Raw genomic sequence first — 72,089 nt, 5'->3', positions numbered from 1 at the left:
TCGTCCTCTCCTGCAGGCGACGAGTAGGACAGTATATACTTCGGCGACTGGACCAAGAGAGCTGACATCAAAACGGCCTGCTCGGAACAAATCGTCAGCTGATCAGCAGGTGGCTTCCAGCGACCAAGAAAAGCATTGACGGTGATATTATACCAAGAATCCAGCACACACTCTATGCACAAAATCTCTCATGCTGGAGTTGCTGAAGTTTCAGTAGTCCCAAAAATTTGCAGACGATGTTCTATTGTAATAGTTTGTCATTTCTTTCCGTCAAATACCCGGTAAATTCTAGTTTGCTCAGTCTTCGGCTCATTGTTCTTCCGTACTCATCACCAAGTCAGTACTGTACATGTAGCAACAATGTTTTCTGGCACTGAATTATTGTAGTTACTTTATCTTACCTCAAAGTCTCATCTTATGCTTTTCCGAAGGCTTCTCGGCACTGTTTTCATGCTGTTGCGATGGAGTTGCTATGCTGTTGCTATGGAGTTGCCATGGTGACCATACCCGATATCTTCGTCGGAGCTGCCGGACGGATGAAAAATCCGAAGTTTTTCCAAACCATGCTGTTTCTGCATTCATCTGGTTATTTTGACCTGCTTCCAGCGAGCCTGGTATTTTGCCACTATAGACACTGAAGCAAGTTCTGCCAATTTCTGATATGCTGCTGGTGCCGTCGAAATACTGAAAATGCCGTTATTCAATTCTCCGACTTTGGGTGGCTATATCTCTGTGCTAAGTTATTCTTTTTGCTTCAAATTTTCTGTGGAGTCTTCCTAAACCTATCTGAATCAGATACAAAAAAGAAATACGCGTATTTCTCGTTTTGAAAAAATCGCCTGAAGTGCCTAGTACTAGGCGAGTAGGCTGTAGCGAGTCGAGTGGTCCACAGCGAGTCATTTCGTAGACCCATGTCAGCATGATTCAATGATTGTGTTGTTTTACTTGGATCGATCTCGCCTGACTAGTACTACACTCTACAGTAATACGTGTCATGTAGTAGTACTAAAATGTATTATTACTAGTATTAGTATGAATATGAGCAGGCTTATGTTCTGCACCTGTTGTGTGTGTGTTCAGACGCGCGCGCGGGCTCGCGAGAACCACATGACAGATCACGTAAACAGAATGATGACAGCTACGTGTCAAGTAAGAGTTAGTTAGTTACCACAGCACAGAGCTCTAGCCTAGGGCTAGGGCCAGGCAGAGGTGCACCTCCTACACACCCCCGCTAGCGCTCCGTACCGTGCACCATGGTGCACCACGTGACCAAAGTTAATAATGAACACGTGCATGCACATACATGTACATTGTACATGGTCATTACAGCCGGAATCCTGTAATATTAAGTAGACACTTGAATTTTGAAGTACCTGACATTGTAAACAATTACAGTCTTATGAATGACATGGCAGGGGACGCGGCCAGACATGCTCTCAGGGTGTCCTAGGGTCTTTCTGGAAATATACCAGGAGTCCAGATACCCAATCTTCACCCTCATGCTCACCACACCACGCGACAAAGCTTCGTGACCCACACAAAGTAGTTGTTGGCCAAGCAACCAACAATACTAGAAACTGCCTCATTTAGCAATCGATGCAAGACATCCAGCAGCGCACGACCAAACAAAATGAGCCGGCTACCAGCCATGAGCTTGAAGAGTAAGTCTAAGTGTCATACGATAACTACTCATAGTCGAGACCTATCGACGCCACCACAAACCGCTGATTGGAGCAGAAACTAAGACATAATAAGATTACAGAGGCAATATGCTTTGGTTCTGCAAGTGTGCTCAATGCCTGATTCAGGCAGAGCGGCGTACACAAAGGCACACAATGAAAACCTTGGCAAATTGATTCCGTTGTGACTCAGAGTTTCATGGCTGAACCAATCATCAGACAACGATAATGATATAATGACATCATAAGATTAGTCTAACTGTGGACTGAAAGACGCTGTGGCACCCATAGCACTCCGACACGGCTCCCAATTTGCACTCAGTCCCCACTCAAACACCTGCACACTAGTAGTACCCACCATTATCATGTTGTCGATGGTTGCACAATATTTAAAGTTGTGAAACCTTACATCCACAGAGCCTCAGGCTCTGTCCATGCACATCCACTGTTTGACTGTTCTATGCCCTTGTCTCCACGGCATTTGGATTTTGGAGCACTCCTTGCACACTACATGCATGTACATGTACAATGTACATTACTGCACGTACATGTACATGTAGGTGCACCCCTCGTGAGAATATACAGTCATGCGGATAGCAACACCCGGACAAGATTCCTCCCCTGCCGCTTCTCCGAACAAGTCTTTTATTACAAAAAAATGTATTGTCTACGCATGCATCTACGCAAGAATCACCAGACACCACCAGCCACTTAGAGCATGTGTCAAAAGTATTGGAGAGACTTAGAGATTCGAAATTTGAATCAAATGGTTACAATCATGTGCTCGTATGACGTAGTGAGCTTGTTTACCAACGTTCCTTTACGAGAAACAATAGACATTTGAGCCATGGCGTTATACCATAACAGGTCTATCACTCCACCAAATTTGAATGAAACGGAGTTCGTGAAACCTATGTTGATGGTCACGTCTGGTGTGGAGTTTTCATTCGACAATATAATGTACAAACAGAATGATGGAGTCGCCATGGGATCGCCTTTGGGACCAGTCTTGGCGAATATATTTGTTGGCTTCTGTGAGTCGTCTATCGACCCTTCACTTTGGCCATCAATGTACTGTCGTTTTGTTGACGATGTGTATTGTCACGACGACGACAAGGAAACCTGTGATAGGTTTATGGAAACTCTCAACTCCTTACATCCAGCATTAAAATTCACATCAGAAGGTGAAAATAATGGTACCCTTTCTTTTCTGGATGTTAGTATTTCTCGTAACATGGATACGCACAACATGGACACGACCATTTATAGAAAGCCCACTTTCACAGGCTTGTATCCCATGCGGGTCAAGGTTTACTCCAACTAAGTCCAAAACACACCTCGTCAAGGCCCTTGTCTACCGTGCACATAGGATATGTTCCCCTCATCTGCTGGACGAGGAACTAGAACGACTCTTAACAATAATGACAAAGAATGGCTATCCAAAGACATTTTTAATGAAACTCATCAACCAGAAACCGACCATGGAAAAGACGATCACTTTTGGGCCGGAGAGATGCCCTGTGGTAATACGTTTGCAATGGGTTGGTGCCGGTTCTTCGCGCGTCGAGAAGGAGGTGCGGAATATTTTTCTTTCCTCTTATCTGTGTGTCAAATTGCATGTCATCTTTGGGACGACCCGTGCGTTCAGTGTGAAGAAGGACGTTCTACCTACCCTAAGCAAAAGTAATTATTATAATATATTTCTTTCAGTGCCGAAATTGTGAAAATCGGTACGTGGGCGCACGGATTCGTCAACATGTACCGCTGAATCTTGTCCCTGTAGCTGCACGTGGTTCTCGGCCTCGGCGCTGTCGTCCGCCGAAGTGTCCAGTGCAGTCTGTGTCTGAGGTGGACTCGTCCAAGTCCGCTGTGGATACGCTTGCCGACCCCTCCTCCTTTTCGTCGGGCGCAGGGCTGGAGCCAACCCGAACAACAGTAAACAAGAAGAAGAGACCGATACGGAAACCACCGAAACTGACATCTGAACAATCGAGCCCCGGACGAGTCACCAGAAGACAATTGAGGAGACGAATTGAGGAGGAGTCAAAGGAACCAATACTGGAAGTGACAACAACGGTTAATGTGAAGAAACGAGGTAGACCGCGGAAGCAGGACAGACTGGACGTGGAGCAGCACAGTGATGTCGACCGAGGCAATCGGAATTGCAGGGACGCAGGGCGTAATGGGAGAGACTGGCAAGCGGCAGGATCGGAGGTGACAACGGCCAAGTATTCTGATGATGTATTCTCTGTTTTGTCGCGTTGGAGGTCTTTATTACATCTTGCCGTGCTGGAAGCTTTGTACATACGTAAGTTAGACCCTGAGCTTTGTGTTCAGAAGGAGAATGTGTTGTCTTTGCAGTTGTTTGGCACTGTTCGTCGTGAAGGTGCGAAATAGATCCCTTGATCTCTTGATATTTACTCTCTTTTTCTTGTCACTACGTTTTTGTCACTTATTGGATTTGCATGCTGTTTTCTTGACTCTTCACATCTATATTTTTTTGTGTCACTTCTACACATAATTGGAGTGATGTATCTCTGAACTTCCTTTCCTTATACAGTGGTCCCTCTATAATCCGGCACCATTTGTGCCACGAAAATCTGCTGGATTAGGGAGGGTGCTGGATTAACAAATCTGATTTTCTGCTGCAATGTACATGAAGAGGACATTTTGGCTACTGAAAATTGTGCTGGTTTATCGAGGGTGCTGGATTATAAAGTGCCGGATTAGAGAGGGACGACTGTAGTTGTAGCCTCTTAGCTTATTTCCATCATTCCCTGTAGTATTTTGACAAGAAGGGAACGAAAACGTTCAACACTTTTGACACATGTTCTAATTGGCTGGTGGTGTCTGGTGATTCTTGCGTAGATGCATGCGTAGACAATACATTTTTTGTGCAATATTTCCTGCCTCCGTCCAAGTCTTTAATTTTTCTTATTTTAAAGGTCACAACATGTAGCGTTTCCTACGAATTCTCTGTTACAGCAAGTACATGTACATGTACATGTACGTGGACAGAGAACCCAAAAAAGGCAACAACAAAAACCTCTGGAAATGAAATACACCTGACCTTCAAAACTAAAGAACTAAAACGTCCAAAGACTACTGCAAGTCTGCAAGTTTCAGCCTCCGAGGCATAAAAACATTTCGCCCGAATCAAACATTTATCTTGTACTGGTGCTGCCTGTTTTCACACTGAACTGCACAAATCAAAATTGCTGCAGCAACAAATTCATAGGCCTCGAAGTAAGACCCAGGCCGAAAGTAGCCGGAAATACTTCGAAGTACGTGAACTTCAATTATTGTTGACTTACTATATTAGCCCCATTCACAGCCCTGACTGTTGATAAGTTACGCCGTTTCAGTTGCGCTCAAACAAATCAATGGTCAGCCTTCAGGGTTGGTTTAGAAGTAGTGTTGGATCACCATCAGTCCTGACACAAGTGCAGGCGGGTAACAGCAGCAGAGCTTCTGAATTGTGTACAGAGATTAGCGACTGATCTGGACTATTACTTGTCTCAAACAATGTCACAGAAAACCATACATCATCACCAAAGCAAACGGTCTCCTTCCTGCAAATTCTACAATCTCCACCATTTTTTCGGCGAGGAGCGATCATCAGGATTGAGGAGAAACCAGTTAATTGGGGTGAACCTATATGTACATGTTAGGGTCCGGTGGATTCTGCCGGCAGAAAAATTGGCAGAATTCGGTACTTTTTCTGGTAAGTTTCATGCATGTTTGGTATGTGGATAAAGAAATGGAGCAGTATTCGAGGAATTGCCCGCCATAAGGTTTGTATAACCCTTGGCGTATTATGTCTGTTCATATGGTAAAGTAAAATAAAGAACCAACAACAACAACAACAACAACGACAACGACAACGACAACGACAACGACAACGACAACGACAACAACAACAACAACAACAACAACAACAACAACAACAACAGCAACAGCAACAGCAACAGCAACAGCAACAGCAACAGCAACAGCAACAGCAACAGCAACAACAGCAACAGCAACAGCAACAGCAACAGCAACAGCAACAGCAACAGCAACAGCAATAGCAACAGCAACAGCAACAGCAACAGCAACAGCAACAACAACAACAACAACAACAACAACAACAACAACAACAACAACAACAACAACAACAACAACAACAACAACAACAACAACAACAACAACAACAACAACAACAGCAACAACAACACAAACAGCAACACCAACACCAACAGCAACAGCAACGGCAACAGCAACAGCAACAGCAACAACAACAACAACAACAACAACAACAACAACAACAACAACAAGAGAATAAAAGATTTCAAACAACAACAACAACCACAAACACATAGTCTGAAGCTGCAGAAACATTTCCCACCAGCTACACCACCTCGTAGCACTATAAGATATGCTTCTCCAGTGCATTCTCTCCTTTGCAACTTTGACAGAGACTGAATAGTGATAGTCACCAGTGAAAGAAGGCATCTACTCTACTGTAGATCGGACCTATGAAAATTTAATACTTTCCCCAGCGTTACCCAGGGAGTGAGAGTTGCAAACTATCAGTTACATGAAAATGCATTTGAAGAAGGGCTGAGGCTTCCTGCAGCTTCATCTGTGAAAAGAATTCGGGTGGACACACCCATTCCCATAGCGCTGTACATCACATCCGAACCAGTTCCGTTATTTTTACAACGTTTCGGCACTTGGCCATCGTCAGGTAATAACAATGAATACCGTGGAAGCCACACAAGAGCAGTATATACGCAGAGTGTAGCGCCAAAAAAGATGCGAATTATGTCACCTAGTATGCAGAAGGGGGGGGGGGACAGAGAGAGAGAAAAGGCGCAACTAGCACATCACGGAGGAGAAGCAGCAGAAGGTAGCGCGCATTGTGCTCTGTGAATGGCGTTACGCAGAGTGTAGCGCCAAAAAATATAATGATCCGAGTTATGTCACCTCTATACAGAGGGGGGGGGGGGAGAGAGAAGGTGCAACTGTGCACATCACGGAGAAAAAGAGCGCGCCGTTGTGCTCTACGAAGTGAGGGTACATGCCAAATAATTATGGTGTTAATTCTAGCACAGGAGGGGAGCGCTACACTCGCGCTACACTCTGCGTATATACTGCTCTTGTGTGGCTTCCACGGTATTCATTGTTATTACCTGACGATGGCCAAGTGCCGAAACGTTGTAAAAATAACGGAACTGGTTCGGATGTGATGTGCAGTGCTATGTATGGGAATGGGTGTGTCCACCTGAATTCTTTTCACACATGAAAATGCATGTCAGTGATAATTGGGTACGTGATGGTGAGAGCACTCCTGGAGAGTTGCGGTTGCTCGTGATAGTGCTCAATACACCTACATGTAGGCGCAGATCCTAGTACACACTTGGAATAAGGAATCAAAATGTGTTTCTGCCGTAACTCTGAGTTTCACGGTTTTAAACCATCATGAGACAGCAAGTGTGTGATGGTTAAAACGTGTTGCATTGCGGCTGTATTCATGGTTGCACTGTTCCCGACAATATCCAGCATAATAAGTTAATAACACGTTTTCAAAAGTTGCCAAATCTCAAACTTCTTGTCGCAAAATATTGCAAAGTCAATATTATATTGATATTACTTCAAGTATATTTTCAAGGATTCTCCAGAGGCAAATGGATGCCTATCAAAGGGAGTCTCCTGAGGAAAGGAAGTGAAGGTGGCTGTTATGAGAGGGGGAAGAAGGGACATGACAAGGTGAAAAATAAAAATAATACAAACGGGAACAGCAGAAGCTACAGTACTTGCAAAACATTGGCATACCTTGCACAGAATACTTGTGGTGCAGATAGTGTCTACACACTGCAACAGTAAATCGGCTAGCGGATGGCAGACAGCGGATTTTCTTCTGGCAGCTTATTCCAGGCAACACTGAGACTAAATAGATGGGATTGAGTGAAGTATGTACCAGACTTAGGGAGAATCATACTTCAAGTAGAAGATGCAATAGCAGCCGGTGGCTCTCCTCGTCTTGTGCTTCCGGTCAACAGAACTGAAACAAAATATATTTCTACTACATTCTCTTCGACTTCTCTTACTTGTGTAACAGAAACTGTACATGTACATACACAATGTACGAGTAACTTGCTACAGGGCAAGATGCGCAGACTTAGGTGATTATTGCGCTCGCAATAGAGGTCGGAATTGGCAAGTTGAATTCCTGCCTGCAGACAAGGTGTTACATGTACTTCTACTTAGCCTTTGTGAACAATCTGTGCATCCGAAACAGCAGATGTTAGGCCAGTTCCTGAGAGCCTAGATTCATCACGTTGGCGCTAAGCCTGACAGCACTTGGCCAGATTATTTTTGCCTCTCTACTTCCTTTGCTCGTGCTGTCTTCTTAATAGTCTGTGGCGTCGCGCAGACAAGTGGTTGGCCGCAATAGTACATTGGTACAGTACAGCGGGTTCAGGACCTGAACTGCTGTGCTGCCAAGTATGCAGTCAAGTGAAGGTTATCCAAATGCACAATAATAATATTGTGGCCAACCACTTGTGTTTCACCAGGAAACTCAGACACGCTCCTTTGAAGGCTCACATCGACTTTGTTACTCAGCCCTTGAGCTACATTGTACTTCTTTTGGAGCCTGCTTGGCTGGAACTGGTGGAAGGCTGGAAATGCCAAAGGTAGTTTTTTGGAACGATCCCTTCCTGCTTACAGCTGCTCCCCTAGCCTGCGGATTCAAATTAATGAAATATCAATGTCTACTTCAACACGAGCATATCGTTTGAGACGCTAGCGCCAGACCCTGAAGTATAAGGAGAAAACGCCTCTTCGTCTGTGTGATTTTCACTTGACGTCTCCTCCAAGACTACTTTATTGCTACGTGTCTGTGAGTTGCTAAGTGTCCAGAGTTGAACGAGTGTACGATGCTCAAAGTTTGTTCTCCATCTGCATGCAGCAGAGTCCACGTCATGTCCTGGACTAACCTAAAAGTAATACCCCCCCCCCCAACATTTCGCAGCCCAGTGGCAGTGACAGTGCTGTACTTGAGTATTACTATTAATTGTTAGATTGACAGCATGAAACAAGGTGGAGGACACTGTGGTCGAGAACAGTGACCTTACTACAACCATCCGCAGTTGGCAGAGCCCCGATCCCTGCGGACCATCTGAACCATATGGGTGTTGAACCCGGTTCGGACCCTCATTATGCTAGGGGAGTTTTAGACTTCTCCTAATGTCAATCGTGTATTCTTTGATCGCTCCTGGATGTCGTCCTGATATAGTGATAGTCATGTAGCTACTTTAATCCGGTAGAACAGCGTTCGTACACTTGCCTCTACCATCTACCTCTATCGGTAGAGTGACCCTACTCTACTCTACCAGTTAGCTCTTGGCGGATTATGCCGGCATAATATTTGGCATAATCTTGGGATTTCGTCAAAAAATTATGCTCCGGCATATTATACGGATTCCAACGTGTAAAGGTCGGCATAATCTTTCCGTTTAGACAAAAATTTTGCTTAGGGGCATAATACAGCTTTGTCAGAAAGCCTGCAGATGTTTATTTTTTAAATACCCCAGTTACGACTCCTTGTCATAGCCCTTGGCGGATTATGCCGGCATAATATTTGGCATAATGTTGGGATTTCGGCAAAAAATTATGCTCCGGCATAATAATTATACGGATTCCAACGTGTAAGGTCGGCATAATCTTTCGGTTTAGACAAAAATTATGCTTAGGGCATGGCCGTGTGAGTATGCGTGGTTTCTCAATCCTCTATGTACATGTACAGCGTGAATATATAGTGGAACCGAGCATAATTCAGCATAATTCAGCATATTTGTTGGCATAATTGTGGCATAATCAAAAGCATAATTTGACGATTGGCCGAGCATAGTCCGCCAATGGCTACTACCAGTACAGATAGCTGAAAACGAACGCAGCCCAAGACTCGGGGCCGGACATACATGTACACATGACTATGTACCGCACTGATAGGATAGTGTCCAGAATGACAACACAGCGCTAGCACACTGTGCAGTATTGACTATCTACAGTCAACTTCGCTAATAACGACTGCGGATATAACGACAATTCGCGAATAACGACCGAATTTCCATGCCCAGAGCAAAGTCCCATCTAACTGTATACATTTAACTTCGGATATAACGACTATCTGAATAACGACAATTCGCGTATAGCGACATGCTTTTAGTGCCCCGAGGTCATATTCACTGCTTGAATAACGACTTTCTGGGCTTTTGACAGCTATTTCAAGTACCTGTCAGTCAAGTACATGTACCTGTCATGCAGAAGTACCAGAACCTATGGTGATGGATATTATTCATAATTAATAATTATTATAAAGGCACACATGCAAGAAAATGCAGCCAAGGGGGAGGGGGCTTTTTCTTCCTTTTTTATGTTGGCTTCAAAATTGTTGGATTTACCAGCACACCTATATGTATACAATGTACATGTAGTTGTACATGATTGTACAGTAATCATCATACATGTACATGTACATGTCTCTGGCCCTGTATCTACTGTATCAAAAAGGCATAATATTATTATTAATTTTTTCAATTAATTTCCCTTGCATATTGAATTTTTAGTTCCTTTCAACTGCAATATGAAAATAAAGTACACATTGACATAGAGCAAGAAAAGAGCTTGATTTTGATATGCATGTCATACTATACAAAATATGGGTTCACATACATTCAAATGGGACTTCGGTTATAAGGACACTTCGCGAATAAGGACACTTTTCTGATGCCCCGCCGAATGTCGTTATTGGCGAAGTTGACTGTACTGACATGACATGACATGACTCATGACTGTGCCAAACCCGCGATATGCGTGTTAAAACAAAATGGCGTCACGATTTATTGAAAGTGGTGTACATGTGCCGTGTTATCTCTAATATAAGGACAGTCTCCAATAGAGCTTGAAAGTGCTACGTCACAGCATGGCAACAATTTCAAAAATTCAAAAACTGGATCCACTTGGATCCAGTTTTTGTATGGATCCAAGCACATTTCAAGCTGTCTTTACTCACAGCAAGGTGATGTAGCCAGTGAAACTGACTGATTTGGCTACTGGTGGCGGGGTTACAACTGGTGGCGAAGTAAAAGTCACCCCTGCATGCGACATGAGTGGGTTGCTATACACCCATATACTGAGGCAATAGCAAAGTCACACCTTAGCAGATCCAAAATAGAAATCTGATGTCAACTTACTACTCCCTGGCCGTTTTGACGTCATCACTTTCAAGCCCTATAATAGCACGTCTCTGTTAATTAAGTCCTGGTTTTGCTCAGTCGGTAGAGCATTAGCAAGCGGTTACATTAATGGAGAATGATTCTCATTCGGAATTGCACACTTATTCAGAGAGAGAGTTCTCAGGTAATAATCAGAATCTAGCAGGCAACTAATATAAATGTACAGGGAACTGATCTGCGGAGAACTGGTCTTAATCGGCAAGAAACTAATCCGTAGGAAACTAGAAAGGCAGCAGCTTTTATAGGGTGAGTCAGTAAGCTAGCCTATGGTCAGGGGATACGTAGAGCAGAGAGAAGTAAGAAGAAAGGTCAAACTACGAGGTACATGATTGTGTGGGCAGAAGAATGGGAAAGGTCGGGACATGGCACCTGTGCAAGAGAAATACGTTTTAGAGGAAGAACTGAATAGAAGGGTGTATAATACATCGTATACATGTACAGTGTAGGTGTGCAATAGTCCTCATGCACATTGTACAGATGTACGAAGTTCTGTACTAGGGCCGTAGGTGTGTACATACACGATTGGGTGTTCATTGTGTGCTATACATGCGTGTTTGACCCATTTAGCCTCATAATTCGCGGCGAACAATCACTTTTCCAGCTTCTTCACTTTGGGATTGAACTAACGACTCGCTTGATCACTGTCGAAAAAGTGTTCGTATGAAATGCCTTCAGGGCCCATTTCGCTGTGGAAATAGCAATAAACACAATAGGGTCCTGCACATTCAACACCCAACCGGGTCTACGGGATTCTACGGGATTTCGTGCATCTGTACAACGTGCATGAGGCCTATAATACCAGGAGGACAACTGTTGAAAGGGTTAGGATGTACATGTATGTACAGCTGTTGGTGTAGATAACTAAAAGGGCGGCTGAAAGTGAAATGCATCAAAAGGTCTCCAGTGTGCTACCTAAGGTCAACCTCGAAAGTGTGTGGGAACAATACATGAATACAGCGCATAGTATAGTATTAGTAGTGCATGTAAAGGAGGATAGAAGGTGAGGCTGGTGTACCAAGTCAAGTACATGTGCATGTCATATAATGTACATGTATGTATTCCTATCGAACATCTCCAATACATGTAATAGAACACCTTGGGGCGGCATTCAAAATATAAAGTGCTCAGTCTCCATGATAAGCACACTGTGTAAATTCATTATCAGATTCTGTACCGGCGAAAAAACCCTGAAATGTGTGTGTCTGACCATGGCAACAATAACATGCCTGTGAAATGAGGTTGAAATAATAATGGAACAGTCTCCTATAATTTAGGGACGTCTCCTCTAATACCAGTAGTTATCACTCCCTTAGTATTGACTCACATAGATTTTTGCAATACCTAAGCAGTCAAATATTCCTGCATATTTCACTCCTTAGTTAGGGCTATATTGGCTGCTTACATGTATATTTGACTGCTTACATAGGGGTTGCGCAGTTGAACGGTGCCTAGTGCACTGCATGAGTAGGTGGTGGTGCAACGGTTGTGCAATCATAAAGCCGGAATTCATGAGGTTATCGTTTTGGAATTTGAAATACGGACTGTTTGTCGTGATAAATCTAATATTGACTTCGTACTTGGTCAGTATAGCCTATAGGAAATAAAAACCTCGTAAAAGACCTCGGCTTCGCCTCGGTCTTTTACTCTGCTTTTATTAATTTTTATATTGACCTCGTACTCAGATAGATACATAACAAAATGGCGTCACGATTTATTGAAAGGCTACTAGTACTAGTACTAGTACTAGTACTAGACTAGTACTAGTACTAGTACTAGTACTAGTACTAGTACTAGTACTAGTACTAGTACTAGTACTAGTACAGTGTAGTAAGTGGTATACTGTAGTTGGTGGTACGAGTGTTCAAAACCATCTGAACTTCATACTGTTCGTCTTCTTTTTGACATGCTCTCTTTCCATCGTCCTTTGCTTTTGTTTGTTGTGAGCTGTTTTGGCTTTCTCCTATACCTCTGGGGGATACCAAGTGATGGTTTTGAGTGGCCGTGAGCGAGAGTTTGCCGATCGGCGTCGTCCTCGCTATAGCGATGAAAATACTAGTTATTGCGCACCTGGCAGATATCACAACACGTCGGAGCGTCCAGGAGCAAAGGAATCTTGGATTTTCACTGGAATCTAGTTCCTCCAGCATCGTGTAGCCCACCGTCGGTGAATGGCCGTCCAGAAAGGTTGAACCTGGTCTTCTGCAGCATCTCGCAGTCCTGCGAGGCACACCGTGTACGCCTCAGTGCCATGTATTCTACAAATAAAACTCATGAAGTAGTGGACTCTACAATGATGAGTCTATCCTGTATGCTGCAAAAGACGCAGGAAATGTGACTGGTGTCTGTACGCTGGACGCCAACATCCCAGTCTTCTCCCGCAGGATCTGTTTGACATTGCCATAAGGGCATGCAGTGGGTCGACATTGGCCTGGTTTGGCAGCTATCTGCCTGGGTGGATGTAGCAGGTTTCCATTGGCTCGTCGTCTAGTCCGACCTTTTCTTGTAACTGTGGAGTACCAGCAGGGTTTGAAAGGTTGCTCATGCTGTGAACACATCTCTACTGCCTGTCTCGTCCTGGAAATGCCGTCTCGCCACTTCCTTGCTCTATAGTCGCGCTTATTTCGTTTTGTTTCGTGGTGCAGCTCAAAACGTGCCCAAACAACTGTGAGCTAGCAACATGGTATGGACAAATCGCGCCACTCATTCTGGATGACTAAATGGATAGTCGAGTACACGAGTTTACTCCCTGGGCCATGGCAAGATCTGTTCAGCGCGGGCTACTACTACTTCCAACCTCCAAGTGCATAGTCACTGATCGATCCATGTAATGGTGGTTGACCTACAAAGAGCCAAGGTCTACAAGTACTACTAGTGGATGCTGTCTACATGCAGTCAACAAAATCAACGTACCTCAGTACGCCCCAGAATAGGGCATGTGCATCTACACCATGACACAACAGGGGTTCTGGCGGCACATGTCAAACAAGCAATAGCGACTAGTGCCACCTACCTATTAGAGGCTACCCGCTACAGTATGTCACTGGAGATTAGGGCTCAAACGGTCACGGTTTTACCCCTAACGGTTAACTGCTAAGCTAACGGTTATAACCTATAAGCCACGGCAATCCTGCGGACTCTCTTTTAACCGTATATTTGACTTCAAAAAATGTACCCTATTCAGTACAACGCACACATGTACATTCTCTTGCATGCTCATTCATACATACTCTCACACCAAGAGACCAGATTTGACCGAGTTGACAGCCCAGAAATTGCGTGCACGTGCGACAGCCCAGAAAGTGCATAATTTGCAACGACCTGATACTTGAAAAATTGACTGAAAAGTTACTGCGTAACCGTTATCTTTATCGGTTAACTGTTAATTCTTCGTAACTGGTCTGCAACCGGTTAATCGGACTAACCGTTTGAGAAGAGTTGGTGGACAAGCCGTTGATTATTCACTCTCATTGTAATATCAAAAGTATTCTTTCTAGACCAAAGAGTGGTATTATTATTATTATTATTATTATTTATTCTTCTTTTACTAGGGAATTCCCAACAGGCGTCAGCGCCTTTTTACAGGGAACCCTAGGTATAATTTGATGGATGAGCGAAATTCAGCTGGTGAACTAGACATGCGGCAAGCCGGTGGAAGTGTATTCCACCTGGCAGCGCCCAAATAAGAAATTGCACTAAAGCCATATCGGGTGTTAGCGGGGGGCAGAACAAGAGCAGCAGAGACTTGGCCACGGGTGGTGGCTGCAGTGCGAGCACCATGGGCGCGCAAGGTAAAGCGGTCTCGCAGAAGAGGACTAGCAAGTCCATTCAGGCAGCGGTAAACAAATACATAGGTTTTGAAGTTGAGGCGTTTCTCAAGGGCGTACAAGTTAGTATGACTGTATAGAAGAGTGGTGGTATATTTGATAACATTTAATAACGATAAACTTCTGTATCCACTGACGATGTTGTTCAGAACAACGAAACGTCTGGAGAAGTATCGTAAAAATTTCTATCGTTATTAAATGTTATCAAATATACCACTCTTTGGTCTAGAAAGAATACTTCTTGATATAACGTAGTTTCTTTATCCACTGACGATGTTGTTCAGAACAACGAAACGTCTGGAGAAGTATCGTAAAAATTTCTATCGTTATTAATGTTATCAAATATACCACTCTTTGGTCTAGAAAGAATACTTTTTGATATAACCGTTTGAGCCCTACTGGAGATAATTATTATGTTCACTGTTTGGACTGAGCACAATCATGCCCAATCAATCTGCCCAATGTGTGTTCTGTTCCACATAATTAGAACGACCCAGCGCATCAACCCAACTAAACGCACATGTCGTCACTCTAGCATGACTTGTGTTATAACCGGAAAGTACCGCCAGAGCGCCCCACCATCTCATCCTTTCGTGGTCGTATTGTGGAGGTGGTCTGCTGTCTGTAGGTCATACGACATGAACCTTGTACACATATTGCACGTTTTGCAGTCAATCCGTACCTTCAAGCGGACACAAGCTCCACACAAAAACCTGCCAAGTGTGACCTTAGTACACTAAGATTCTCACAGCGTGCACACTTCGTTGCACTCTGCCATACGATTTTCCTTTCTCTGGCTGTGAAATCAAGGTGGGGCGCTCTCGCGGTACTTTACGGTATTGTTTATTTTGATTCGCACAATAAATAGAGCAGAATAAACGTTAACTTGACCAAAGGATAAAGGCGACTGCAGATAGAGGAACACATCGAGGTACATGTACATCAATACAGTATCAGAGAGAAACAAAAAAAAGATGAGAGGTACGCAGAAAAAACTCTCGTAAGCCCAAGTCTGAGGGGGGAGGAGTGGTTGGTGAGGGATGAATGCACTCTCCACGCTCGTCTACACTGTTCGTGGAAATGCACACGATTGCACACATACATACAATAATATACAACAATTACATAGCAGCATGCACAGAACCGAACAATTTCATGTTCACACATGCAAGCACAGACCTGAACATTTGTACCAAAAGCCGGTACAGACAATATCCCCATACACACAGACGCACATCGCACACACACACCACACACACGCACAATCTTCCATGTATGCGCCCGTAGCGAGAAAAGCACGCACATTTTCAAATGCACTGGATATGTACCCACAGATTTTCTCTTATAGCAACGATAGCGGATCTGATTCTGAATGATACACACACACACACACACACACACACAAACAATAATGCCCATCCGCAGATGATGGCAGGTCCTGAAAGGATCGAAAGTGTTTCAGTCATGGGGAAAAGAGCTTCAAGTGGCGAGTGAGGTATACACACACACACGTGCGCACGTGCGCACGCGGGCACACATTGTGCTAATCATTGGTTGGGGAACGGAAAGGAAAATAATTCATTGTAGTAGGTTATTGTTGTATGGACACTAGGAGCACAACAGAAAGGTAACTGAGCCACTTGCTTTGAAGCAATGCAAGTTATTATTCCACGGATGTCAGCAGGAAAGAACGTTTCAGAATGCTGCACTGGCAACAGACGGGCTGCATGTGCGCGACCCCTGCAGTCGGTCTAAGAATGTGCAGTACAGCACGTCACGTAGTATCACAGTCTGGACAAATAGGTGCCGGGAAGTCCTAGATATGTGCTCATCTACACCACGATGCACCAATCTTCTGAGCTGCTTTGGCAACAACTTTGTCCACTTGAGACTCCCATGGGCTGAGCCAGTTGCTGAGGGCTGCACCAAGGTGAACGGCAATGACCGCTGATGGCAATACAACTCCATGACACACAGTCACTAGGGCATCGTCAACATAGCGCTGAGGCTGGATCGATAAAATCTGCTTTAGGCTGGGTTGACAAGGAGGCCGCTGTCTTGAAGCTAGTCAGCCTGGTCACCGCCATTGACGAACCAGTCGCCACAGCAGCGGCGGTCGGTTGTGACAAGTGTGGCGCAATATCGTCAGCAAATTCAGTACTCGGGATAAAATGAGTGACAAAGGGAACGTTGTGTGTGTGTGTATAATAATATTGAAGTGAACAGGGATGATCACAAACCTTGCGGGTACTCCACCGTGAGTTACAAGAAAATTCCGGACTGGACAACGAGCAAATGCCAACCTGCTACACTCCACCCAGGCAGATACTATTATGATAGCTGCCAAACCCGGCAGGTCAATGTCGCCCACTGTATAATGTCAATGTCAAACAGATCCTGCAGGACAAGACTGGGGTGTTGGCGTCCAGTGTACAGACACCAGTCACATTTCCTGCGCCTTTTGCAGCATACAGGATAGACTCATCACTGTAGTCTTCATGAGTTTTATTTGTAGAATACAGTTGAACATCGATTATCCGACCACCTCTGGGCAGACAACTGTCAGGCGGTGTTCAGATAAGGCAAATGTTCCGGATAAGAAAAAAACTGTCACTCACACACTTTCAGTGGTTATTACTAGCCGCACGACCTTTTTACTTTTTACTTTTCAAAATTTTCGTATTTTTTGAATGGCTCACTACATGCACATGCACAGTGCGTACTCTACGGCACGTGCGCCCAAAAAAACTGTTACAGATAATCGAATGGTCGGATAGTCGATGTGCGGATAATCGATGTTCAACTGTACATGGCACTGAGGCGTAGAGGGTGTGCCTCGCAGGACTGCGAGATGCTGCAGAAGACCAGGTTCAACCATTCTGGACGGCCATTCACCGACGGTGGGCTACACGATGCTGGAGGAACTAGATTCCAGTGAAAACCCAAGATTCTGTTGCTCCTTGACGCTCCGACGTGTTGTGATATCTGCCAGGTGCGCAATAACTAGTATTTTCATCGCTATAGCGAGGACGACGCCGATCGGCAAACTCTCGCTCACAGCCATCACCAGCCTCTCAAAACCATCACTTGGCATCCCCAGAGGTATTTTAGGGTTTTACGTCGGGCCCTAGACGACGGCTACTTTGGCCAACCGGACAACGAAGAAGTTGTGACCAAAGAGAATGATTTTATTTCTTGCGCATGCGCATGTAGAATGACGTAACAGTCAGTGAGTCAGGTCGCTACAGTACTCCCCCGCCAGTGGTGAGGTCGGGAGGAGCGAAGCACGATAAACAAGAAACAAGAAAGAAAAGAGAAAGGAAAGCGCAGCATGTACAAGGCGGAAAGGCAAAAATATAATAATATGATACATATGTACAGGCGAGAGCGCTGCGTGTATGAAATTTGTTTGTGACGTGGCAACAAAGGCCGAAACAAAATCAAAAATGCAGAAAGCGGAAATGAGAGAGATGCATGACAGAGGCGGGTTAACATGTCAGAGGTGTGTTAACGTGACAGAGGTGGAGAGCATGTCAGAGGCAGAAAGAAAGGAAATGTACGCGTGACAGAGGAGTATTATCATGTCAGAGGCGGCTGCATGTTGCAGACTTGGCGGGATACCAGCAGGAGCGCTGCACTGGGGCGAGGCGTGCCGACTGAGGCGGGGACAGATGGAGGCGAGCGCAGCTCCATGGGGTCCGGTGCCGGGCGTGTGCCTGCGTGCGTGCACAGTTGGGCTGGTACGGATGGTGGAGGTGGCCAATTTCCAGCTTGAGGCCAGGACGAATACGGACGACGACGACGACTGGACGATGCCGTGGCAGGATAGCGGGGTATCCAGGTGGGCCGGGGAGGGTGGCAGGGGCCACAGCAGCTCCGAGGCGGATCCAGTGACGAGTGGTGGTGAGGCTCAAGTTTTACGTCAACAGCCGGCGATTGACGGGATCCCGAGAGTTGAGGCGAGCAGGAAACTGCGGCGGGCCGAGCTCAGGGATGGCATGCTCAAAACTCCGAAGAGCGCAGCGTCAGGGTCACCAATTTAGGGTTTTACGTCGGGCCCTAGACGACGGCTACTTTGGCCAACCGGACAACGAAGAAGTTGTGACCAAAGAGAATGATTTTATTTCTTGCGCATGCGCATGTAGAATGACGTAACAGTCAGTGAGTCAGGTCGCTACAGTATAGGATAAAGCCGAAACAGCTTACAACAAACAAAAAGCTAAGGACGATGGAAAGAGAGCATGTCAAAAAGAAGACGAACAGTATGAAGTTCAAATGGTTTTGAACACTCGGACCACCAACTACCGTCTTATCTCTAATATTAGAGATAATTATTATAAGCACGGTCCTTTATTTTTTCAATGTACCTCGAACACGCATACGGACCAGGACCGTACGCGGTCCATTGCTGTCTGCTGCATGCAGTGCGATCTATCAATCCTACATGTAGCTAAGCAGCTGGTGGTAAAACATTTGTGGATGAATTAAAAATCATTTTTACCAAATAAATCGATTAGGCTTGGTGCATGTACGTACATGACTGTAGTGCCATACTGGTACTGAGTAGATCTACGTACAGTGACCATGGTGACTTTGTCTTCGAGTTGAGAGTGTTCTGTGTTGGTGTATCTACCTTGATCTAGTACTGGTCAGGGTGTTGTGTGTGTGTGTGCAGCTGTGTTGATTAGCCATGTCCAGACCAGAGTGCGGATCTTGTAGAAGTAGTAGTAAGCATGGCAAGCTGCTAAAGTGTCTTCACTCGTTGTGTGTGGAGTGTTTGGAAAAATACATCAATGGCAAGGGCTCTGTGGGATGTCCTGAATGTGGAAGAGTTACTCCAGCATCGACTACTGGTGTGCCCTTGCTACAGTACCTGCCAGACAGTGATGTGTCTAGTGATGGGTTTCAAGAGGAGGTAGCAGTTGCAAGTGCTGGCCGTGAGAAGTTGTGTGATGAATGTGCTGAGGATACTGCAGCAGTGGCTGTTTGCATGGACTGTGGTGACAATTTCTGTGCTATCCACGCAGAGGGTCACCCTGTATCTCGCAGGTCGTACAAACACACTCTTGTGTCGCTCAGTGAGGCTGCAGAACGTACAGGTGGTAACACTCCAGCCAGCCAGCACAAATGCTCATTCCACCCCTCGTTTGTACAGTGTTCGTACTGCTTGAGTTGTGAGCAGCTAGTGTGCAAGCAATGTCTAAGCAGTGGCGATCATGCTGCTCACAATGTGCAGACTATCACTGATGCATCTTCTAGCATTCGTCAGTCCTTGAAAGCCAAGCTGACTAGCACATCACATGGAAGTGGCAGTGTTTTTGACGAGTCGATCAAGAAGTCTGAAGCAGCACTGAGTGGACTCCGTGATGACACTGAAACTGTGTCCTCCCATATCAACGACGTTTTTGGTGGCCTTAAGAGAGCCATCGAAAACCGTCAGCAGGAGCTTGTGAATGAGGTGGATCGATTGCAGTTGTCACATTTTCTTCCCCTTGAAGAGCAGAAGCTGCAGGTACTTGTTGGTGCATCGTATAGCAAGAAAGTTCAACATCTGGCAGAGAACTGCAATGAGGATGTGAATTTCTTGAAGATGAGTGGATGGCTGGAGGAAGCAGCGAAGAATGCGATTGGTGCGTTCGAGAGAGATGTGACGGCGTTTGCTCCGGGAACTCTATTGTTTTCGCCATACCACGTTGAGGAACTCACTGCGGCCATTGCCAGAACTGGTGTGGTGAGTGAAATTGGTATGCTGTCATCGGAGAAGAGTAGCATGACTACTGCAGCCCGTGTTGAGGAGGGAGACGACCTTACTGTGGTCATTGAGCCAAGGAATGCCCACGGTGATAGTCTGGCTGTGACGGAGGCACATTTGTCTGGTGTTCACGTTGAAGTAACATCTGCAGACAACACCACCGACACAATTCAGCCTGTGATGATGCCCGGCAGTAGTCCTCATGAAGGAACTAACATGATTGCAACGTACAAAACGACCGGAAAGAAGGGTTCAGTGCAGCCATCAGCCATGATTGGAGATCACCATGTAGCTGGAAGTCCCGCAACGGTTACCATCGTGGATCTTCTACTACAGTTTAATCCCGGCCAATGTCATGCTGATCTTGCACTGTCAAACAACTACCGAACGGTTACTCGTGGAGCTACTTCTACCGGGAACTGGAGGTCAGTATGTGGCGTGAAGAAATGGAGTAGCGGCAAACACGAGATATCCCTCCGTCTTGATCGAATCACTGCTGGTGACGTTCGGCAATTGTTCTTCTTCTGTAATGCCCAATATCCACGACTAGACACCTTTCACAATGGAGAGACAGCCTCTTTTGGATGGTTCAGCCACGACACCTCAGGCTATGTTCACTGGACGGGCAGTGCACTGGGTCAGCCATGGCGAGCCGGTGACGTCATTCACATGACATTGGATTGTGACAATCACACGTTAGTCGGTCGTCATGAGCGTACTGGAGCAACCGAAACACTGACCAACTTGACAGGGGAACTCTACCTCTACATCAGCCTTAAGTTCAGTGGAGATCAAGTTACTATTTTGTGAAGCTTCAAGCTTCTTGATTCAAAAGAATGCGGTTATGCGTGCATATTATATGTGTGTGTGTGTGTGTGTGTGTATGTGTGTGTGTGTGTGTGTGTGTGTGTGTGTGCGTGCGTGTGTGCGTGCATATGTGTATGTGTACTACTACTACTACTAGTAGTAGTAGTAGTAGTAGTAGTAGTGTGTGTGTGTGTGTGTGTGTGTGTGTGTGTGCGTGCGTGTGTGCGTGCATATGTGTATGTGTATGTGTGCAGTGTGTGTGTGTGTGTGTGTGTGTGTGTGTTTGTGTTGTGGCAGCATGCAGCACCATTCCTCCGACTGAGCCCGTCACCTTAGACTTTGTTTGCACTTGTGGAACGCTCTATCGCCGTCGCCAGGACTTGACTCGCCACGCTCAATTCTGCTCGTGACTTGAACACTGTTGGTCCCTTTGGGACCTGCTATCATCTCTGGATGGGCATATTGTATTGTATTGTATTTAGAAAAGCGATCCTGTCAGCTTTTCTATTATTGTGTTCACATGGCAGAAAAAACGACATCGCTATGCTACGTAAGTTTCTACGTAAGGTGCTCGGTATTTCACTTAGGCTACTTAAGTCTCTACGTAAAGTGCTCGGTATCAGATCTACCAACGGGTGGTAGCCGAGTGCTGTGCACGTGCACGGCAGACATTGCGTTGCATGTGCAGTCCGTGTTCGGATGTGCGTGCGCGAGGAACTTCCTTCTTTGGAACTGCTTCTTGTATGAGCTGTTTCGGATATTTCGTCTCCTGGCCTGGCTTATTTCGTTTCGGTGCTGCTGAGACCTCCTTTCGCGGAATATTACTCAATGACAGGTGAGTTGACCAGTTCCCTTTGATTCATTTGCTTGTGTTCTTTTATTTACGAAAAGTGTGCTGATTTTGGGCGGAATGCAATAAATAATGGAAAAGCTGACAGGATCTCTTTCGCTGACAGGTGATCTCTGAGTTGACCAGCTTCCTTCGATTCATTTGCTTATGCTCACCCTTTCATTTACGGAAACGTTTGCTGATTTTATTCGGATTTAGATCCATTCGTTTCTCTTTGCCCTTGCCAACAGTGTGCGAAGAACGCAAGTTCACCTTCTTGACGGTAAGGCTTATGTTGCTGCTGAGGCTTTAAATAGATGTGTTGTCGAAATACTCATGTTCATTGTACATTGGTACGTTACAAGTAAGGCACTGGTCATGATTGCTTCCGGCATTCCGTGCTCCGATCATAGGGTAGAATCTGAATTTTGCAGTGGCATAGCATCGTTGGCAGTTCCCAATCTGGAGGGAAAGGTTCAAAGACGCATTGGCCGAGTACTAGTATGCAAAATACATTCGCATATCAGAAAAAATCTCCATTATGGAGAGGTTCATGCATTCAGTGACTTGTTTGCTTCATACGAAACAAGCCAATGGGTGCAGTCTCGTCTCGTGAAAATCTCGTACGATTGGATTTGTTAACTCGAGTCTGGGCTGTTTGATTTGTGAGTAGCGCCGAGATTGCACTGCCCCAAATAAAGTTGCGTGCCGGTAGAGCAAGAATTACGATCTGCAGTCTGTTTGTAGTACCTGCAAGAATGTGCTATACATGTATCGTGTTTTCTCTGTTGTTGTTTCAGTTGCCGTCATGTTGCTAAAGAAAGGTTCAGTGACTCATTTGTTTCATAAAAGACGAGTCAATGGTTTGGTCTGGCTTAGAATCTTTCGCTGTAGAAGAAATCTATTCGTGTCTCTATTAGAGAAATAATTGTATTCACTCGTTATAAAATAGGGTTAACACAAACTCACAGAACAAATGCCATCGGTCCCTTGATGTTCGTCCTAAAGAGGTTTGACTGGATATCATTCATACTCCCCCGAAGTCGTGTAACATTTTACTATTATGGAGTGCCTTGTTTATCTCTCAGTACCTAAAACCATATATCCTTGCCCCTTATATCCTCAGGATCAGTGTAGTTGTTGGAACGAGGTGTCGGACTCAGCGATGTATTTGTTTACATTTTAATGCATGTTTATTGTTCCTACTTTGCTGTGTTGTTTTAGACAATCGTTGACTTGTAACACTTTGAAGTCATTGAACTGCTTCCAAAAGTTTTATCGACATCAACAGGATTACGATTTCACTACAATATGATGCCGGATGACCTTATCACGACAACCCATGACTACAATATATTATTATAAACACAGAATCAACAAAACATCTGCGGCACACACCTGGTTACAATTCTCAAGTAAATGTGATTTAGGGTGTGGACATCTGAATTTTCTGAAAGACAAGACAATTTTATGAGTCATGAAATTCTGCAACATCCACAGAATGACTTGCGTATAAAAAAAGTATCACCGCCACGACCCATATGATTCCCCTGCAGAAGAACATGAATACATAATGCAAGACTAGTTCCATTTTCTGCAAGAAAAGGCTTGCACATCAATGCGTATAATACGGTATTGAATTTGATATGATACACATAGGGGCTCCCGTAAGAAGAACATAGGAATGGGGGGAAACATCCTAGTAAAATAAATAAAATAATAATAATATCATGCAGAGGCGCTACATGTAGGCCATCATTACGGCATTCCGTTGGTTACACAATCATATCCTTTAGCCAAAAAAAAACAAGAAATTATAGCAATAAAAACTGCTTTATGGCAGTTTTCTAAAAAGTTATTGTGTTCTAGTCCATGGACCTCGTCTAAAAAGTAAGAAATTAACGAAATGTGATAGCCGAAAATTAAAATTTCACACAAAACCTCACAATAATCACACACAAGATGCGAGGCGACCTTTTCCCCTCGTGGTCCTCTTTCATATGCAAGCATGTTGGCGCAGTACATGTACTTGTACAAGTGTCGGAATAAACAAGTGTTGAAAGCCGTACTATTAGATCTTCAAGTGTCGTGATCATTGTGAGGTTTTGTGTGAAATTTTAATTTTCGGCTATCACATTTCGTTAATTTCTTACTTTTTAGACGAGGTCCATGGACTAGAACACAATAACTTTTTAGAAAACTGCCATAAAGCAGTTTTTATTGCTATAATTGTGTGTGAGAGAGGAAGGCATCAGAATCCAGAGTGAGTGAGCCAGTACCCCTCATGGCCTAGCTACTCTGCAATGTGTTGCACCCTATCTGCTGTGTAGAGGATGCTCGCTGTCTTGCTCTCTTCTAGTTTATAACAATCGTCATGCTGTTCGTTCTAGTTCCTTAATTTGTTATGTATATAACAGCCTAGTGTTTATTATCATAGTTAACTGGTGAATGTGTTTAGTCACTACATTTCCTGACGTTTCCATTGATTCTGTTTCCTACTCTGTTTGTTATTGTGTTTATTTCTGCTGTGGTTGGCTCCAAAGAACTAGGGAGTCATTTTCTACGTTGCATTTATGATAATCAATGAGCTATACGTGTGCATTTCAACCGCCCACTGTTTCTTTCACCACTATTGTGTTTGTTGTCTTTTTCCTCACTGACCTGCTGAAATTTTGTAAAGGAGGCAACTGCATGAGACGATGACGAGAAAGTGGGAAACGGTCTTGCATCATCGTTGTACTAAAGGACACTGAAACAAAATTGAACTATTATAGAAAAGCTAAGTTAGAGATATAACACCAAGAACAACAGCAGTGAAATTTACGGTCTTGCATGTTGATTGTATAGACCAACCTCCCTCTCCGTATTGAAAGGTGTAGGAGTCACCAACCAACCCACACCCAAAGGGGTTTGATAGATACACTGAGCTAGAAAGTAGCGGAGGGAAGGAATTCGGAAAGTAATGATGTACGCATGCTCTTGTGACCAGTACATGGTATGCGGCAATGGTGTACATGTAATGAGATCACCTTGATGCTCTTACCGATGATAGACTGACTGCTCCATGGGAACAGGCTGTGTTCTTCTTGTGTAATGTCCAAATTTCTATGACTGTTGTCAATGTGGAGGGACAATAATATTTTCCATGGGTGCACAAGTATCAATGCGAAAGATAACATTGTTTTGATGGTGTTGATACAGCAGCCACACTGGTAACTGTACAGACAGTGAGTTGGGTCAGCCATGGTGAACAGTGAAAAAACACTTCGAAAAGATATGTGGTGTATGCTTATCTAAAGAGAAGCGATCAATTCTTTAGCCTTCCAAGCTGTTGAATGGTGCAATCCCAGCAGAAGCTGCCTGGGCTTCTGCTGTAGCAAGACCGCTGGAAGCAGTTATGATTGGTCCGGCCATGCCATGATCTTTCATACAGTTTGTGTATGATATAGTGGGTACGCATAACCTCATCAGCAGTAAACACACGTTGATGGCCAACAAGTTGGTCCAGTGATGATCTGACCAACTGGACCGGTTCTGGCGGACCTGTGTAGCTTCACTATCGACCAACTAAGGTCTAGGATGTGTGTGAGTGTGCATGTGTGTGTATTTGTGTGTGTGTGTGTGTGTGTGTGTGTGTGTGTGTGTGTGTGTGTGTGTGTGTGTGTGTGTGTGTCGTAGGGTCCAGCGGATAATGCCGGCATTATATTCGGCATTATACGACTATCCGAGCATCAGAGCATTATGGAGCATTACAAAGGAACAAAACGAGCATTATGTGAGGTTTGAATGGCATAAACGAGTTTCATAGTGGATGATATCGGGAAATCCCAGGTTTTGGGAACAATCGGCTACAATCATGATCATGAGATGTTGTCTGATGATTGGTTTTTGCCATGAAACTCTGAGTAACAACGAAACAGCCCTATCTTACTCCTTTTGTGTACCCCTTCCGTACTACGCTCCGCCCATTCCGGGCATTTGAGCACTATGCATTGTACCGGCGCTTGACTTTGTGATTGTGTAGACACTTAACACCTTCACAACTAGCGCTACATACTAGTAACTATTGCTACATAAATATGTTATGACTGTAGCGATGTGGTCAGGTAAATGAAGCCATTTGTGAAGCATGCCCAACCGAGGCCGAGGCAGTTCAAGTGACACAAATCCGGAGAAATTATTTACGCGAAGTGAATTTCAAACAGACGAAGAAGATTTTTCTAGTTGTGCCAGAGGCTCTGGCGATAGCATCTCTAGCGATACTGAAGTATACACTGTTGCATTGCTAAGTTTGGACCAGGATGAAGGAGCGGCTATAAACAGAAAGAGCTCGTTCCAAAAAAACTGCCGTTGCCGAGTCCAGCTCAGGAGGCTCGAAAAGAACTAGAATTTCTCATGGACTCAGTACCAAGTCGATTGCTCAGCAGCGCCTGTCTTGCTTTCCTGATGAAGCACGTACAGTTAGTTGTGGACGGTTGTAATGCTAGGCTTACAGTCAAGTGCTATCAGAAAGGAAGAGTATTGTGGCAAGCCATACGTCTACACACCATCTCAAGGAGAAGATGAGAGCACAAGCAAAGAATGTAGAGTGGCAAAATAACTGACCACGTGTTTTCAGGATTTCCGCAAATGGGAGGGCTCTCCATCTGAGATCGGACCTCAGGAGCTGGCCTCACGTCTGGTGTTCAGATGAAGACATTATTCACAGAGTGGACGCAGTGACAGCTTGTCTGCAGGCAGGAATACTATTTGCCAAGATTAACTTCATCCCAACAATGAATGACTACCTGCAATAATGGTTTCATCTCTCACTACATGGATAATTAGGGGAGGGATTTGATACACCGACTATTCTGCCACAACCCTGCATCAAAGTTAGAATGGAGAGCAATCAATGGAGAAGCGATCATGTCTTATAGTGCTAAGAAGTGGCGGAGCTCGTGAGAGATAAGGTGGCAACTTCAGATGCAGATCGACGATATGCATGATTTCCTGGAAGTTTGACAATGTGCAGACTTTCTTCCATTTTTGCCCCAAACCGAGCACTATATGTTCTGTCGGCATAACTTCAGCTGCCCCTCCAACTCCTGGATCCTTATCTCCGCAGCACACAGAGGCTGCACAAGGCTGGTGGCTGGAATTACTGCTGGAGTAGCCGCGTCATGTGGGTCACTGTCCGTGTACCCCTGGGCTGGCATGACACTTTGAGTCACTTCGACCTCCTCGTGCTGTGGGTGCTGTTCTGCGTCTTGAGCAGATACTGGTTCTTCACCGTCCCTCACGAAGTAGTGTGACTCCTGCATGTCCATTGCCCTCTCGCTGTGGCCGTAGTCGAGCACGGGTGCTGCTGTGCCTCCGTTGTCGACCTCCTCGTCGGCCTGAATCGCCGCCAGGTCCGCGGCGAGCTGGAGATTGGAGAGTCTCTTCTCGCTTTCCAGCCTATGGCTTCTCGCCTCCTCTTCAAGTGCAGCCACACGCTGCGCTGCCACCAGCTCCGCTTTCCGCTTCCTGGCTTCAGCAGCACTGCTCGAAGAGCGTCGAGAAACACTCGAGAATCGGCCCAGTGTCGAGGAGGAGATACTTTCGGTTTCCTCCGCGACGCTGCCTGCGACAACGTTACTGATATTGTCGCTCCTGCTGCAACAAGTCGGCTTCACTTTCCGGCCTTTGGTCTCACGTTGAGATCGCCTGACCTGTTCACTGTGCCGCTTGTCGACGTCCATTATCTTTCCGTCCGGCTGGTTCGAATCCGGCTCTCGAAGGACCAATGTTTTTACCTCTCGTCTTGATTCACCATTCCACAAACGTAACGTCGTTACTGTAGTATTAGAAGACTGTATTATTACTCTTTCATTCTCATGCCAAACATGACACAACAGCTAACTCATACTAAAACAAGAATGACCAAAAACTAGTGACCTGCACCACCGAAGCAGGAACCTAAAACTCTAACACACCAAGGAAAAACAAGCCCCCTCTACGCCTATGGATCACGGACTACAATCCCGATCCTAGGCTAGCGTAGCGGCAAAAGATACATACTAATACAAGTAGATGACAAAAGCGGTGCCGGTGTTAGATGACAGCTGCATACGAATGCATGAAAGGGGTCAGACAGTTCATGTATCATGTGTACCGGCAGTTGTAACTGGAGCCGACTGAAAGTCAATACATCAATAGCAGTGTTAGTCATACATGAAGCCCAGACTACAGAAAGTGTAGCAGTGGATGCAAAGTAAGTTGCATACGACGGGTGTTGCTTGTCGCCAACGTCGCCTACGGGGGCAACAGGCATGCTTCACAAATGGCTTGTATACATTTACCTGACCACATCGCTACAATCATAACGTTTTTATGTAGCAATAGTTATGTAGCGTTAGTGCTAAAGGTGTTACGTGTCTACACAATCACAACGTCAAGCGCTGGTACAACGCATAGTGCTCAAATGCCCGGAATGGGCGGAGCGTAGTACGCAAGAGGTACACAAAAGGAGTAAAATAGGGCTGTTTCGTTGTTACTCAGATTTTCATGGCAAAACCAATCATCAGACAACATCTCATGATCATGATTGTAGCCGATTGTTACCAAAAACCTGGGATTTCCCAATATTATCCAGTATGAAACTCGGTATGCCGTTCAAACCTCACATAATGCTCGTTTTGTTCCTTTCTAATGCTCCATAATGCTCTGATGCTCGGATAGTCGTATAATGCCGAATATAATGCCGGCATTATTCGCTGGACCCTAGTTGTAGGCAGGGAGTCGTATACCCGGGAGGCGATACGAGGCCTTCCGGAAGTTCCGTGCCGACTATGATTGACTCGCGGCACTTTCTCCCACTTTTCCCTCAGATATCCCGGGTGCGCGCCCTGAGTTATAAACCACCTACATGTACATGTATTCCGCGTACTTACATGTACATGTATGCCATGGGAGTGTGCACTCCGGGGGGGAACAGACTCGTCCAGGATCGTGGGAAATCGTAGCTCGAAAAGAAGAAGAAGAACGAACTACTTTTCCAAGTACAGTCTGTATCGGCTATAGCGTACCCTTTTGATTTCCGTGATTTTATCACTATAACCGATGCCTAACAATAATTATGCGATATGATCGATTTTTTTTCGATCGACGCATGAAAGGCAAGGAAATACTTCCAGCATGGCGTTTTGACAAATTAGCATACTGCATAGTTGACAATGCCCGCATTTCCATAAAAATTATGTTATGTACATGTACATGTACATGTACATGTACATGTACTGTACATGTAAAACAGAGAGGTTCCAGGCTGTCCAAGAGAGTGCTCAATACCGAGTGGTAGAGCTGGTTCAAACAATAGGAGGACAGAGAAAGTGTTTTTACTCCGAGTTTCACGCACTAAGCGATCATCAGAAAACAGTAATGCAGGTATGGAGAAGAAGGAGTATACTGGATTAACAGCAACAACATTCAAACAACGCTACAATAACCACCAATCCTCATTCCACCACAGACAACACGAGAAGGACACCCGCCTATCGCAGTACGTCTGGACCAAAAAGGATGAAGGGAAGGCATGCAGCATTCAATGGGCGATACACCGCAGAGCAGCGGCCTACAGCAACAAAAGCAAAAGGTGCAACCTGTGCCTGGCGGAAAAATTGGCAATCGCGCAAGCACCCAAGCACCTCTCTCTCAACAAAAGGAGTGAGCTTGTGTCAAAGTGTCGCCACGAGAATAGGTACTTCCTTCGGTACTTCAAACCATCCACAGTCATCACCTAAATAAGCAAGAGACAACCGGCTCCAGTGGTTGTCACCTTCCACCACTGCTGTCATTCACACTTTCACTTTTGGATTTGCCTCATGATGCAGTCATTCACGCTTTGCACTGCTGCCATTCACAACTTTTAGATTTGCGCCATGCTGCAGCTATTTACACTTTGCTTTGTGAGTATATAAACCAATACTGATCCAGATTTCTCATTACTGTTTTCTGATGATCGCTTAATGCGTGAAACTCGGAGTAAAAACACTTTCTCTGTCCTCCTATTGTTTGTACATGTACATGTACATGTATCAACATAAAAATACGCAACTTGAAGAAAGTAAAAAAATAGGGCCTTTGATATTATTGCTACATGTATTTTAAAGTTATCACTATATTACTATATTATTATTATTACTTGCATGTACGCGTTGGAGTCAACCATGCAAGCATGATCCACAACTTCGCTTATGCTGGACATGATGAACAGGACTATGACAGGACTATGACAGGGGAAAAAATGAGCTAGAACGATGATAATAATAATAGTGATAATTATATCATACATGTAAATGCCTCATTTCTCGTTGGCTGACGTAGGAAAGAAACGAGAAATGTAGTTCTTTTTTGTCTTTCTTTTGCATGACGTAACATGTGCTGCTCGCAAATGCGAGATATTAGGAGCATGCGCTCCGGCTGCGTCATTCTTTTCTTCTTGCTTTGCAAGTGTAAGTGATTCTTTTTCTTCTTGCTGTTGCTGCTGTCCCCGCAGAGGCTGTTTGTTGTTGCTGTGTGCGTGTGTATGTGGGTGTGCATGTGACTGAGGTGTGTTAGGGAGGGGGGCACGCATGGTGTGGCTGCACACAGGAGTGAGAAAGAGAGTAAAAAAGAATATATACAGTGTAGCTCATGGGTATTGAAGATAATGTCATTTATGAATATGTCTATTGCAGCCTGAGTGATAATGATAGTGCTATTTCTCTCTCTCTCTCTCTCTCCCTCTCCCTCTCTCTCTCTCTCTTTCTCTTTCTCACTTGATCTCCCTCCCTCCCTAGCCGCATTCCTATCGATGCCTGGCCGTAGGCTATGATTCCGAGACCTCCGGTCGGATGAGCCTCGCCAACCATATCGGCACATCGCCCCTACTCCCCTTTGTCTTGTTGTCCAGTGTCACTTCAGTTGTCCTCTTCCCCTGATTATTAGTAGGGCTGTGTTTTTTAGTAAAAAAAAAAAATCTTTAGTTTGACTGTTTCAGGATCTGTCGGAATATCACAATGTACAGACCCTCATGCATAGATCTTGCCATGCTCTGCAGAGCGTCTACTATTGAGCAATCACTATAGCCGATAATAATAATTATAGTGTGTTATGCATGTTTTGATTCTTTGTTGCCATCATAATATCCGATATATCCTTACATCCGTTAATATTGGTTATAGTGATATTTTTACTGGATAAAATACGTTTTGCTTTTGATATTTCGTACCAATATCACTGTAGCCTATATTCTTATATCTGGTCAGTCGGTCACTATATAGCCGATACAGACTATCATATAGTTGCATTTGATGATCGTGATGGAGGCAGAGAGTGCTGCTGATGGGCAGTGATCGCGATCCAGATCATGGCCGGGCCAAGAATCACCTCCTGATCCTAAGCTAACCTCAGCTGACGAGCCTGACGTACAAGTAGATCTACATGTACGTTCTCTTCGCGTGTAGCGTTTTCCCAAAGGTGCTCGCCCTTTTTTTCGCCCTTTTTGGCCCTTTTTGGAAAAGCCCGTTTCTTTCGCCCTTCATTGCGTTTTTTGGTGAATATAGCCCTTTTTGAGCTTTTTTAGCTGAAAAAGTGCTAAAATCTGTTTGCTCATGCATGCGATCACAGTTTTCGAGTGCTCGATATCGCGATGGGCCTTGGCACGCCGCTTTTTTGGGGGCCCATGGGGGGGGGTAACAAGTTGGTGAAGCTTGTACCCGGTGTACACAATGCTGTAAAAATGGGTTTTTGAACTTTACTTCCTGGTTTGCCTTTCTAGGACCCATAAATGGAAGAGTGCGTATTCATTTCTCCTCTTGAGTTTATATCTGAACATGTATCATGGCTATGCTTCACTGAAAAAGAGCACTTTTTGCCTGTTTTCACTGAAAAAAGAGCACTTTTTCAGCATATTTTGAGGGACGTGAAAAGCGCTATTAAAGTGCGAATTAAAAAAGCACCTTTGGGAAAGGGCGTGAACGCTCAGTCTGTGCTGGCATGGGCCACAGGTATGGTTTGAATTCTAATTTTAATAAAATTATTTTCTATGTTATTACATATATTTTTGTCTTGAAATTTACTTTCATTTTCAACCTTGTTACTTCTGATCTGGTGCGCGTTCTGTATAAAAAGTCGCGAATAATCATGAATTGGAAGAAATACTTGTGGGTTGATAGAGTGCGGTTCTTGCTCAATGGTTTCTACAGAGCGTTCCGAATCCCAGCCGCTAAAGACCCACAGAAGGCAAGAAGCTTGCGTTGCAAAGCTGCTGTCCCGCCTGACTGTGGAGAAAGAAGACTCGTTTATGGTTGTTCTACAGCCGCTGCTGACGTCCATCAGCTCTGTCCTGCTCCCAGCAGCAGATGGGCCTGGATTTCAACTAGTCGTGTCCCAACTCCGGTGTGAACGATTTCCCGACGTCAAGACGAAGTGGGGTCAAGTCATGGGTGTTGCAAGGAAGCTGTCACAGGATGATCCAGTATTAAACGGTAGGTTTTGTAAAGCTGCTCTAACATTTGGATACTATAAATTATAACATTAAATTATTATTTGTATTCACGAAGCCATGCCCAAGACGTGCGACATAGCGTGCGTTCGTGTGTATGTGTGTACGTGTGTGTATATTGTGTGTGTGTGTGTGTGTGTGTGCGCGCATGCACGCTTGTGTATGTCGTAAAATCCCGCCAGAGCACCCCTACCTCCGCAACCATTCGAGTAGATCCATTTGGGGAGGGGCGGATGGGCGAGTCCTGCTTGCCGCATTCAGTACTACATGAAAAAGTACTCACCCTACGAAAACTGTGCGTGCGTCTGGTACACCCAACAAAAGTCAAGAGCTGGGAGTCGTACAAACCCATCAAAACCCTAGGGTGTGTGCGATCTCTGGTCAAGGGGGTGGGAATTGTTGCGTACATTTCCAACCAGGTTGAAGACGCGTCTGCAGTACAGTATGGCCTTACACTTCACATAGTCATACGGGGATGAAACCATTATCACTTCCGTAACAAGAAGTCAGGGAGGGGCCCATGGGAGAGACGGGGCGAACTGGCGGGATTTTACGGTAATAGAGAGGGTACGCATAACGCAATTACGTTAGTAAAAACGTAGTCGATCTACGGAAAGTCATACGGAAACTGCATTATCATCTGTGTTCCCGTCAGGCGAAATTACTGGTCAGTCGGCGACACGCATTTTTTCACAAAAAATTGCGTATCACCTCCTGGGAGAGTATGCGTGTACTCGAGTCTCATCCTGAGCACGTTTTTTTCTTCCTTTTTTCAGCCCCAAAAGCTGTATTTTTCATTGCAAAGCCGCCCTCGATTGTTGTGTTCGTTGTTCAAACGAAGTGGACATTCAATCATGAAGGCAGAGGACATAGGAGCCTGATTGGAGTTTCTCGTGGCATAGGACGGCCACACAGAGACACTTTGGGATTTTCTGAATATAAATACCGTGCGCACGATGCTGAGATCAATTTGTGCGATATCAAATTGTTTGTGATGTACCACATCGAGCAGAACGGGATCCAAACACAAGCTTACCAACGGTTAGGCTGCCGACCTGACTGGACAAAATTTAATGATCCCTGGCTTCACCAGACGCCAGAAGTCGGACACCATGTCCTTTGCCGCGACGTCCATCTCCAAAAAGAACTCCATCTTCGTCATGAAAAGGCTCGAAATACTCAATATTCAACCGAGATTCGTGGTTTCGCCCTTTCTCAGATCGAATCATTTTTTGTTGTAGCAGTTGCAGGGCAGATCCCCGCCACTACTTCAACATGGGTTCGCTTCACAGTATGTCTGGAACAAGCCATATCGAGGTTGCAAGCCACCCCTCTCAGCAAGAAATTCAAAATTTCAATGGTGGAAGATATACTATGAAGAGAATTTCAAAAAGTCTGGTTCGCGGAGCGATCGCTCAACCTACGTCATTCAAACTTTGCAGGATGGTTCAGACCTACATGCTAGGCATGGAACCACAGGGGTTGATGTCATAGCTGACACACAGAGTCACACACACAGCAGATTCGTGTGCACAGATACTAAATTAGTGGACGTCGGCATCTTCTTCCCGCTGGTCTCGAATGTACTATGACGTGCTATTTCCCCTGACGGCCATACGGAGTTTTCAAATCAAGTAGCTGCCCTTGGCAACTCCGAACGCGGCAGTGTACGACCAGATCGACCTGGGGAGAGAGTCATAAATTTGCACCCCAATCCAATTATGGACCAGCTACATTATCAGAGCCCTATCTACGTACTCTACGTAGACAACTTTCCGTAAGTGGAGTGCAAACTCGCGAATTCACGGGTTTTTCCCGCCCACTAACGTAAAGCTGCTCAACTTTATGTACGAGAGGTTCCGCACTACGTACCGTTCAAGATTACGTAGTGCGGAGCCTCTCTATTGATAGATAAGATAACGTCAGTAGCACAGGGCTCACCACGACCATACAAAATTCAAAAAGCGTCGACCACCATTTTGATTGCCGCGCAGGCCAGCAGCCTGCGTTCGTGCAGTCATAGCGGCTACGCGCCCGAGTTCGTGCTGATCAATGTACAGCGATGTACGAGTATAGTTGTAATATACCAGTATTTTACGACTCCCTGGTCTAGTCTGTACAGCGAAGGGCCAGTGCCGAAGAGAATCTTGTTGTATGATGCCGGGAAAGACACGAGGAGAAGACGTCCTTTCTCCAAGCCATCTTGGTCATTTTTCTCAATCCGCTGGTGCACGTCGACCAAGATATGTCCGTGAGATGCTGGTGAACTGGAGTCCTGGCATCTACACGATTTGGCCGCTCCTAGCTAACCAATGTTGTCAGTAGAACTCAACCTTTCCTGATCACGGCTCGGCACACTCTTTTCTGTTTGACCTCGCAGCATTCACCCTGCGGGTGTGGAGTTTCCTGGCCACACATGAATTCCTTAATCATGACCATGATGACAAGTGACTGGTATGATCCTTGACTGGCCTGAGTCCTTAGCTTGAGTCAACACGAAGGTAAACTCTTCACTTGGAACGCTTGCTGTCTCCTCGTCCTTTCTTGCTGCACTTGCAGATATGCGCACGGCTGCCAGGTTTCGTTGGTGCGCGCGGGAATGCGCGGCTGACCTTGATGTCTTCAAAAAAATACTTCAGCGGTTCTACTTGGCCGATTCTCACCGTCAATAGCTCATTTTCAAGGTCTTGGAATTCTCTATCGGTTCACCGTCTCCGATTTTTATATTTTGTCTTCATTCACTTGTTCGCACGCCTTCGAGTTCGAGTGATTTCACCATCCGATCTCAGCCAAACGAAAGCCGAATCGAAAAATTCGAGACGGTAACCCTCCAAAGACACACTTTCTGAACACGAATCCACAATGGCCTAATGTCTAAAACCAACGAGTATAGCCAAGTTCAGCTCAGAAAACACCCCACAATTGCAAGAAACGGTCCGTTTTGCCGTGCGCTGATTGGTCAAATCCAAATGACCGTTATTGACGCTTTGTACGGTCGTGGTGAGCCCTGAACGTGCTTGTAGATCTCTGCCATGCCAAAGTTGCATTCAGTAGAGGTAGTAGTCTCTATCAAACGTGTTTGCCATTGGCTCACGGCACTTGTAGCAGCTGATCGGACGATGCAAATGGACTCCCAGTCCACATTAGCTGGTTCTTGAGATGCCTTCGAAAATATACCATGGCACGCACTTTCCACTGTTGTTACATAGGGCCCGAAGTGTGTTGTCCTGAGCTTGCCACGATACTTTCCGATCTGTCCATCTCCTCTCTTTGTTCCGTTGAAATAATTGAAGAGCTGATGGCTGGTAACTTGCTGGTCACCTGGCAGGAATATGTTTGCAAGTGTTGCTGCTGATTTGTACATTGAATTGCCGGAGTGACGTGGCCTCGAGTAGTCTTTCCCAGCAATGAACTGAAGAGTAGCATGCGTATTGAATTCTCTTGTTGCTGATTCATCGGTCCCTCTCCATGACACCGGACTAGACTGAACTACTGGCGTCCCTTCATCGGCCTGCTTTTTGCCTCAAACTTCAGGAGTCTTGAAACCTGGACCCAACATAACAAAAGTGGGACTCAATTGCGCAGTTCAGACGATAAATTGATGCAATAAGGAGTCATTGCAAAGGTGTTTAGTCATCCCTGAAACAAACATCATTCATTTCGTACTCGGACAACCTCTCCACCCTCCGAAATGAATGGAGGACGAAAATCGCATGCATGTACATGTGTATGCATAGCGTCAGTCGACTTGAGATTTTAGCTCCGATGTTCGTTTCAGGTACGACCAAAAACTCGTATGACCACTGACTTTCTTTCTCTGTTATCAAGCAGTATGCATTATTAGTAACCGTAATAACTTGTCTGTGTCATGTGCGTGTATTGTCTTTTTTCCTTTTTCAGGCTACAGCACAATCAGGACAACGAAATATACGTCGCAATCAAGCTATGTCGTTACCATCTTCTATGTGCCATGCATTACCTGATGTGCCAGCCTGCTATGTCGGATACCGCTAACCATGCATCGACTAGGCGCCAGGCGCGAACTGATGGTTGTGGTAGTGGTGGTGGTGGTGGTGGTGGTGGTGGTGGTGGTGGTGGTGGTGGTGGTGGTGGTGGTGGTGGTGAGAAGGAGAGCTCTGTGCCAGAAAAACTTTTCAGTTTAGAGAATGTGTGTGGGCAGGTGTGTATTTACCGCCGTATAAATCAACCACAGTACAATCAGCTGACGTTATAAATTATAAGGATGATCTCGTGCAGCGATATTATGATATTTTTTCAGTCTTTTCTAAGGACTCTCCACTGCAGCGTTTTACCTCCACTGGGTTCTCTTCTTTTCATCACTCAGCTTGCACTTGCAATGCTTATACATAGTTGATCAATCCCGTTCAATTTTCCGTGTATTTTTCTCAAAATCCATAGCGCGGACAAAGTAGTGATTTTCCGTACAAATATGGAAAATACGGAAGGTTGATAGCACTGTGTTGAGGCAGCTATTGTTGACTATATTTGGAATTAATTCTGTTGTATTTGCACACATTCCTGAGTGCATTGTATCAGCATCCAATGTGTGCTATCTGTGCAAGCTTCTTACCTTGTGAACATTCACCGAAGGTTCGGTTGGTGGCACACAGATCTTCCGGGATGGCTCTTTGGGGCTCTCAGCCCTGCGTTCACTGCATTAAACTTGGCAGAACAGTTCAAGTTTCAATTTAGGCCGTTTCCTCACTCTGTGACTCCCAATATTTCACATGTGTAATAATTATAAGTATTGTAGATCACTGGGACAGCGCCACTTTGTTAGCCGATGTTAGTCCTGAAGAAAAATTGACTTCATTGCCCTAAAGGTGAGGACAAATTGGGACTCTTTGTGAAGGAAAACTTTGGTAAATGTAATTTCGAATGTAAGTCATTTCGTTTATCTGTGTTGGTCCAATATTTCACAAAATTAATGTGCAATATAAGTATTGTAGATCACTGGGACAGGGCAACGAAGTTTGTCAAAGTTCGTTAGGAGGAAAAAATTAACTTCATTGCAATTTGCCCTAAAGGTGAGAACAAATTGTGACTATTTGTGAAGGAAAACTTTGGAAAATGTAATTTTGATTGTAAGTCATTTCGTTTATCTGGATTGGTCCAATATCAAATGTGCATTTTAAGTATTGTAGATCACTGGGACAGGGTAAATTATTTTGTCAAAGTTCGTTACGAGGAAAAATTTATTTCATTGCCCTAAAGGTGAGAAAATATTGAGGCAATTTGTAAAGAAAGGATTACCAAAATATATTATTACTGTCCTCATCTTAGGTGGTCAAAATGCCTCAGAGTTCGAGTGGCACTGGCAGTGCAAATCCAGTGAGTAAGCCAGTGAACAAGTGAACTCCTCAGCGATGGCCACAGATGGCTGTATTTTGGCAATGGAGATCGAAAGTCTGACCACGTTCTCGAAAGGACGAAGACGACGATTTCTCGCTATGTACGGATTTCCCGCGCGCTATGACCTACATGTACAATGTTGTACATAATTGTACATTGTAGGTCTAGGACTAGCTATGTGCGGACTTGTCCCACACCGAGCAGGTCGCAATATTTTGAATCGTTCAGTCGATCATGGTTGTGCACAAGTGACCCGCGTGTCGCCTCACATAATACGACTCCCTGCCCCTGGTTCAAGTGGACCGAATTGCGCGAAGTGGTTGTGAGGACTAGAAAAAAAGTTTCAGGACAAATGGAAAAAAAGAAGAAAAAAGGACTACAATGTAGGGCTGTGCAACGCCCGGCGCGTGCTTGAGTGACGCTGTGCGCATATGCTGCATGTACTGTCTGTAGTATTTGAGCAGCACGGACTAGTAGTCGGTTGTATTTTTTTCATTTGTCGAGCCTACAAAATTTAAAAATGTACAAGCTGGCATGGCATGCAAAGCAAGGATTTATTCTAACATTTTCATTTTTTACATAATAATAATGACATACAGTTTCCTCTGAGACAAAAATGCGATAATACTCATAAAAAGGACACACTTCAGGCTCATTACAAACATCTTGAAAGTTTTTGTCTTCACAAGTATACTTTCAAGCCTTCTCATCAGGTGAAATACAGGCAAGGGAAAAGGAACAGGAACAGTGGATTAAATACAGTAAGAAGGTGGTAAAACAGCGCAAAAAGAAAGAAAGAAAGAAAGAAGATAGCTAAAGTAAACAGCGAAATGACATAGATCATTATTATGTGCATGCATAGTCTAGACTCTACATCATGTACAGTCATGCATTTTCACCTTGGAGATTCCCATGACTCCGAGTCCCATGACCATGATGTAATGTTAGGCTAGACTTAGTCATGTCTTATACCATGTATACTATAGTTATACTCGCCTTTGGAAAATCAATAAAATGAAATTCTCATATCATGACATGAGCTGGTTTCCTTCGGAATAGGCATACAAGTAGTGTACGCAGAGTCTGTTCAGTGATGTGTGAGTAACGGTCAACGAACACTCTGCATTCCCAAACCTACGCGGAGTGAACAAAATAATTATGCTGATGGTACATTTACAAGAAGCGGATTAGTGAAGAAACTGCTGAGCACAGCGCTAATAATAATAATAATAAATTCGCGGGATTCGCGTTGGCACAGCGCTAGCCCTACCAATATCGCACATCATGTCCGTAACCGTGGCCTTGGCTCCTGACAATGAAAAGCAGTGCGAATCTATCTGGAGGGCAGCGTTCGCTACAGCTGACCCAACGGAGTACATGGCGCTAAATTCCACAGGATATCGACCTGTTTGTCCAGAACTGCCCAGCTACTGTAATACAGTATTGGACTGCGGTGCCCTGTTTGGAAACACTTCATTGGCGTGCATGTACGGATGGGATTTCAACCGATCGTGTGAGTTTTGGAAAGCTGGCGTGGCACTGAGCGAGAAAGACAGGCAGCACACACTGCTCAACAGGCGACTAAAAATGATTGGACTCGACGTCATGCCGCTGGCGCTTGACTATGCCAAGAAAATGAACATCCTGGACGAAACCATCGTGCAGGACTTCAGAGAGCGGATGCTGGATGAGACGCGAGCAGCGTTGCAAGAGTCAGACGTGTGGATCATCCAGCAGTGCATGCATTACATGCCCAAGGATACACTGAGTTGCTGGATGAATGTTTTCTTACAGGATCGCACTCGGCCGAAATGTTTCATGTACGACGCTCTCCCAGATTACGACACGCGGAACATGAAGCCGGACGCATTGCTGGAGGGTGTCACCAGCTACACACACACTGAAACGTCGCATATATATCGCCAGTGGGCGCCTGACGAGAAAACTGTTCACACGGGAGACGGTGGAGATGGAGAAGGCGATGACATGTACCTTTATTATTATGTAGTGAATTTTCAACCATTGGATTCACCCGCCTAATCAACCAGGGTGAGCGGGCCGGAAGCCTGGTAACAGTCTTATACAGTGTATGCCCGATTTATCCTAGCCCCGGTATTGATTTCTCCTCTATCGATCACAGTGCTTTCAATATTCATGCAATGGGTGGAAATAATTGGTATTATCTGCAAGCTGGGGACATTTGCCGTAACAAGTTGTCCTTTCACAAGAATTCTGATACCATATACCTGGCCCATTGTTTGGCTTTTGCTCGCTTCCGCACTCCGCTGTGATCTCCTTTCAGCCAAGCATAGCGCCGGCTTTGGTACCTGTTGTAGTGTGCCCAATTTTCATATTCGGAAGCTGGTGTACTTTTGAAGCAAACACTGCAACAGTAGATAACTAGGTTGATACTTCAAAATTTCCCGAGTTCCCTCGGCAGACGAGTAATGTAATTTATTATCCCGAAGCTTTCTTTTCTCTTTTTAGTGCTTTCTAATTCGAAGTATTTCTAAAACTTCTGCCAATCCCCCCCCCCCGAACCCATGACCCACAATACATTGTCGATATGGCTTCACTTCTTGGTATCATCGTGCATTCAGAGCATCCTGAGGAAAGGAGGACAGATATCCCCTTGTTCTGTACATGCCTATATGGAGTAAGTTCTGTAAGGATTGTTAGAATATACTGCGGGGTTGTATGCGTGCAGGGGACGTACTGCCTCCCTCTGCGTATCTTCATGATTGGGCATAAAATCTTCACCTCATTTTGGATCTTGGCCCATATATTATGGCCATCATCATGGGGAGAAAAACAACAGTATATTATGACAATATCCATTTTTTTTGCGGTTACGTCATCAATTAAGATGCTTTGGTAAAGCACCACGGCACAGCAATGCACTAGATGAGGCAAAAATGCCGACTCGTGCCGTATCCTGTGTGCCCATAAGCGAATCCGCTACTTCACCACCATGACATCGTTTCCATAAACTCAGAGAGAGGCTTTATCTACTCACAAATAAGTATACAGATTTTAAAGAAAAAGTAATAATTATGAATATGAAAGCGCCAAGTTGAGTTGCAAAGAAACATGTTAAAAAATAATCTCAGGAAAAGCGGAAAAAACATTTTGTGGAAATTCTTGTAAAGCATAGAGATTATCCCTTGATATAACCAATTTACAATCACTTCACAAAATACATTATACTTCAGTACCGGTACTGTACATGAGTATGGCCTATGCACACTATAGACCAAGACATTGTTACACTTGGTGGACAAGACTGAGTTGCAGCACTCGTCACTCAGACTGACAAAAGTTGATTTTCACCATAGCTAGGAGTATACGCGGTCAGGAAAATGATTGTCACTCAGGATAAGGCCTGGCCCCGCGCACTCAGTAGAGACAGTACCTCACATGCCAGCCCGCACACACTCCGGGCCTCATGCACCATAGGCATAGCCCCCATGCTCCTGCGTTACTCATCAGTGCCACATTGTAATGTTGCGGGGTTTTACTCCAGAGTACCTCCTACACTGCGGTGCACACAGCCTAGACCGTCACATTGTGCAGAGCCTCAGGAAAATCAACCCCCGCCAAACATTCACCACGCGGCCATGATCACCTTCGTCCGAATGTGTTCATAGTGGTCGCCGAGGTTCAAGAGAAGATTCCCCGTAGCTCTGCATGACGCGGTCTGTGCCCAGTGACACCATAGGATGCTAACCAACACCGCCACAATGCTGCTGATAAGGAAGAACACAAGCAAGGTGCACGCTGATACAGCATGTGCCGAGTCCTCAGCTACTTCTGCACATTGGAGCAAACAAAACCAAAAGAAGCGGTATAATTATGGTTGTGCCTGGACACATTGCTAAGGCTCGCACTGAATCCCACCCCCCCCCCCCCCCACACACACACCTGGTCCTGGTCCTGGTATACACTGCCATGTAGGTCATGTGTTTCTCGTTGAGCGAGACGGAGACGAGAGGAGACATGAGCGTTGGTGACGGGATAAGTCGTTTCGCCTTTTGAAACGCCTCTGGCAATTCTGACATTGCAATTGGAACTTGTCCCTTTCATCAGCAGTTGGGCTTCTGGTGGATCGGTTGCAGTTGTGGATAGCAAAGCTCCGGATCGACTTACAGCAGCGTTCACAAATGGGACAGTGAGCGGTACAGCACGGTTTTCGAATACATAGGCGTACAGGTGAAGAGCTTGTGGCATTGGCAACATTCGGGGCAGAATTGGACTGGACACAGCGATGGACTGCAATGCCACCCGCACTCCGAAACCATCGGTGACACTGGGAGCACTGGCGGCTGTTGGCTTGCTGCTGGACTGGTTTACGCCGTTCCATGATGCACTTGTGGCGGGCGATATCTTGCTGCCGAGCAAATGCACGCCGGCACACCTCGCAGACTATCTCCCGAGCCGGTTTCTGAGCTGGTTGTATTGCTCGATAAGCTTGCCGCCACTCAGATCGTTCCTGCGCTGTGTCAAACCATGACTCGTCGGCACATACACATAGTACAGGATCCGAAGCTCAAAAATAAAATTGGGTCTGCCACTTCACTCCGAGTATTTGCCGCTTTCAGAGCTGATAGGTGATGGTAATAGAAGGTCAATTTTGTTTGTTGGCCCTTCTGAATCGGGGAAGGAGACGAGCGGCGAGAGGGTTTTCGTCGACGATTTCGCAAGCCTTCTCAAGCGTTCTCAAGGAGGTCGCAAATTTATTTTCGCCGTGCGTCCGTACGCGCATGGCTTGAGCATGCACACATTGCGCACCCACGACAAACATTTGAATTTAGGAAATGACGACGCCGTAGAAAATGACGACGCTGGCCGGGGAACTAATTACTTACTTATTTGAGGAAGCACGAGGTCTTTCAATTTCAATCCCACGCGAGTAAGCATGGAGGAAGACGAGAATTGTGCCTCCTGTGCACAAAGTCCAGGTAGTGTTGGGCATTTAGTGGCTTCAGCCAGTACTCAGGTTTCGGAAATTTCGTGGGGCTCATGTTTGTGCCACTGTGTGAAGATCGAAGGAAGCGAAAAGGAGGAGAAAGTAAATTTCACGAACACCAGCTGGTCTCGAGTGGTATCTGCTGCCAAAATTCGCCAGGACGGCACATGGGCCTTTCTCTGCCAGGAGCAGTGTAGCACGGATGAGAGCACCCCGCGTGGCTGGTACCATAGGCGCTGCTATGCAGCCTACACCCACAAGAAGACTCTGAGTCGTTTTGAGGGAGAGGAGAGTGGTGGCCTTGTCAGCAATGTTGACGCAGAGGAGGTGGGTGACGCAGATGCCTGTGAGGATGAACCTCCCAAGAAGCGTGTTATGACACGAAGCAAAGTGACAACCATCGACATCACTCTGTGTATAATATGTCAACAAAAAACAAAAAAAAGAACCGGAAAGCTGAACCGCTTACCCTCTGTTCAGAATTCCGTGCTGGCGAAAGCCTGATCCGTGCGGCAAATGCACGTGGAGATGAAGCAGGCCAGCGGATTTTACTTACCCTCCAGGAGGGCAGTCCCGATTGTGTAGCATCGGACATATGCTACCATTTCTCCTGCTACCGTAACTACACTCATTCTAGCACGGTGGCAGCACTGGAGGCAAAGAAGACGACGGCAGTTGCAGAAGACAATGTGTACGATAGAGCCTTTGAGTGGCTAGCTGTATGCATGGAGAAGGAGCTCTTCAGTGAGACAGAAATACGAGCGATGCGTATGGACAGCCTGACGTCCAAGTACAGCGCCAAGCTGGCAGAGCTCGGAGCTGCAAGTCAATACCGACGATGGCTGCTGAAGAAGCGCCTGTTGGAGCATTTTGGAAAACGCATCAACTTCGTCCGTCCTGGTCCATTGTCACCCGAGAGCGTTGTAAGCAGCTCCTTGACAGAATCACAACTGCTACAAATAGTTGGTGCAGCAGTAGCCAAGGCTGAGGCAGCCCAGCAGTGCGCCGACGAATATGCTGGAGATGATATGGCGGATGAAGATGCACCTCCAGCTATTGATAGCAGCTGCAAGGTACATGCCTTCCACACAGCCATGGCTCTGAACAACGCCATCCGTGATCAGCAGCCCACAATACCCACCATGCCACATGCCAGTGATATCGTAAATGAGAATGCGCCAGTGCCAGACATCCTCTACAATGTGCTTGCCATGACCATTGTCGGCCCTGAGAAGTGTGACATTGGTGACCTGACGGACTCCCGTGTCCATGTCCCTGCCGACATCCATTGCAAGATTTTGGCAATTGCTGAGGATATTGTGTATGCTGCAACTCGTGGATCTATTCTGACACCAAAGCACGTAGCTTTGGCGCTTACTGTCCACCACCACACGAGGAGCAAGCACATGGTGGATCTTCTCAACCAGTTCGGCCATGGCATATCGTATTCAAAGCTGCGAGAAGTAGAAACCGGGTATTCTCTCGAAGTAGCAGGAAGTTCCGCAGCCAGCAGTGTTGTAGTACCCCGTGGCATTTCGCAGCATGGAGGTGATGTTCATTTCTGCTGGGACAATAACGACCTCAACGAGGAAACTCTGAGTGGCCAAGGGACGACACACTGCACCAACGGCATTGTGCTCCAGCACTCGCTGCCCTTCCAGGACGATCCGTGTCCACCAGAAAGTACGAGCCGTGCCGAGCCAGGTAACCAACGCCGACCGCGAAGTGTTGCCCCACCTGCAGTTCCGAGCCTAGAATACAACTGCGGTGCGAGACCAAGACCTCCTCCAATGGCCCATCCAGTTCCTGATGCACAAGGCTCGATTGACCCATTTCTCACTGTGGCATCGATTGACCTGATTTGGTTCTTGTTGCGCGCAGACCAGACGGTATCACCGAAGTTTGGTAGACCTGATGACGAGTCACAACTGGTACCCGCATGGTCCGGCTTCAATGCTGAACTGAACCAGTCAACCGCGCCAGGGACACCAACAACAGTCGGTTACCTGCCGATCATCCCAGCATCGCCTACAGCCATGAGCACAGTTTATGAGCTTGTTGTCCGGTCCCTCCGCACATCGAAGAAGCTGAATCAGCCACATTGTATCATCACCGCCGACCAAGCAGTTTATGCCAAAGCTGTGGAAGTTTGCTGGAAAAATGCTGAGCTGAAGGATGTAGTCCTCCGCATGGGTGCATTCCATACGTCGTGTGCCTTCCTTGCTGTTCTTGGGAAGAGGTTTGGCAGTGCTGGCTTGGAAGACCTCCTCGTCGAGTCAGGCGTAGTTGGCAGCAATGCGTGCAAGCAGGTGATGGCCGGCAAGCATTACAACCGCGGTGTTCGCCTCCATAAGCTTGCCTTTGAGTGTCTGCTGGGAGTGAACTGGAAGCTGTACGAGGACAGCATTGAAGGTGAGGGGACAGAAACATAGGAGTTGTGCTGCAAACTTTCTTTATTGCATTCCATCTGTGCACACTAGACGAAGTGAAGTAGTTTGAGAAATGGTGCCTGTTGTTCTCACTCCAGTGGTCTGCATGTAGCACTTTGTGTTCTAATTTTCTGACCTATGTACATGTGCGTGTGTGTTCATGTATTGAAGGTGGAGGAGACACGGTGTCAAGCGATCTTGAAGGAACTTTGTCAGCATTGCGCACATCTGGTATATTTGATGGTGCTGAGTCAGTAACCAGTTCATCCAGCTACCAGAAACTTGAGCAAGGGTACCGAAAGCATGTTCAGCTGCAACGCACCAGCCCAGCATCACCCATGGCCCAGTTTTGGCTAACATACCTCGACATGGTTGGCCTGCTGCTTCAATTCATCCGAGCTACGCGGACAGGGAACTGGTCGCTACATCTGGCATGCATAGAGAACATGTTGCCATGGTTCTTTGCATACGATCGACAGAACTACTCCAGGTGAGATGCTTGGGCCCTTCATTAAGTTATCAGCTGTGTGACCGACGCAATTAAAACATTTTGCTTCAAATACGAATCATTCAGTTCTCCTAAATTGAGTTCTCATTACATTGTGCTTCACAGGTACCTGTCGCTGTATTGGCAACAAATGCGTCAACTGCCTGCTACCAACCCTCCTGCCCACAAAGCCCTATCAGGAGGTTGCTTCTCTGTTGCAAGGTCTACGAACAGCTTCTCGAAGGTGGCTGTTGATCAGTGCATTGAACAGACCATCAACCGGCAAAGCAAGTCACATGGAGGACTCATTGGCTTCAGCCGCAACCCAGGTAAGGGCAAAAATTCGTAACAACTGACCAAACTTCAAAATTAATTATCCAATAGAACATACATGTACACTGATGGGGAGATACTTCCTGATGATCCCACATGCAAGATCAAACAGTAAGCAACCAATGTACACTATGCAAACACAGTGTGCTGCCCACCTGCATCACGAATAGGAAATGATTCGACTCTAATGTGATCCTGAACAGTTGTGGATTACATGTACATGATGATGTATTTCTCCTTCCCTTTTCTGTATAATTGTCCTATAAAGGAACTGTTCACCGCTGGGTGCTCACAGCTCACGAGCGAGCAGCTGTTGCAAGTGCATGTAACGACCTCGTCAAAGCGGAGGACTATGATGGCACAGCACGTCCACACAAGGACAACACAGACAGCAGAATGAAACGGGATCAAAGCGACTATGGGAAGCTCGAAAAGCGGTTGGCAGAGTTCAGCCATCCGTTCCTTGGCGAAGATTTGATCAGCCTCTCCAGTGGGAAAGTCTGTTCTGCTCAAGCAACCTCCGATCTCCTATCCAGTCACACGCAGGGAAAGAGTGCAATGAGCAAGTTCGTGGCAGACCGCTTGGAGAGTCAGGTAAGACGGTTATGATTTTGCAGCACACCATGTTAAAAGTCTTGACGTGTGGATATATGATAGGATGCATGTTTTGGTGACATACTTTGTTACCAAACACATTGAAATCAAAAGTGACGCTGTAGGGGATGTTATAATTCCGTTCTGTACTCCGTAATCCATGCACTACGTTCTAAGTTGTCAACCCATTTGTGTGTGTGTGTGCATGCGTGACTTGTTTCTTCCTACAGGCAGTTGATTTCTTCACACCGATATCACGGCTGAACCTGAAGACGTTCTCGGAAACCAAATCTGCAGCAAAGAAGTCTTCCAAGACAACAGCGATCGTGGCAGATAGGAGCTTATTCGGCCGGCTACTAGTTATGGCTCAATCAAGGTCATTCGACTTGAAGGAACTCTTCCAGCATGAGCTTGGACCAGTCCCATGGGCCCTGGCCAACGCAGACGGATCCCTTGTGAAGACTCCAAAGAGTAAGCTGCTGCTTGCTCTTGAGAAGAAAGTTGACCCACTGGAGTCAGTTCCGCGTGGTCCTGCCGTTATGGTCGACGCGATGGCATTACTGCAGAGCTACACATCTGCGCCACCGACATTCGGACAGCTCAGCGAACAAGTCTTCAAGCAGCTAGTCTCCTACCTTCCAGCTACACCTCCAGCACGAGTTGACTTCATAGCAGATCAATACCACACTGCGTCGATTAAGTCGTGCGAGCGCTCAAAGCGAACGGCCTCAACTGAGCCCCTGCGAGTGGCAGTACAACGTCCAGACCAGGCTATTCCTACTCAGTGGAAGCGGTTCATGGCAAGCGGAGCGAATAAGGCCGGCCTAATCCAGTTCTTCGCTGACCATTGGAGTTCTACACCGGAGCTCAAGGCAACATTGGGTGTCAGTCGCAGTGTATTCATAACCGTGGGACAGCAGTGCTACGTGTTGCAAGAAGAAGAAGGGAAATCGACACTTTCACGGCACCAGGCAGTGTCCAGGTTAGTATTATAAAAGACAAACAGTACAATGTCATGTTTATTGCGACTTTGACTATTGTCAAGCAAGTGGTATAAAACATTTGCTGCATATTGGTCCCACAAGTACAAGTAGGATATTGCTGATGGATTGAATTCAGTGGTGAAAATCACATAATCTGGCAGAGCCATGTTATCGTTCTCTGAATGCCCGGGAAATCATTTTGCTCTTTTTACAATTTTGATCATGTTCACAGGTTGACCAGCAATCATGAGGAAGCAGACACCCGGCTGATCCTTCATGCCGCTGATGCTGTGCAGCAAGGATTCCCAGATGTTGTCATTCGGTCGCCAGACACGGATGTAGCCGTGATTGCCATTGGCTCCGCTAGCAGCATTCCCGGTCGGCTCATATTCCAGACTGGCACGCAGCAACGGAGGCGGTTCATCGACCTTACCCAGCTGTCACAGAAGCTGGGCCCCCTGGTTTCGTCTGCAATTGTTGGACTGCATGCTCTTACTGGGTGTGACAGTGTCAGTTCCTTTTCTGGGAAGGGAAAGACTGCTCCGCTGAAGCTGCTCCTGTCAAGCACGCGACTGGCAGAGGCACTGGCGACTCTGGGTGTCAATGCTACATCGGATGACCAGCTGCTTTCTGAATGTGAGTGGTTTGCGTGTGCCTTGTATGGCAATCCTGGCCAGCAAGACATCAACAGCCTGCGCTACCAAAAGTTCTGTGCGGCCACATCCTGTGCTCCGCACAAACTACCGCCCTCACGCGACGCTCTCCATCAACATGTGGCCAGGGCTAACTACCAGGCCCACATTTGGCGGAGCGCCACCACTGCGATGCCAGAAGTACCGAGTCCAGTGGGCCATGGCTGGCAGTCGGAGACTGACGGCACGCTTTCCATCTCCTGGATGCTGCAGCGCGTCGCTCCTGCTGACATACTAAAACTGGTGAGCTGTGGGTGCAAGACAAGGCACTGCGTAAGTCAGCACTGTTCGTGCAAGAAGGCGTCCTTGGCTTGCACAGACATCTGCTCGTGCTGCTCATGCGCCAATCCGTTTGGGGCCGTACTCGAACAGAACGACAGCTCCGGTGCCGCAGATGTGGGAACAACTGCATGTGAAGGCGACCAAAACAGTGAGAGCGAGGAAAGTACTGGTGCTGACGACTTTGAAGAGTCTGACTCCAGCTCAGATTCTGATGAGGATCCAGATCAGGAGTTTGACGACTCGCTGTAGACACTGGCAACTGCACCGTCCTCCCCTGGTCCAAGCCACCCATTGTGTTTGTGAATTATGGCTATGGCTGTCAACACACCTAACCTGTTCACACATTGTATATAAACTGCTTGTACATAGCTTGGCTTCTAAAGTGATGACGCTATCATCCTACATTTTATTCCAATTTACATATTAAACTGGGCATATTGTCCATGAATTGCACAGCACTGGACATGTCTTCCTTACTACAGTTGTAGTATTTATTTATTTCATTTTCGATTGAGTAGTGACTACAATGCGTTTATATCATTTCTAGTCTTCTCTAACTCTAATTTAATCGAGTGCTATTGAAGGTGTGTGTGCCTGAGAGAGAAGCAGGGAAAGGGTCCAAGCTTACCTTTGCAGAATGATAGGTAAGGTGTCCCTCGTATCGATCGTATCAACGAAATTCCAATCAAGAAAACATTTGAGATCACTCGCGAAGCGGCGTCAAACTACACGACACGACGGGTAGTTTGTTGGCTGCCATTGCGAGTTGGTAGTGGAAGGACCAAACGATATCTAGGCTAGGCTTACGAAGTCCCTGTGCTTTACTTCTACAAGAGCGAGAGTAAACTTCTTGACCAAGAATATTATTATTATGATCAACAACAAAGTGAAGTCGCTCGCCGACCAGATCAGACACTCGCTTTGAGTTTTCAAATTTGACTGCATTTGGTTGTCATGTGCGTACTCTACGCAACTCAGAATCGGCCCGAGACGAAAGGTGAGCAGTTCAAGTGACCGACGAAGCTGAACTAAAATTGCCTCTCGCGGAGCTCCTTCCCCGATCTAGACGGGCCAACAACTACCATTCGACTCCACAACAGGTACTCTCTCCACCTGTACAGTTCGATTTTACTCGGATTCTAGTGGCAGACCACTTTCAGATTTAGACACTTTTTTTGTCCTGGATCCCCGACTAACACACACATGACTGATATTGTTCCATCTAAGCTCCTCATTGGGTATAGAGGGAGTGCAACTCTGACACAGAAAATACAGTACAGTCAGACCTCGCATAATCGTACACATCCGTTTTCCAGAAAAATATCCAGATAGACAAGGGAACCGGATAATTGGACACGCATACCGTATTATAGCAATAAAAACTGCTTTATGGCAGTTTTCTAAAAAAAGTTATTGTGTTCTAGTCCATGGACCCCGTCTAAAAAGTAAGAAATTAACGAAATGTGATAGCTGAAAATTAAAATTTCACACAAAACCTCACAATAATCACAACACTTGAAATGCTGCTTTCAACACTAAACTTGTACTACACCAACAATTGGCAACATGCATGCATAGGAAAGAGGATCACGAGGGGAAAAGGTCTTCTTCATGTAGCCTTTCATTCAGTGTGTGATTATTGTGAGGTTTTGTGTGAAATTTTAATTTTCAGCTATCACATTTCGTTAATTTCTTACTTTTTAGACGGGGTCCATGGACTAGAACACAATAACTTTTTTTAGAAAACTGCCATAAAGCAGTTTTTATTGCTATAATTTCTTTTGTTTTTTCTGTCACCAATCAATGGAATGCTCTGTATCAATATGTAAATGATGGCCTTCACATCATATCAATATCAGGGAGCCCTACACATATGTGTAGGGCTCCCTGATCAATACCGTATTATACGCATTGATGTGCAAGCCTTTTCTTGCAGGAAATGACACTAGCATAAATGATAATACATGTTCTTCTGCGGGGAAACCTGTGAGTAGTGGTGGTGATACTTTTTTTTATACGGAGGTCATTCTGTGCATGTTGCTGTTGCAGAATTTCATGACTCTGTTATAAAATTGTCTTGCCTTTCAGATATTTCAGATTTGCCCACCCTTGATCAGATTTATTTGAGAAATGTAGCCATACGCCAGGTGCGTGTCGCAGATGTTTTTGTTGATTCTGTGTATATAATGGTTTATAATCATGGGCTATTGTGATAAGGTCATCCGGCATCATATTGCACTGAAATCGTAATCCTGTTGATGTCGATACAACTTTTGGAAATAGTTCAATGACTTCAAACTGCTAGTCCACGATTTTCTAAAACAACACAGCAAAGGAGGAACAATAAACATGTATTAAAATGTAATTTGAAACTCGGGTGTTGAGCCATAAATAAATGTAGAAAGTTACAGTGATGGAGAGTTACTCTCAACTCGTATCCATAATAATGTCCTTTTCCTTTCTACATTAAAATGTAAACAAATACATTGCTGGGTCCGACACCTCGTACAAACAACTACACTGATCCTGAGGTTAAAAGGGGCAAGGCTATGGTTGGAGGTACTGAGAGATAAACAAGGCACTCCATGATAATAAAATCTTACACATCTTTTGGTGAGTATGAATGATATCCAGACGAACCTCTTCAGGACGAACACCAAGGGGATGGTATTTATTCTGTGAGTTTGTCTTAACCTATTTTATAACCAGTGAATACAATTATTTCTCCAATACACATACATGTACGAATAGATTTCTTCTACAGCGAAATATTCATAATTCTAAGCCACACCGACTCATTGACTCGTCTTTTATGAAACAAATGAGTCACTAGAGAGGTTCTGCAAAACGAAAATGCGTACAAACTTTCGCTCTACATCATGAAGTGCGAAATTTCGCACGAACTTTCGCAACTTTGGACGCGAAACTTGCAGGGAACGCGAAGTGAACTGTCGTAGGAAATTTCGTGAGATCGGGTCATGGCGTACGTGCACTTGGCCCGCGCAAACTACGAAAATGTGCAGAACGCAAAGTTCGTGCAAAAATTTGTACACACTTTCGCAAGGACTGTCGCGAAACTCGGTTCGAATTTTCGTTTTGCAGAACCTCTCTACTGAACATTTCTTTAGCAACATGACGGCAACTGAAACAGCAACAGAGAAAGTACGATACATGAACTGCACATACTTGCAGGTACAACAGGTACTACAAACAGATTGCAGATCGTAATTCTTGCTTTGGCGGCACGAAACTTTATTTGGGGCAGTGCAATCTCGCCGGTACTCACAAACAGCCCAGACCAGAGTAAACAAATCCAATCATACAAGTACGAGATTTTCACGAGACGAGACTGCACCCATTGGCTTGTTTCGTATGAAGCAAACAAGTTACTGAACCTCTCCACAATGGAGATTTTCCCTGATATGCGAATTTATTTGGCAAACTCGGTCAATGAGTCCTTGAACCTTTCCCTCCAGATTGGGAACTGCCAACGATAGTATGCCACTGACCAGTGCCTTACTTGTAACGTACCAATGTGCAATGAACATGAGTATTTCGACAACACATCTAACATAGGCCTTACCGTCAAGAAGGTGAACTCGCGTTCTTCGCACACTGTAGACAAGGACAAAGAGATAAAATGGATCTAAATCCGAATAAAAGCAGCACACGTTTCCGTAAATGAAAGGGCGAGCATAAGCAAATGAATCGAAGGAAACCGGTCAACTCAGAGATCACCTTTCCTTGGCGCTGATAGGTGGAATTCTCTGCCTGTCTCGTGTCGTCATGTTGAGCATCTATCCGTTTTCGTTTCGCTCTGTAAAGGGCACTTAGGGTTCCCTGTAACAAGACGGCAACGTCTGTAGGGCCTTCCCAATCAAAATAATAAATTCTACTACTACTACTACTACTACTACTACCACCTTTCATCGAGCATTCCGTAAAAGGAGGCCTCGGCAGCGGAAAAGCTAAATAATAATTGAGAAAAGAGATCCTGTCAGCTTTTCCATTATTTATTGCATTCCGCCCAAAATCAGCACACGTTTCGTAAATGAAAGAGGCAACACAAGCAAATGAATCAAAGGAAACTGGTCAACTCACCTGTCATTGAGTAATATTCCGCGAAAGGTCTCAGCAGCGCCGAAACGAAATAAGCCAGGCCAGGAGACGAAATATCCGAAACAGCTCATGCAAGAAGCAGTTCCAAAGAAGGAAGTTCCTCGCGCATGCACTTCCGAACACGGATCCGCAGACTAGACTGCACAGAACACAATGTCTGCCGTGCACGTGCACAGCACGCGGCTACCACGGGTTGGTGGTAGATCTAATACCGAGCACCTTACGTAGAGATTTACGTAGCCTAAGTGAAAGACCGAGCACCTTACGTAGAAACTTACGTAGCATAGCGATGTCGTTTTTTCTGCCATGTGAACACAATAATAGAAAAGCTGACAGGATCGCTTTTCTAAATGTATACATGGCATATGCTGTAAATCGGTAACCAACGATTTTCTTCCGGATGGCGAGGGATCCGGATTAACGAGGACCGGATAAGCGAGGTCTGACTGTACCACTAGAACTTGATAGCGTACAAGCAGCTCTTGTCCTTCCAATGACAGGAAATGGGTGCTGTGCCAGGGCCATCATGTACTACAAGACGTACTACTTCTTCAGTTCATGGAGAATGCATGCTTTTAGATTTTATGAAGTTCAGTGGAAACCAAAAACATACTAGTAACTGTACTCCATCAACACACACCCGTACACCTAGATGCATAGAAACAGCTGAAGACGTTCCTTACCGTAACTACTCTGCACATCAGCTCCTGTTCTCTGCTCTTCGGCCACATGCCTGCGCCGTCGACCATCAGAAGTCGTGAGTATCTTGTAGCCACTGGAACCTCGACCATGGTCTGACTCCCCTGATGGTGAATGGCGTCGGACCGAGGTCTCATCAGTGTCACTACTCTCAACAGGTGTCTGTTCAGCATAGCCAGCATTCAAGCGTGACTCAGTCCCGTCTATAGCCGTTCGTGCTCTGCCGCCGGCACGTAGACGAATGGCCTGCACTCGGTCTGGTGTGGACGCTGAACCGCTTGGGATTTCTGCTCCAGCTGGTAGATTGCCATCACCAGAACTTGTTGTTTCATAATGACACTTGCTGGGCTGGCCTCCAGATGACCCGCCTGCTGCCATTGTGGACAACGGTGATTCTTCAGCTGGCTCTACAGTCAATAGAGCATCTGCATGAGCGGCCAGACACACAAAGTTCAAAAACAACCGCCGGCTAACTTACTGATACGCATAAACGCCAAGTACTAGCTGATCACCTAACAGTAACACCTAACACCTAACACCTATCACCTAACACCTAACACCTAACACCTAACACCTAACACCTAACACCTAACACCTATCACCTAACACCTATACCTCGTGATGCTCAGTACTGGATAAGCAGTGGCACTTGAATGTGCACGGTAACACAGCTACTACTATTACTACTACTACCACGGGGTATCACACCTCCCTTTGCATGACCAAAGAGCCATCATGCACACTATGTACAGTTCACATCTGGCGGTCAATGCCAACCTGCGGGCTTTACTGCAAGCCGTCATGAACCAGTGAATGCTCCACACCTATACATACTTCACAACTGATGATCAATGACAACCTACCGGGTCGCCCACAACGTACCAGCATATTGCTTTCGGCCCACTTCCGCATAAATGCCAGCAAACATATCCAAAGACTGGACAGTTTTCGGGTGATCTTCGCCGAAGACTTTCTGCCTGAGCTGGGAAGCCTGCAGGACAAACGAAACACACAGCCGTTACAAAACTCTGTTTGCCTTTTGTTTCTATCCTGAACTAGGCACCTGTCCTAGGAGTACAGTGAGTGTGATACAGTACCAGAAACAGCTAGAAACAGAAAGAAAGCCTTCAAACATGGCAGCCATCGCCCATCAAATGTATACTTCTTTGGCGGTTAGTTATGCGAACGTGGACGGAGTTTAGGTCATCAGTATCTGGAATTTTTACAAATTTACCTTGCAATTACGCATCTATTTTTGGGGATGGGCTGGTTTTTCTGCAGTTGAATTCCACGTCGACAATTTTAGCCAGGGTCAAATTTTGGTGAAGATACCAAAAGGAATGTGTTCAGGAAACTATCCCATCCAATTGGGAAGGGAATTACAAGTATCGGTTAAACATGACCAGTGCCGTAGTATCGGGATTTCAGGTGCACCGGTTTAATGGACATTTGACCTGAAATGAACAATATTGGCGAAAAACAAGTTGTGCACAAATTTGCATGGTCAACTTTTTTGGAATAAGGCCCGGCCATCCGGGCCAGACTGGGTGTTACGGACCTGGTGGGCACTGTCTTTTCCTGCCTGGAGACTCTTGGCTATCAAAGTGTACTGGCTACCAAAGTGTCTCAGAATCGGAGTACATTGTAGTTGAGGCAACAGCTTGTACCGGTATCTGCCCTACCAAACAGTTTATACAGTAGTCACCATGGTGACCCCGACTGGGACAATGCACTCGGAGTGCTGACTCACCTTTCCACAATAATCCAGTGCTAGCTTTGGCCTGCATAGAGCAACACAGATCACATAGCACCAGGGCGGGGGGGGGGGTCGGGGTAAATTATACAATGCACTTATTAATGTTTAGAATGAGGTGCAGTTTGAGTCAGAACAACGACGAGAGAACACCAGTCATAGAACAATCGATACCAATTTAGATAGGAATAGACCCATGTGGAACGGACAACGGCGGCAGCAGCAGCAGCAGCAACAGCAACAACAAACAGCACCATATCCAGACACACTCCCTGCGAGACAGAGAAAGATAGGGTGCGAGTCCGAAACAATGACGCATGCAACGCTTGTAGCGGCTTGTGCTACGCTACCTCTTATCACTTAGGCAGAGCTTGGAGAGACGTTCAAACTCATCTGCTCTTCGGGCCAGTACTTCGTCCGTGGACAATTCTTCCTGGAGATTGAAAAGGAGGTGAAACGCGTCATAGTCAGAGAAAAGCGAACCCGCAAACTAACAGTCAGGCGAATTCTTTGAACTTTAAAACATACCAGGGAAGCGCCATCCGAAAGATAATGCTGTTATCAGTGTAGTGTGTGGGACAATGATTATGCCTCCAGCAACTCAATCTGTATTAGTGTATACACAACTGTTTCATCCTTTATGGACTCGTCAACGCTGCCGAATCTAAATACTTCTGGCTTATTATGAAAGCAAATCAATGGAGATGCACTGGCCAAGCACCCTGGACTCTGAGTTCTTAAAGCTATTATTCATTTTCTGCTGCACCCGGTTATTTCTTTTATTAGTATTATTATTTTCTTTGCCTTCGCTTTCTTGTTATTGGGCAACTTACTTGCCCGTTAGAATCTGCGAAGTAAAATAAACAACAACAACAACAACTCTCCTGTCCGGCAGGCTAGACTGGACATGAAACAACCAATGAGGGCACTTGTGCCGTGCTCTTCCCACAACTCACTCAACCTCTCCAATGGGAAACAAGAACTCCGTAATAGAAAGTTCACAGGACTATTTATAGCAACATGACCAGTTACACGAACCTCGGTCAACATGACCAGGCATTGAGGCAAGCTCAGCTATGTGCAGTAAGCGGACACGCAGAAGTTGAAAAATGTGGTTCCCAACCTCGTATTCCTCGCACATGTATTAGCTAAAGTTGAATAGATTCAGGCATGATAATATACTGCAGTTGTGAATGTCAATTTGATCCAATCACCACCAGTGCCTGTGGCCTCATATCTAAATCCAGGCCATGACACTAGTGGAGGTCTGTTGATTCACAGCTTGCATACTGATGAAAAACAACGAGTGAAATATTTCAATCTCCCTGGCTGTTTTTCTTCTTCTTTTGTTACTCCACTGGTTGTGCCAAAGAGTGCTTTTCTTTTTTCACTTTGTTTTATTTCGCATATCCAAATGGGAATTTCTTCCCTCTAGGTCTGCTGTTGTAGGTACGCCCATCAACACAGCTGACCAGAGCATACATACAATGTCATGTAACCAGTGCATGTATCCAATAGCACATAACCACCGCCAAACAAACTGCATACAATACACATACCTTGCCATCCCCTGTTGGATAGATCAGCGACAAGCGGCAAGGAAGTACATGCAGGAGAGAAAACACAAATCATCAACCACGCACCAATGATTACATGAATGAAATGCGTGCAATGGGTGGTAAACTAAAACCTTTGTTGCACAAACACCTAAAGAATTAAAGATGACCAAGTTCCACATACATCAATTATTGTTAAAAATGGAAATTATTAACCCACGCCAAGTTCTGATTTCCCAAACAACAGATATCAGTGGATAAACCCAGAAAAGGGTATCACAAGTGAGAACCGCTTCCAAAGAAATCCTGTGACTAAAATGAAAAGTTATAATAGTATGAAAATCTAGGGCAAAAAAGGATTTCGACATTGTGTAAACCTCATCAGCATCAACAGTTTTCAACAAAATGGGACGGACTATCTTAGTGCCAATACCAGTCTTGCGTATTTGAAAGTCTTTCTAAGATTTCAGCGTAGATTGCCGAGCGAACCATTATCACAATCTACATGTACATGTAGAGTCATGCTAGATGAAATCCAACCAAGGGGCATATTTGGTGCCCAAGACTGGCATGACCCTTGCTTTTTGTATTTGCAATAAACCCTGTATGTTGCATTTTGCATGGTAAGACAATTTTGGACAATGGAAAAATGGGTCATGGGGTACCTTTTTCCCATGCCCGCCCCCTACTATATTGACCTGGCCAGAACCCTGTATTTTTATTATTTTACTTGATGTGCAGGTAGTGGTGCCAATGCTACAGATCATAGATCATACACATGCAGAAGTACACTGAGGTGATGGGAATTGATTCTTGGCGCGATCTTTTGCACTTTGGGCTGGATTCCACCTGCTACCTCTCTAGCATGGAAAGCGCAGCAACAGCAGCAGGTGTACAACTATTGCAGTGCGAAGTCGTAGCTGCACCAGCAACACGTTGAGGCGATCGGTGGTGTTCTTTTTTTCCACTTTTCATGACATGCGCGTGACCATCGCTCAACTTGTTAGAGCAAATTCCACCGTGTGCCTCTTAGCAATTGCAAGCGTACGTTACAACAAGTGAGAAAGTGACCATCCATCGATAGAGCCTACGACATTCACATAAGCAGCACTGTGCAGTGGTGCAGTAGGAGTAGAAACAGGATTGCCACCTAATCCATGTTAAGTATATTGTGGCTACCAATGCAGCTGGCAACACTTCCGCGAAGATGGCAATGTTTCACCTGCATGTGCGCATGTGTGTAGTGCTTTTTCGTGCCTCCATGAAAGTGCGCGCCAGTTTCACACGTACACATGAATTAGCAGGCACATTGTCTTCTTGCGTAGTCATGAATCTATGGAGACAGGCTGGTGTATTTTTGAGTGATAATTTTTCACTAAAAAATGAACGGGTGCATATTCGACACTGGGGCCCGCATTGGCGGTTTTTGAGCAAAATGGTGACTTTGGCAGGCTGGTGTTGAATCCAACACCTCTTTGAACATACCCTTAGGGATTGCAGAGTTTAAATGCATCTAGAGCTGCTGATCACAACCATTCATGTGTCCAGGGACAATACCATCATCTCTATTTTATCCGCGGAGTCAATACCGCTGGCAACGGCTGTCACAAGATTTCCGCTCCGCCAGTTACCATGAAAAAACTCGGCATTAAGCGTCAACCGCCGCATGATGATGACCGCCAGCAGAAATCAGTACGGATGTCAGATCTAACTGCCCTTGCTGAGAAAGAGGATGAGCAGAAAGCACCTGAACAACTTAAAAGTGATAACCATCGCAACTCAACCAGTGAAACGGAGGATCAACAACAGGGATCATCATTGATGTTGAATTCTCTAGCGTTCCCTGACCAGAAAGAAGATGAGCAGAAAGCACCTGAACAGCCTAAAAGTGATGACCACCGCAGTTCAGCCAGTGAGAATGAGGATCAACAACACAGATCAGCATTTCTAGCTGTCCCTGATCAGGATGAGGATGGCGCATTCAAGTCCCCTCATCCACAAGACAAATTCACCCAGTCAGAACTGGGTGAAAGTACAAGTTCTTCCAGTAGCCTTGGCCTGACAGCAGACGGCCAGGAAACAGCTGAGGAAACCGTGCCTGATCCAGCAAATGATGATCCAGCATGGAACGTGAATCCACTTTATCAACCCAGAGTCCTGGACGGAACACACAAGTCGGAACCTGGTGAAAGTACAAATCCTGCCAGTTCCTCGGCACAAGGCGGTACCAGTTCTTCCAGTAGCCTTGGCCTGACAGGAGACGACCAGGAAACAGCTGAGGAAACCGTGCCTGATCCAGCAAATGATGATCTAGCATAGATCATGAATTCAGTTTATCAACCCAGATTCAGCGTCTGAACACACCAGTCGGAACCTGGAGAAAGTACAAATCCTGCCAGTTTCCTGGGCACAAGTCGGCACACAGGAGAGCCAGCAAAGGTCAAACGCAGATGATCAGCCCTACTCTGATTCTGAATTACCTCACAATGATTTTGTCGACTCTCGCAATGCAATCGCAATGGAATTGCGAGAGAATGATATTGGGTAAAATAGCACTTAAGACACAGTAGAGACCCACCATGAAATCATAAGTTTCCTGTCTGCTCACATGCATCGCATCTTCTATTCGTATAACATTGACCTTGAAATCGCTGTCTAGTCCTAAAATATTATGTCCTTGCACTCAATCAGGCTTGACCTCTTCTGCAAAGTCGAAACAGATGTTTAACCCTATCGACTAACTTTCAATCGCATTCATTTCACTAACTACTTTCCAAAGTCTTGTTTCTTATTGATGCATCGTCTTGGTTTGTTATGGTTATTGTAGCAGAATGCCATGGCTTCTACTAAAGCTGTGCTATCCATGTCAATTGGATGCCTTCCACTCGCCGCATATCCGATAATTATATCACATTCATTTATATAATTAGCGGCTGCTAAATTTCGCCTCATTACTGCACTGGACTGTCTTGAAAGACACCAGAGTGCTATCAATGAAATCATCAGAAACTGCAGATTGCCTTAGTGTTGATGGAAGCTTGGTGACCTGTACTCCCTACGTCCCCGATTCCCCCACAACCTGTACCTGATTCCCCTACAAAGATGTTCCCCTTGTCGCAGTCAAGACGGTGGTGCATAGGCTCTAATTGCATATGGGACAGTGCCCTTCAAGTGAAATGAATACGGATTGTTATGTATAACATTATGTGTGCATTCGTGTCACAAACATCGCGATCAAAGTATGTTTGTGTCCAAAATGTTTGTTTGCTTCAATCATCAGTGGAATACCGTGACTGAGACTTTGGTGGCAATGTTTTTGATATGAGTGTGCACTTTTCGATAGTTTTTATTCATCGCTATACTCACTGATGAGGTTGATGGACATGAGAATAATATAGCCAGAAATCATGGCTATATCGCAAATATTATCACAACGCCGCCTACGGATTAGTCTTTACTTAACGATCTATTTTATCAATTAACACTCTCAATCTTAACGAACACCATCAGGTGTGTGGACAAAGTCAGTTTTCCAAGTTATAAACTTTTAAAATAACGTTTTTACGGTGTACAGCCTGCATTCAAGCTCAGAGTAATGGCCATTGTGTATTCAATTGAACCTCGGAACAATGGCATCTGCACACTCACCGTGGCAACGGATTCAAACTTCACAAGAAAAAGTCTTTTAAAAGCTACTTTGTGAGACTCGAACCCTGGAAATTAATTTAATTGTAACGTAACAATTTTGTTGATCATTGGAAAAAGTGATTATCGCCAAGTTACCATAATAATTATTATATTTCGTACCAAGCTAGACCCTATTTTTGTGTTTTAACTTCAGACCGCTATAATGAAACCAATAGTTACCTCATCATCGACTAGAGAGTGAAACTCTGTGTTGAAAAAAAATTCTTCTCCTCCGTCTTGAAAATAAAACAACACATCCGTGTACCAAAACAACCAGAGAATAGAGATACAGGACTAAAGAGAAAAATGAATTATGTCAGTATTGCGAAGGGTGGGGGCTCAAGGGTTCATCGAGAGTTCATCACATTTGAACAAATGGATCTGGTGTATATCTCGGGCAAAGAAGAAAGTATAGATTGCATGCATCAACGTCAGGTCACACATCCAGGGACGTTGATACTTCTAAAAGGAACGTTTTAACTCCCTTCTCTGCAAAAATCCTGAGCTTCGTGTAAAGAAGAATAATGCGTTGTATTTACAGTACAGGTATTATGTGCCTCACCGCATCGAGGTGTTAGCAATGTTAAATTGTGTGTTCGCAACACTGTTGTCATTTTTTCCTGCACAGTTCACACCACAGCAGCGCAGTGAAGTGGTGTAGTAGAAGTAAAAACAGGATTGTGACCTTATCTGTTAAAATTATATTGTGGCTACCAATGCAGCTGGTAACACTTTAGCAAAGATGGCAATGTTTCACCTGCATGTGCGTATGTGTGTGGTGCTTTTTGTTGCCGCCATGAAAGTGCGTGCCAGTTTTACATGTAGACCTCAGTCAGCTGGCACATGGTCTCCCTGATAGTCATGGATCTGTAGACAGGCAAGTCTCTTTTTGACCGACAATTTGTCACTCAAACAAAAAAGTGGATGTGGATTCGTCACTGGGACAGTAGTGGCGGTGTTCAGTAAGTGATGACTTTGGCAAGCTGGCGTTGAATCCAACACCTGCGAATTAAAATAAACACAACAACAACCTCTTTGAACATGACCGCTAGGGGTGGCAGAGTTTAAAAGCATCTAGATCTCCTGATGACTACCATTCACTCGTCCAAGGACAACATCATCATCCATATTTTATCCCCCGAGTCAATACCGCTGCGAACGATTGGCACAAGATTTCCGCTCAATCAGTAACCATGGGCAACGGCTCGTTGAGTAAACTATTCGGTGCGAGGACGCGCGGCCGACCTTGATGTCTTCAAAAAAGTACATCAGCGATTCTACTTGGCCGAATCTCACCGTCGATAGCTCATTTTCAAGGTCTTGGAATTCTCTATCGGTTTACCGTCTCCGATTTTTATATTTAGTCTTCATTCACTTGTTCGCACACCTTCGAGTTTGAGTGATTCACCATCCGATCTCAGCCAAACGAAAGCCAAATCGAAAAATTCGAGATGGTAACCCTCCAAAGACACACCTTCTGAACACGAATCCACAATGGCCTAATGTCTAAAACCAACGAGTATAGCCAAGTTCAGCTCAGAAAACACCCCACAACTGCAAGAAATGGCCGAGTTTGCCGTGCGCTGATTGGTAAAATCCAAATGACTGTTATTGACGCTTTGTACGGTCGTGGCCTGAACGTGCTTGTAGATCTCTGGCATTCCGAAGTTGCATTCAGTAGAGGTAGTAGTCTCTGTCAAACGTGTTTGCCATTGGCTCACGGCACTTGTAGCAGCTGATCGGACGATGCAAATGGACTCCCAGTCCACATTAGCTGGTTCTTGAGATGCCTTCGAAAATATACCATGGCACGCACTTTCCACTGTTGTTACATAGGGCCGGAAGTGTGTTGTCCTGAGCTTGCCACGATACTTTCCGATCTGTCTATCTCCTCTCTTTGTTCCGTTGAAATAATTGAAGAGCTGATGGCTGGTAACTTGCTGGTCAGCTGGCAGGAATATGTTTGCAAGTGTTGCTGCTGATTTGTACATTGAATTGCCGGAGTGACGTGGCCTCGAGTAGTCTTCCCCAGCAATGAACTGAAGAGTAGCATGCGTATTGAATTCTCTTGTTGCCGGTTCATCGGTCCCTCTCCATGACACCGGACTAGACTGAACTACTGGCGTCCCTTCATCGGCCTGCTTTTTGCCTCGAACTTCAGGAGTCTTGAATTCTGGACCCAACATAATAAAAGTGGGACTCAATTGCGCAGTTCAGACGATAAATTGATGCAATAAGGGGTCATCGCAAAGGTGTTTAGTCATCCGTGAAACAAACATCATTCATTTCGTACTCGGACCCCTCTCTACCCTCCGAAATGAATGGACGACGAAAATCGCATGCATGTACATGTGTATGCAGTATGCATTATTTGTAACAGTAATAACTTGTCTGTGTCATGTGCATGCATTGTCATATTTCCTTTTTCAGGCTACAGCACAATCAGGACAACAAAATGTACGTCGCAATCAAGCTATGTCGTTGCCATCTTCTATGTGCCATGCGTTACCTGATGTGCCAGCCTGCTATGTCGGATACCGCTAACCATGCATCGACTAACCGCCAGGCGCGAACTGATGGTGGTAGTGGTGGCGGTGGTGGTGGTGGTGGTGGTGGTGGTGGTGGTGGTGGTGGTGGTGGTGGTGGTAGTGGTGGTGGTGGTGGTGGTGAGAAGGAGAGCTCTATGACAGAATAACTTTGCAGTTTAGAGAGCGTGTCTGGGCAGGTGTGTATTTACCGCCATATTACCAGGTGTGTATTTGTTGTTGTTGTTGTGTTTATTTTAATTCGCAAACCAAACGGGCAGATCTGCCCAATGAAAAGGTGGCGAATGCAGATAGAAAGCAGTAATAAATGAAATTGGGGACTGATGTAATTAGGATAGAGGTGGAGAAAAACTAAGCCAGCTGATCATCAAACAGGACGTCTGGTACTCTAGGTACTAAGGCCAGTAAGTGTGTGCGGGATCATGCTGGCGCGGAACTGGCGGAGCGTGGAGATGGCACGTATATCGCTGGGTAATGTGTTCCACAGCTGGGCGCCCCGGAACGCGAGGCAACCCTTGCCGAACCTGGTGGAAACTGGCGGTTGGCGCAGACCCATGGTGGAGTGCAACCTAGTTGGGCCAGCTGCCGAAGGAACTAGGAGGGCTTGCAGTTCAGAACTTGCGTGCTCATTCCGAGACCTCCAGACCAGAACGATGAACTTCTGCCTGAATATCTCGGATACTCTGTAGGTGTCCAATTGCAGCAGGAGGGTACGCGCGGAGGTGTGATGCGAGAGTCCGAAAACCGCCCTTGCCGCCCGATTCTGCATGACTTGTAGCCGATCCAATTGGTTGGCAGTAAGAAGCGGGGAAAACGCATTGGATCCGTACATCAGGTCAGACATGATGATCGCTTTAAAGTAGAGAACTCGGCTCTGATGAGTCAAGCAGCGACGCAACCTCCATAGTGCTCCGATCCTCTGGGCCAGTCGAGCGGTGCAGCGATCAACATGGGGCGTCCATGACAGATCCGAGTCGAGGAGCACTCCAAGATACCTGGCCGCAGTAACGACAGGAATCGGCGTTTCATGACAGTTTACATTGATCGTATGCTGGGGCTGCTGAGGCTGCCTGTTGGGGTATACAGGGATCACTTGGCTCTTGGCTGCATTCAAAATGAGACCACGGGTCTGCAACCAGTCAGCAAGTGCAGAAACCGAGGCCGATAGCGTAGCAGATACCGTGTCCAGGGATGTGCTGCTGCTGATCAGCGCAATGTCATCGGCAAATTGAACTGATGAAGACTGGTTAGCTATGGTTGGAACTTCGCGGGTGTAGATACTGAAAAGGATCGGTCCTAGAACAGAACCTTGTGGCACGCCACAGGATGGTGCAGAAATGGCACTCTGATCCCGTCCAATACAGATACGCTGAGTACGGCCCGACAGATAGGCGGAAAACCACTTTAGGGCTGTCCCTGTTATGCCGATATCGAATAGGTCCTGGAGTAGCCGTTCATGACGAACCTTGTCGAATGCCTTTGACATATCTAGAAGGCATATGCCAGTACACAAACGCTTGTCCCGTGCACTAAGAATACGATTTAGCATAAGTACCAGGGCATCCTCCGTTGAGTGGCCTGCGCGGAATGCAAACTGAGTCGTGGGGAGGGTACCAGATATGTCCAGAAACTGGGCTAGCTTCTTTTGTACGACTTTCTCCAAGAGTTTTGATAATATGGGAAGTAGGGACACTGGACGGAAGTTAGTGGGAATAGACGGGTCCCCGGCTTTGAACAGCGGGATAACGTGTGCGAGTTTGAAGGCTGTGGGGACAGTGCCATTGACAAGCGAGGCATTAAACAACGTGGCCACGGACGCAGCTAGGATATCGGCACAGCACTTCAGAAGGTGACCAGGTATCCCGTCGCTTCCGGTTGCTTTGGCAGGATTGATTTGTCGGAGAAGCCGTTCTACTTCGCCAAAAGACACTTGGGGCAATTCTGACATTGCAGTCTGAGGCTGTGGACCTTGCGGTAGCGGGATGCTGTGAGGACGGGCATTGTCTGTTACTACTGCCTGGAAGACTGACGAAACTTCTTCAATGGGGCAAGTAGGCTCCACACGTACTCTCTTCCTGTTCGTAACGGAGTTTATGACGTTCCAGAGCTTACGCGGGTTCTGACTGGACGCGGCACATTGCGCTCAGAAGAAATCATTGCGCTTTCGGCGATAGGCATTTCTGGCGCTTGAGCGTGCTTGCTTGAACTGTACGTGAAGATTCTGGTTTCCCTTATCGCGTAGCCACCGTCGGTGTAGCTGGTTTTTACGTTGGTTGAGCTTGTGGAGCTCTCTGTCGGACCAGGGCGGATGGGATTTGCGGTTGGAGGATACATAGCGGATGGGTGCATGCTTGTCCACGACAGCCAAGAACTTGGTATGCCACGACGCCCACATGGTGTCCACATCCCGCGTGTTAGTAAAATCATCCAGCCCTGCGGAGCTGACATCCCGACGAAATTCACAGAGGTTCACCGACCGAGTATTTCTCTGAGCTCGGACCCGCTCTACTGCCTGAGGTGACACGCTGCGAGAAACCTGAAGGTGCAGGTTAGCCTCAATCCCAAAGTGGTCGCTAATGGTCAAAGGCAGGACGTGGCACTCACTGATGTCTTGACTAGCTGAAAGAATGAGATCGATAGTTGTACCTGATGGGCACGCCGGTGAGATACGAGTCGGAGCATTAACGTGATTAGTGAGGCCGTAGCAGTTGCAAAGTTCGAGAAATTTCCGGGCGATAGGACAAGGTGGGTAGGGGGTTGAAACATTAACGTTAAAATCGCCAATGACTGTGATGCTTGGGTTGTCCACGAAAGCCCTGTGCAGCTGCTCTTCAAAATTCTGCCAGTACAAGATGGGCTCGTCAGGTGGCCGGTAAAAGCACCCAACTAGTTGTCGCCTTCGTCGCCCTTTGACTTCGATCCAGGACGATTCAATGTTAGCGTCGGAAAGCTCTGGGCGCGGTTTTACCTGGAGTCCGGAACGGAAATAAAAGCATACACCGCCACCTCTGCGCACTGGACGATCGTGCCGTATCACACAGTAACCTGGTATATCAATATCACTGTCTGACGTTGTGCTGTCAAGCCAGGTTTCTGCGACGCCAAATATGTCGAAGTTGTATTGCTGTAGGATATCGGCGACCTCAGCTACTTTGTTTCGAAGACTACAAACATTCAAAAAGCCCAGTCTTATGAAGGACTGTGTCAGTGGGGTAAGGCGGTGAGCAGGGGCAGAACGGTTATTCTGGGTACAAGAGCCATGAGCACTGGGACCTGGGATGCCAGCGCCAGCCCCAGGGGAGAGATGTTGACTGTGTACACTACTAGTAGTTAACTTGGAGGGGGAAAAGCTGGGTGCTAAGGGATTAAGAGACGCCATTAACATTTAAAAAAGATACAGCTAAAGAAATTGTGTTCTGATGATCTATCATTACTAGGGAAAAAGGGATCAGCATGGGGATTAAGAGCAAGTGCAGTAAGTATTAACCGTAATTACCTTCATTGCACTAGTAGCTTCCTCTGGGGGCAGCTTCAACTCTCTCTGCCAGCTTCTTGCGCTCACGGTTTGAACACTCCTTAGCCCACGCAATTTGCGGGTCGTTCAAGGCAGAGGCAGGTGGCTCAGTGCGCCCTGATAGGACAGTGGCGGAGAAGGTGTGTTTGCCTGCTGCCAGTCTGAAGCCATCGTCATCAGGAGAGGGGGCTGTCCCGCTGCTCTTTTCGTTGTCTCCAGGTTGGCTGAAAGCCGGCACATGGTTACTGGTATCAGTTGTGCCAGTGCTGGTCCCATTGGCTAAAAGTGCCTGGCGATAGCTGTTGACTGAGGCAGTGTTCAGCCCTGTGGCTGTGTTGCTAGCTGCACCTGTCTCCACACTGACGACAGCTGGCTCTACAGCGGCTTCTGCGGGCTGGGTAGTCACCGTACCCGTATCAGTGGCTGTACTGACGCTGGGAGGGTTTGTACTCGTACCGGTTGTGTTGCGGTGCTGTGCTTGTGGAAGCTGGGAAGCTGTAGACTGTGCCCCACGGTTGGGACATGCTTTAGCCTCGTGGCCACTGTTGTTGCAGCGCCAACATGTTTGCTGTTGGCCGCGGTGCCATACTCGCAGTTTCAACTGACCTACGGTAACCGTAGATGGAACTGGTGATCGGAGGACCAGGCTGAGAACACGGGTGCCAGTACTTATTTCCAATCCCTCAAACAATACTTTTTTCTGTTGAGGCGACCCAACACTATGATTCGGCCGAATTGGCCCAGCGCAGCACACAATTTACTGTTTTGAAGCCCGACAGGGCACCCAAACACATGCAGATGGGTTAAGTCCACCCCGGAAATCTCGCAGAGCACCTGCTTACCGGAAATCCGGATTCCTGCGTCCAGTATCTTTTCCCGCTCAGCAGAACTCTTCACTGTAACAACGCAATGACCAGGCTTGCCCTGAAGGTCCACCTGGCAGACCTGACATATATCTACCTTACTCTGCTTGAGCGCCTTGGCGTAAAACAAGTGGTCTGCAGACCAGTCCTTCTCAATCCTAAAAGAAAAGGAGGCCGGAGCAGGAGCTCCAAAACTGCCAACCGTCTCCATCGTACACATTTTTTTACCACCATATGAATCAACCATAAGTGCAGTTGCAGTGGAGTATTCAACTTCATTGTCCCGAGTCAAGCTCCTTGTGAAGACATCCAAGAAGAAGATTGCCTGATGAGTCCAGCCGGGACGAAATGTACGTCGCAATCAAGCTATGTCGTTGCTGTGTCATCTGCTATGCGCCATACGCTACCTGATGTACCAGCCTGCTATGTCCGACATCACTCACCCTGCATCGACTAGCAGACGCGAACTGATGATGATGGTGGTGGGAAGGAGAGCTCCCTGCCAGAATATCTTTTCAGTTTAGAGGGCGTGTGTGGGCGTGTGTCTATTTACCGCCGTATGAATCAACCACAGTACGATCAGCTGACGTTATAAATTATAAGGATGATCTCGTGCAGCGATATTACCGGTATGATATGTTTTAGTCTTTTCTAAGGTCTCTCCACTGCAGCATTTTATTTCCACTCGGTTCTCTTCTTTTCATCGCTCGGCTTGCACTTGCAATGCTTATACATAGCTGATCAATCCCGTGCATTTTTCTCAAAATCCATAGCGTGGACGAAGTAGTGATTTTCCGCACAAATATGGAAAATGCGGAAGGTTGATAGCACTGTGTTGAGGCAGCTATTGTTGACTTTATTTGGAATTAATTCTGTTGTATTTGCACACATTCCTGAGTGCATTGTATTAGCATCCAATGTGTGTTATCTGTGCGAACTTCTAACCTTGTGAACATTCACGGATGGTTCGGTTGGTGGCGCACAGATCTTCCGGGATGGCTGTTGGGGGCTCTCAGCCCTGCGTTCACTGCATAAAACTTGGCAGAACAGTTCAACTTTCAATTTAGGCCATTTTCTCACTCTGTGACTCCCAATATTTCACATGTGTAATAATTTAGAAAAGCGATCCTGTCAGCTTTTCTATTATTGTGTTCACATGGCGCTACCTAACGACACCGCTATTCAGACACGTTGTCTATGTAGCTACGTAAGCTTCTACGTAAGATGCTCGGTACCTGGTCCTGGACCAGGGAGCTACTCCATGGCTCCTACCATCGCGCGGCCGGTTGGCCGCATGCGTGTGCATTGCAGACTTGTACTTTTTGTTGTTGCCTTTTCGGATGTGCATGCACGAGGAACTTCCTTCTTTGAAACTGCTTCTTGCATGAGCTGTTTCGTTTCGGCGCTGCTGAGACCTCCTTTCGCGGAATATTACTCAATGACAGGTGAGTTGACCAGTTCCCTTTGATTCATTTGCTTGTGCTGACTCTTTTATTTACGAAAAGTGTGCTGATTTTGGGTGGAATGCAATAAAATTTATATTTAATATGGAAAAGCTGACAGGATCTCTTTTCTAAAGTTACCTTTTCCGCTGCCGAGACGTCCTTTTACGGAATACTCAATAACAGGTGATCTCTGAGTTGACCAGTTTCCTTCGATTCATTTGCTTATGCTCACCCTTTCATTTACGGAAACGTGTGCTGATTTTATTCGGATTTAGATCTATTTTTACCTCTTTGCCCTTGCCTACAGTGTGCGAAGAACGCGAGTTCACCTTCTTGACGGTAAGGCTTATGTTGCTGCTGAGGCTTAGATGTGTTGTCGAAATACTCATGTTCATTGTACATTGGTACGTTACAAGTAAGGCACTGGTCAGTGGCATACTATCGTTGGCAGTTCCCAATCTGGAGGGAAAGGTTCAAGGATCCATTGACCGAGTATGCAAAATAAATTCGCATATCAGGGAAAATCTCCATTTTGGAGAGGTTCAGTGACTTGTTTACTTCATACGAAACAAGCCAATGGGTGCAGTCTTGTCTCGTGAAAATCTCGTACTTGTATAAGTAGAGGATATAACCCGAGTCAGAGGGTTATACCGGCTGAATATAAATCCCGACTGCGATAGCAGGAGGGATTTATATGAGGGTACGGTATAACCCGACTACGAGGGTCATATCCTACTTATGCCAGGTACCCCTACGCATTTCCAGAACAACGAACCTATTTGGAGATCTCCTGCATCATGCAGTACATGAACATCTTCTGATGGTTATCAGTTGTCAGTTGAAAGAATGGTCGAGCAAGATCAGAAGGAGATTCCTCCGTGGATGTTTGGCATAAGATTTCCTTTCAGTTCCAGTGCATATTGTGGCATCTTCATGATCTTGTCTTGAGTCGTGAGCGGTGCGGAAGTCGACTGAATTGCTGCGGTGCTGGAGTTTGTCGTTGAATCAAACTACCGTCACTAGTAGATTACAGCTTGGACTCTTTGGGAGTAAGTGTTACTATAATTATGGTACAGTGCTGATTTTCACATGCGGCATCTTATAATCAGTTTTGCTTGCAAGTAGATGCATTTGCATACACTGTTTTGTATCACATTTCAATCCAATCTATTGTAGCATTTTCCAATCGGGTTGAAGTACATGTACCGTGACTGGTATTATAAACTTATTACGAAGGAGACAGTCTGTTGATGATCTTCAACTCTTCGAAGTACAATGTACATTGCTGACCCATTCGGGATACTTCGTGGTTATTCGACGTTCTTTATCCTCAGATTCAGTATAACAGAATACTCTGTAGACGAATTCCAGGTCATTCTTCTTTTCCATTGTGCACTGTTCCTCGTCAGTGTGCCGTTCTGTGTGGAGTGTACACGTGCATGTGGTGTCCGTTGTGTCTGTTTATGTGTGGTCCGTGCGCTGGAGTACTGCCGCCGTACAAGTTCACTGCCTTTCAGGCAGTGAACATGTACGGTGGCAGTGCCCTAGCGTATGTACCGTGCACCGGGATTTATATTCTATATAAATCCCGCGCGGGATTTATACTGGCCAATATAACCATGGCTAGACGAGCGCTGATTGGCTGAAAACAGGCCCTCCGTACCGTACCATGGTATAATTGGATTTGTTTACTCGAGTCTGGGCTGTTTGATTTGTGAGTACCGCCGAGATTGCACTGCACCAAATAAAGTTGCGTGCCGCCAAAGCAAGAATTACGATTTGCAATCTGTTTGTAGTACCTGCGAGAATGTGCTGTACATGTATCGTACTTTCTCTGTTGCTGTTTCAGTTGCCGTCATGTTAATAAAGAAAAAGGTTCAGTGCCTCATTTGTCTCATACAAGACGCCTAGACGAGTCAGTGAGTCTGTGTGGCTTAGAATCTTTCGCTGCAGAAGAAATCTATTCATGTCTATTGGAGAAATAATTGTATTCACTGGTTATAAAATAGGTTAAGACAAACTCACAGAATAAATACCATCGGTCCCTTGGTTTTCGTCCTAAAGAGGTTCGACTGGATATAATTCATACTCTCCGAACGATAATAATAATAATAATAATAATAATAACCCTTTATCAGGTCTCAGAGATCGCCTAGTTAGGACAGGTGACTGTTGGCGGTGGTTGCTATAGAAATTCAGTACTGCGTACGCGTCATTTGAGCGTTTCAAAATTCACTTGATCTGTTTCTGCTGTTTTGATGCAGAGAAGGAGGAATGGTGGATTCGGGCTGATTCGGATGGGAGAAATGCACGAATGCAGACCACATGCGTCAAATGCAGGCGTACACGTGTACAGCCACGTGTTGGCAATGGCCTTTTCATGCATTCCCCTGAAAAAAATTGTGGATTCCATGTGTAGTTTTTTTTCCTTGAGAGGTTTTGCTTGCCAAAATACTAGAAATAGGGCACAGACTTCGTCTTTTTTAGTTTGGTGATCGCCAGTCTGTTGACCAGTCTACGTTTGGAGCTCTTCGTCCAGTGCCACCAGACCACTGATCATGTCGTCGCGGAAGCATGACATGCAGGCCAGACGTTCCTCGCGTCGTGCCACTCCTGGGGCCTACCAGTGTGGAAACCCCTTCCACTACCAGTGGGGGAGTACGTCCACAAGGAAGGACAAAAACGCCAGGAAGTCGCTGTTGGATGTCCTCTCCAGCATCAGCGGACGGAACATCAAGTCTATCTGCAGGTAGGGCATGGGGCCGTGAAATTCTAAGGGTCGAATTTGTTGTACTGTAGATGAAAACATACCTGATTTTTCATTGCAACTGGCATTTTAAGAACAAAAATGTTGTTATAAAGTACTGGTGGTTTCACAGTTGTAGTAAAATACGGAAAAAAAGATCTAGCCTGGCTGAATTCCGAGGCACTTCGCAGGTGTTCTGGGAGTGATGTATGATGAACGGTTTCATAACTAAGTTGTTCGTACACAACTTTCCTCTTTGTTATGTGCGTCTGACATACCTCTGTAATCTGTACTGTTCTGTTTCTCGAGCTGCGTGTTGTGTATGCTCGGCGGTCAGTAT

General features: G+C 45.8%; 3 protein-coding genes across 3 annotated transcripts; 2 read left to right on the top strand and 1 right to left on the bottom strand.

Moving 5' to 3' along the window:
• The first annotated feature begins 19,477 nt into the window (after positions 1 to 19,477).
• On the top strand, positions 19,478 to 21,349 carry LOC135810523 (E3 ubiquitin-protein ligase TRIM71-like). The gene has a single exon (XM_065324016.1). The coding sequence runs from the start codon at positions 19,478 to 19,480 to the stop codon at positions 21,347 to 21,349; it is 1,872 nt and encodes a 623-aa protein (XP_065180088.1).
• Positions 21,350 to 40,919: 19,570 nt separating this feature from the next.
• On the bottom strand, positions 40,920 to 58,242 carry LOC135810522 (uncharacterized). The gene is made up of 7 exons (XM_065324015.1): positions 58,239 to 58,242; positions 56,952 to 56,962; positions 55,743 to 55,825; positions 55,390 to 55,420; positions 54,522 to 54,630; positions 53,624 to 54,064; positions 40,920 to 41,865 (listed from the first exon to the last, which is right to left on the bottom strand). The coding sequence occupies exons 1-7, from the start codon at positions 58,240 to 58,242 to the stop codon at positions 41,660 to 41,662; spliced, it is 885 nt and encodes a 294-aa protein (XP_065180087.1). The 3' UTR covers positions 40,920 to 41,659.
• Positions 42,971 to 49,394, top strand: LOC135810979 (uncharacterized). Its single transcript, XM_065324348.1, has 7 exons — positions 42,971 to 43,434; positions 43,659 to 45,433; positions 45,622 to 45,940; positions 46,064 to 46,266; positions 46,539 to 46,864; positions 47,095 to 47,846; positions 48,080 to 49,394. The coding sequence occupies exons 1-7, from the start codon at positions 42,971 to 42,973 to the stop codon at positions 49,068 to 49,070; spliced, it is 4,830 nt and encodes a 1,609-aa protein (XP_065180420.1). The 3' UTR covers positions 49,071 to 49,394.
• Positions 58,243 to 72,089: the final 13,847 nt, after the last annotated feature.

The sequence above is a fragment of the Sycon ciliatum genome, chromosome 2 (assembly GCF_964019385.1).
Source record: "Sycon ciliatum chromosome 2, ocSycCili1.1, whole genome shotgun sequence".
NCBI classification, from domain to species: domain Eukaryota; kingdom Metazoa; phylum Porifera; class Calcarea; order Leucosolenida; family Sycettidae; genus Sycon; species Sycon ciliatum.
Note: the sequence above shows the minus strand (reverse complement) of the source record. Positions and strands in the feature narration are given on the sequence as shown.

Excerpts from the sequence above, each read along its gene's own strand:
- LOC135810523 (XM_065324016.1), top strand. The coding sequence starts at position 19,478 with ATGTCCAGACCAGAGTGCGGATCTTGTAGAAGTAGTAGTAAGCATGGC.
- LOC135810979 (XM_065324348.1), top strand. The coding sequence starts at position 42,971 with ATGGAGGAAGACGAGAATTGTGCCTCCTGTGCACAAAGTCCAGGTAGT. Across the intron at positions 43,435-43,658 it reads ACAACCATCGACATCACTCT|CACGGTGGCAGCACTGGAGG; the intron begins GTGTATAATATG and ends CACTCATTCTAG. Across the intron at positions 45,941-46,063 it reads GATCGACAGAACTACTCCAG|GTACCTGTCGCTGTATTGGC; the intron begins GTGAGATGCTTG and ends TGTGCTTCACAG.
- LOC135810522 (XM_065324015.1), bottom strand. Across the intron at positions 54,631-55,389 it reads CACTGGATTATTGTGGAAAG|GCTTCCCAGCTCAGGCAGAA; the intron begins GTGAGTCAGCAC and ends TTTGTCCTGCAG. Across the intron at positions 54,065-54,521 it reads GGGCCGAAAGCAATATGCTG|ATGCTCTATTGACTGTAGAG; the intron begins GTACGTTGTGGG and ends CCGCTCATGCAG.